The sequence below is a fragment of the Megascapheus bottae genome, chromosome 2 (assembly GCF_031878675.1).
Source record: "Megascapheus bottae isolate mThoBot1 chromosome 2, mThoBot2.hap1, whole genome shotgun sequence".
Taxonomy (NCBI): Eukaryota; Metazoa; Chordata; class Mammalia; order Rodentia; family Geomyidae; genus Megascapheus; species Megascapheus bottae.
This window is the reverse complement of record NC_143510.1, coordinates 45,029,163-45,101,251: the sequence shown is the minus strand read 5'-3', so window position 1 is coordinate 45,101,251 and position 72,089 is coordinate 45,029,163. Positions and strand designations below refer to the sequence as shown.

Genomic DNA, 72,089 nt, shown 5'->3' with positions numbered 1-72,089 from the left:
TTGCAATGGACAGAGCATCTCAGATGAAAAGAGAAGGTAGGAAGGGGCTAGTTGAGGAATTTAAGTGTTTACTACTCAGGGGAGGAGAGGACCGGGCCAGCATCATAGGGGTTAGAGGCAGGGCTGGTGAGGGAGGTGGCGTGGCCATGGAAATTATTCCACATTCTCTCCGCAGGTGTCCCCTAGCTCTGCCCCTCCCTTGGTTGATGCATAGCAAGTATTTAATATGTCATAGCTATTATTATTTATTACTTTTTAGAAATGTTTACCATGTCCATATCCACATTAATGTGTGTGTGTGTGTGTGTGTGTGTGTGTTGTGTTGGTTTTCGCACTCAAGAGTGTTGGTATACCATCCCTCCTAACTCTTAAGTGTTTTTTGTTTTTAGTTTTCTTTTTAATTGTATGCTGGTTCTGGAGTTTGAACTCAGAGCCTGGAGACTGCCCCTGAGCTTTTTTCTGTTCAGGGCTCACATACACTTTGCCACTTGAGCCACAGATACTTATGGCTGTTTGGGTGGTTACTTGGAGATCAAGAATCTCACAGATGAAAGTGTCTCACTTTCCTGTTCCCCCCCCAAAAAAAAAATCTGGCTTTGAACCATGACCCTTAGAGCTCAGCTCCTGAATAGCGAGGATCACAGATCTATAAACTACCAGTGCTCCATTGAAATGTTTCTCTTTTTGAAATGGCATTATTTTCCTGCATAGGTGAAATGATGGGAATCTGAGGGGAAATGAAGCAGGATTAAACAATTCCTTCAGGTCTGTCCACACGGGAGCCGATGTCATTCCCACACTGCTGAAATAAGCCTTCCTTTATTTCCTATTGTCTTTCCACTCCCAATCTGCCCAGTGTGTATCTACCACGAAAACAAGTGTCATCTCCACTTCTCACGTTTTCCTTCATTTCTCTCTCCTTCTCACCCAGTGTCTGGCATAAAGACCCTGTGCATGTCGGTTGAAGGAAGGAAAACTAGCTTCTGCCTCCTTTTCAGACTAGTATTTATTCTTCAAATAAACAATTTTCATTTATCTGCTCAAGACCTGTGTATTGTTAATAGTCAATATGACATATATGATATATGAGATATAGAGAGAGAGATTTTTTTTTCTTTTTGGTTTCCAGTACTGGAACTTGCATCTAGGGCTTGGGCCTTGTCCCTGATTTTTTTTTTTTTTGCCAGTCCTGGGCTTGAGCTCAGGGCCTGAGCACTGTCCTTGAACTTTCTCAAGGCTAGAGCTCTACCACTTGAGCCACAGCACCACTTCCCGCTTTTTTCTATGTATGTGGTATGGAGGAATTGAACTCTGGTCTTTGTGCATGCTAGGCAAGCACTTTACCACTAGGCCAAACTCCCGGCCCCCCCTGATCTTTTTTTATTTGCTCAAGGCCAACACTTTACCACTTGACCCACAGCTCCACTTCTGGCATTTTGATAGTTCAGTGGAGAAAAAAATCTAATGGGTTTTCCTGCCCAGGCTGGCTTTCAACCTTAATCCTCAGGTCTCAGCTTCCCAAGTTGCTAGAATGACAGGTATGAGCCGCCAGCACCTGGCTTGCCTGCCCCTATTATTTTTTTTGTCCATTCAGAATCTTCCAGATTCTCCCTGGGTTGCTCCTGTGTTTGTCCTGACACCCCTGCTTTGTGTCATTAGCTCCGATTTCCTTTTGCGTTCTTCATGACGAGGACTTTGCTCTTTGCTTTGGCATAATTTTATAACGACAGGTACACTCCTGGTACTATAAAAATGTTAAAGAAGAGAATAATAAAATAAGTCAGCCTTGGCCACCAGTTGGTCGGGCCTTGGCTGTGTTTGCAGTGTTAGGCACTGGTGCAGACTTTGCTTTAGCATCACTGGGGTGTGCTCTGTGCACTGTACCAAGAATGAGCCCGGAAGCCATGTCCAGTGAGGACCTCGGGACGTTGCTCTCACACAGGTGCGTCTGTTGCTTTTTACTGTGCCTCAGTGAGGGGATAGAGAGGGACCAGACTAGGAATGAGCAAGATTAGCTTGGAAAGGGAAGTGAGAAGGGAAAGGAAACACGAATGGAGGAAGGACCAGATAGGACTCTTCAGGGTAGAAGATGGAAAGGGTCTTTTGGCTTAAAGACACGTGGGCCGTATGCCAGGCTGTGCTACCTGTGTCCTGGGCTTGCCTCCCCACCCAGAGAGGGGGTGCACCTGTATTGATGTGCCGAATGTTCTCAGAAACTGATAACCTGCAGGGGGGAAAAGGTTGTGAAAGGTTGGCGTTTGCAAACTGACTTTGTGATTGTTGGAAAAGCAACCGAATGTTTTAAGTACTCAGTAAATGCTTTTATTTTATGATGTCCAAGAACACCTTTATTTCTCTGTCTTTTGAAGCAATTGTTTAGTGGTAGTGTACTTAAAAAAAAAGTTTGATCCCTCTTTTGGCATGTGTTGCTTGTGTGTGTGTGTGTGTGTGTGTGTGTGTGTGTGTGTGTATGTGTGTGTGTAATATGTATATATAAAGTATGAAGTAGGATACATATCAATTAGGATGTATATGAAGTATGTACATATATGTGTATTTTGCTTTAACTCAAAGCTTTACTCAGCTTGCTTGCTCATGGCTGGTGCTGTATGACTTGAACCACACCTCCAGCTCAGCTTTATGCTGGTTAATTGGAGATGGAGACTCAAGGACTTTTCTGCCCAAGTTGGTCTCAACCTTCTGAGTAGCTAAGATTATAAGTGTGAGCCACCATCACCTTGCATTGTTCTACTATATTTCATTATTCTTTCTGTACAGAGGAATCCATAGGATTGGTTTGCTTATATACATTGATACCTCTTTAGTCTGAAACCGTAACAGATTTTCAGAAAATTGCCAAAATAGGCAGGGGGGATTCATATACCTTCCATTCAGTTTATTCTGGGACAACTATTTTCTTCCCTTCCTCCCTCCCTTCCTTCTTGCTTTTGGTGCTGGGATTGAACTCAGGGTTCTGTGCAGGTAAACACTTTACCACAGAATCACATCTGAAGATTCCAGTTTCCTTGAGCGATTGCATCTGCTGCTGTGTTTTCAGTACTTCAAAAGAAAGAAATGGACACTACTATAAGGTGTGTGTGTGTGTGTGTGTGTGTGTGTGTGTGTGTGTGGGTGTGTATAGTTTTGGCGTCATTTTATTACATACATACATTTGTGCAATGACTGCCAAATAAGGTGCAGAACTTTCTTTGCCACAAAGGTCTCCAGTATGCTACACCTTTATTGCCACACACTTTTCTGTTTCCCTACCCATGGCAACCAGATATTTTCTATCTCTATACTCTGATCATTTTGAGAATGTCACCCTGTAGCCAGGCACATCTGTTACCCTAGCTACTCAGGAGGCTGAAATCTGAGGCCCACAATTTAAAGCCAGCCGAGACAGATAAATCTGTGAGATAAATCTGTTATCTTTAGTTAGCCAGCAAAAAGTTGAAAAGTAGAGCTATGGCTGAAGTGGTAAAATGCTAGCCTTAAGGGGAAAAGCTAAAGGACAGGGCTCAGGCCCTGAGACTAAGTAACTAGTACTGACATGCATCAGTACAAGTGCACTTACATGCATGTGCAATACATCCACAGAAGTGTCACCCAATGGCATCACACTGTATGATTTTTTGTGTGTGTGTGGGTCATAGGGCTTGAACTCAGCCTTGGTGCTGTCCTTGAGCTCTTCAGCTCAAGACTACCCTCAAGCCAAGCCCCATTTCCCATTTTATAGTGGTTAATTGGAGATCAGAGTCTCAGGTTCTTTTGTGCCCGGGCTGGCTTTGACCCTTGATCCTCAGATCTCAGCCTCCTGAGTAGCTAGGATTACAGGCGTGAACCACTTTGCCTGGCTTATATGATCTTTTTGAGAGTTTCTTGTCACCCTACAGTGATCTCACAGTCCTTTTATATTGTTGTGTAAATCTGTAGTTTTGTCCTTTTTGTGGTCGTGTGGTATTCCAGATACTTGACTCTGGTGATATCTGTTTGTCTGTCTGTCTGTCTGTCTGCCTGCCTGCCTGCCTATCTGTCTACCTATCTACCTATCTATTAATCCATTGATCAATCAATAATTTTATTTATTTATTTATTTATTTATTTATTTATTTATTTATTTATTGCCAGTCCTGGGGCTTGAACTCAGGGCCTAGGCACTGTCCTTGGACACTTTGCTCAAGGCTAACATTCTGCCACTAGAGTCATGGCACTTCCAGCTTTTTCTGTGTATGTGGCTCTGGGGAATTGAACCCAGGGCTTGGTACATGCTAGGTGAGCACACTACCACTAGGTCACACTCTTGGCCCTATTGATTTATTTTTAAAGCTATGAGGAGGAGGATTTGGTAAGCTTGAGGGACTGGAAAGTTGCTGAGGACACTTGGTGGGGTGAAAAGAAGAAAAAAATTGAAGAAGTTTTTCTTTCCAACCTGTGTGTGATAAGGCAAAGAATGTAGGCTTTAAGACAAAAAAAAATCAGTCGGGCATGGCAGCACATGCCTGTGATTCCAGTTATTTGGGAAGCAGAATTAGGAGGATTGTAGTTTGAGGCCAGTCAGGATAAAGGGCGTATGAGATCCCTATCTGCAAAACAAACTATAAGCAAAAGTGCTGGAGTCTTAACTCAAGTTGAGTACCTGCCTACCATGCATAAAACCATAAAACCATAACCCATAAAACCAAAACCCAGAGATTACAGAAGATTGGAAAGGAGAAAAGAAACAGGGCAAAAAAAAGTATCTATCTAGACAATAAGGTGTGAAACGTGCTTCCTTTTGACAATTTTCTACTCCTAATCTATCTAGTCTATGACTTTATTTTTTTAACCTTTAATTAAGACAATTCAGGTTCTTGAGACTCAGGAAAAGCCTCTGTAAAATAGGAAACTTCCTGTCACAGAGCTGACAGCAGAGGGACAGAGAGGCATGGCTGGAAATTACAGCCAGTAGCTGTTTGGTTTGACTGGGAGGTCAATGAGAACCAATAACAGTAGCAACAATCAAGATGGTGTTCAAGTTCAAGTTCGGACACTGTCAAAGTACACCCTCAGGCTTTTCCCCCCATCCACAAGGGTACAGCCTATCCAAGATCGTCTTTGGCTTAGATTTCCAGAGGCAAAGATTCCTCTTTCCACTCAGAGGTGTTCGGTGGTACATCCTTCCTTCAGCCAGAACTTATAGATCAATGACCCCCTATCCCTGCCTCCACACCCCTCCCCCAAGCAGAGGAGAGAGCAAATTACCGCTGCCAGTCAAGACAATCTGTAAATCACTCTTTCAGTTTGTAGGGGTTTACATTCTAGACTTTGACAGATCCATTGTCAATTCAGTGATCATACCCCGATATCCAGCCTTTGCTCGTCTAGATTAACCCAACACCACACCACAAGTCTCCATGATAATGACTTCTGTTACCAGAAAAAAAGAATTTCCGTATTCCACTCTTTTGTGAGAGGAGGAAGGGTGGATAGGGATGGGTAAGACCCCAGAGTCTAAATGTGAAGGAACGAACATCACTTACCTTTTCAAAGACAAATCTGCTTTTATGAGTCTGTCAAAGTGGATTAGAATCATCTGTCCTTAAAACATATTTTGGTATATAGTTGATTATCTTTTTATTGTTGTTTTTCTGGTTTTATTTCAATTGGTATAGGAATGTTGCATCTTTCATTTGTTTTTGTTATCCCTAAAGCGTTATACAAAGATTTTTCGATTCTGCATGTCAGTTTGTAAGAACAATGCATCCTGATCTATGTCAACCCTTGCATCTTTCTCCCTCATCTCTCCTAATCTCCCCCATTTTCCTGTTTTCAAAGTTTGTTTTGAGTGAATATTAGATATTGTATGCACTTTGCAGACTTTTCTTCTGGCTGTAGATGCTATGTGTATGTGTGTGTAAGTGAGTGTAGGTGTGAGTACGACTATGTGTGGGTGTTGTGTGTTCACTCATATCTAGGTGAATGTATATGTATAGGATGTGCATTCATGTGTGTACATACACATGTATACTTGTGAGTGTGTGAATGTATGCCTATGTGAGTGTGGGTGGTTACGTGTGTGTGTGTGTGTGTGTGTGTGTGTGTGTGTGTGTACAGCTTGTGGAAGGGAAGTTAACTTAGTCCTGTAATCCTTTATTCTCATGTAGGAAAATAGGTTTTAATGTTTAGTTCCATTCAGTTTACACATATACTTGAAGTGTGATGACGCAGCTGTGAAAGCTTAGACCTAAGACCCATCATCCAAGACAGGAGCCACTAATACACACTGGTTGTTTCTCTACTTAAACTATTTTAATGTCATTTAAAAAATGCAAATAGACCACATACTATTTCTGGGCAAAGAGGCAATTCAGTAAATCTCTTAAAACATTAAATGTATAAACAACAGCATATTATCAACATTTACATAGTTCACATCAAATTGATGACATCCTTAAATGTATTCATTTCAGGGATAGATTTATCAAAAAATTACATAACTTTTAATATGTTGGTAGTACATTTCATATACTGCAGAGAAATTAAGTGTGGGTTTACTTATCAGCTTAATACAGGATCCTCTCCCATTAGCTTAATTTTTTAAAAATGTCATTATAAAGGTGATGTACAGAACAGTTACAGTTACATAGCCAGGTAACTGCACATTTCTTTTTGGACAATGTCACCTCTTCCCTTGCTCTCTCCCAGTTTTTCCATCCCATCCCCACCCACAAGTTATATAATTCATTTTCCACATAGCATCCAGTGATTACCACTGCTGCATTTGTTCACCCTCGTCTCTTCATTTCTGATCACCCTTACCTTCTTAAAGACAGAGAAGAGAAAAATGAAAAGAAAACACTAACAGTAACATTTCCTGGAGTTCATTTCAATACATGTTGTCTTATATGATCAGACCCATTAGCTTTTATTAGTTAAAAAGCATGATTAGGTCATAAATAAATTATTAATTGCATGACTTGAGGTTTAGGATGAAAACGTATAAAAAATTTAGTTTGATCTATACACAGTGAAACCAACTATTTCATATTTTGACCTTGTATGAACTTCCCATAGAGAAAAAGGAAGAAACTTTAGTGATGAAAGATACAATAAATTCTGCTTTGGAACTTATTTTTGAAAAGGAAGAAGGAAAATACTTTAACACAATTAAGGGCTAACACAGATCCTAAAAATGGCCTTCTTGAAATCAGGGAGCTTTTGGGCTTGCTATGGAAAACCTCACCCCTACCATACACAGAAGACAAGCCTGAGCTGGGCTAGGTTAGTTCTGTAATCTTGAGGGAGTGGACATTTTATTTGTTCTCAGTGAGGGGACAGAACAAAGGTCTCACTGAGTTCTGTTTTCTCTAGGCTGTTTACTTACATGACTGATGGTGCCAGTCTTCAGGAAGGCGTGATAAGAAATGAAGAAATGCTAATATATGTTTGTGGATCCTCACATTGCAAGCTGAGTAAAATCTAGGATGGGTCTGGCCCAAAGAAATATAGACTATGATTTCCCTCTTTTATAACCACTAGTATATGTGTAGGATAGTCCTAGAAGAGGGTCACAATAACTCAATAGCTATGTACATATAACCATATAAAATGATGCTAAGTGAAATGAACTCCAAGATATGGAATAAAATATGGAAGCTTTGTAACATAGTCCCAAGGAGAAAGTGTAATAGAGCCAACTTCCATTATCACCCAGTTCCAACAATAATCAATACTTGTCTGCTGTACTTCATCTACAACCACAGCTTTTCTTCTCTGCTGTGACTCTGCTTCCATCAACACCAGATGGCATCTAAGCAAAATCCATCATCCTAGATTTTACTCCTTCTACGATTCAGTACATATTTCAAGAAGAAAAGAAAAACTAAAATATAGTCACACCTTGAACAAAACAACTCAACATTTCCTTAATATTATCAAGCTTCCAAGCGGGTTCCAGTGGCTGACACTTGTAATCCCGGCTACTTAGGAGGCTAAGAGTTGAAGACTATGGCTCAAAGGCAGCCCAGGTAGGAAAGATGGTAAAATTCTTATCTCCAGTTAATCACCAAAAAACATGCAAGTGGAGTCATGGCTCAAGTGGTAGAGTGCTAGCCTTGAGCAAAAAATGTCAGGTCAGCCCTCAAGCCCCAAATTCAAGCCCTAGGACCCCCCCATTATCAAAATATCCAACAGCATTCACATATTCCTAATGGTTGAACCCTCAATCTCAGCCATCGTTCTCTTCTAATCCACACATTCAAATAATTTCTCAACTCTTTTTTCCCCTTTGTGATTTTTATTTTTTTCTTTTTTTTTCTTTTTTTTTATTGTAATTAGTAAAAGGGTTACATGATATTTGCCAGATAGAAGGTGCATTAATTCACATACATTGCTACCCTTTCACATGTCTTGGTACCCGTTTCCCTCCCCCCCACACCCCCCACCCGTCTTGGTTTTCCCCCCTTCCCTATCAAATTTCAAATATCCAAATACAAGTAAGTTCAATATATCAGATAACAAAGTGAGATACTATACCAATATGAGATAACCAAGGGACAGCAAAGGAGATGAGAGACAACATAGTACATTAAGGACAACAATCATTCATTATATGGCTTTTGTTTCAATATCCTGGAGGTCCTTTCAATTAGCTTCACATTATATGTCCTTATGTATCAAGAGTTTGCTCTATTGCAAATCTCTGCTAGTAGAGCCCAAGGTTTCTACTGATTATGACGAATGAGGGAAACCATTGAGCCTAAGTTCCTTTGAGTCTGGCTTACTTCACTTAATATGATTTTTTCTAAGTCTTTCCATTTCCTAACAAATGGGGCGATGTCATTCTTTCTGACAGCAGCATAGAATTCCATTGTGTACAAACACCAGCCTTTGTGATTTTTAAATTAGATTACAGAGCCTTGCTCTGTAGAGTTATTCATTTTGAGTTTCGTTGATTTCTATGCATTTTTTCTTTTTTATTGTAATTAGTAGAGGGGTTTCAGTTGTACTTGCCAGATAGAAAGAGCATTACTTCACACCCATTACTACCCCTTCTCATGTTTTTGTCCCCATTTTCCTCCCCCACCCTGATTTCTATGATTTTTAAAGTAGCCTCAAATTGAAATGCTTGCTGTCCATTTTAACTCTCCTAAGATTATTTCCCATTTAAAAGGAAACTAACACATGTTTTCCCTCTTGCCTTAAAAATCTTTAAACATATTTTTCTTATAATTTATTTCTTATATTTCAACATACTTTGATCAGTGTCCTTCTACTTTATTCATTAATTTATTCTCACTATTTTTTGTACCGGTGTTGGGGCTAAAACTTAGGGTCTGGCCACTGTCCTTTAGTTTCTATGCTGGTACTCTACTACTTGAACCCCAGGTCAATTCCTGGCTTTTTTTGCTGGCCAATTAGCAAAGAGTCTCATGCACTTTCCTTCCCTGGCTGGCTTCGAGCCACAGTCCTCAGATCACAGCCTCTTGAGTAGCTAGAATTATAGGGATGAGCAACCAGTACCTGACTTTCTTTCACTCTAATCCTAGGCTTTGCCTAACACTTTTTCCTGAAAGGACTTGGTCAACTTGAAGGACTCTTTCAAACTAGAGTTCAACATTTGTCCTGTTTTACTCTCCACAGGTTATTGCCCAGCTAAGGAGGTGGAGGAGGAGGAGGAAGGGGGGGAGGGGGAGGAAGAGGGGCAAAAAGACATTGTAGATTTCTGTGTTAAAATGTGACCACCAAAAATTTAGAATGAGTTTGAAATTTCTGGAGATTTGGGCAAGAATGATTAGAAACTTACTATTGAGCAAGCAAGTTGAAAAATTGAGTTGAGTTTTATTTATTATTACCATTGAAAAATATATAAATAGCCAGATACTACTGGCTCAAGCCTGTAATCCTAGCTACTCAGGAGGCTGTGATCTGAGGATCACTGTTCAAAGTCAGCCTGAGTAGAAAGTCAGTGAGACTCTTATAGCCAACTAACCACCAAAAAGCCAGAATTGGAGCTGTGGTTTAGGTGGTAGTGCTCTAGCCTTCAGCAAAAAGGTCAGGGACAGTGTCCAGGCCCTGAGTTCAAGCCCCAGGATTGGCATCTATACACAGAAAATACATAAATAAAACTCAACCTTAAATTCTGTCACAGATAGTTCAGGCATTTGAATGTCTTGGTTCAAATTCAAATGTCTCATCAGAGCGAGATGACTTCACACTAACAGCATCCCAATTCTTCTGAACTTTTACTTCGTACGGAGTCACCTGAGTGATAATTTGAAGTGATAATAAAGAATCTACTGATAACCACTAATATTATGCACACACACACACACACAACATAGTTTGGGGTTTCTAGTTTTATCAATTTTTTTATGAAAATCAGAAAAAGTTCAAATCTCATGTGAATACATATTTTTAGGTATCAGTACTGGAGTTTGAACTCAGGACTTTACGCTCTTGCTTGCTGTTCTTGCTCAAGGCAACACTCGACTACTGAATCAAACCTTCACTTCCATCTTTACTACTTCAAAGGATCTTTTTCTTCCATTGACTGAACATCACCATTGTGTCATGTCCTGCTTGTTTAGAAATGAGCAGGAACCTCTAAGCTCAAACTGTAAGCAGAATGTGAGTCACTTGCTTTGGCATTTGGGAAATGTGTCTTAGGACATTTTGGGGTCTTCATGGTCAGTATCACCAAAAAGCATGCAAACCATGGCCAATCTCCTTCTCCACCCCCACCGCAATCTGCCAGTACAGTTACATGTTGAAACTGACTAAAAGACAGGTGTGAGGGGGTCAAAGCTGCCATGGTGTGCATTAGCTTTACAGGTTGGTTAATATTAAACAAACACATGGCAAACTGTGTCTTATTACAAGGTTGTTTTCTGAGATACCATGGGGTAAGGGCAAAATTTGCCCTTTTCCACCTGTATGGCAGCACAAATCAATAGCAGTAACAAAACACTTGCAAAGCAAAGGGTATTGAAACAAATTGAATTTTACAGCTTTTTGTTTTGTTCTTTGTAAATGTCATATCACTCTTGTGTCACCATAGAGGTTTTGGGTATTGTTTTGTTTTTATCATTTTGTGCTGATACTTGGGGCTTGGACTTAGGATCTGGATGCTGCCTGTTAGGTTTTTACTCAAGGCTGAGCCTCTACCACTTGATTCACAGCTTCATATCTAGCTTTTTGCTGGTTAACTGGAGATAAGAGTGTCCGGGAGTGTGAACTAGTGGTAGAGTTCTTGCCTAGCATGCATGAAGCAGTGGGTTCAATTCTTTGGTGCCACTTACCCAGAAACGTCCAGAAATGGTGCTGAGGCTCAAGGAGTAGAATGTTAGCCTTGAGAAAACTCAAGGACAATGTTCAGGTCCTTAGCTCAAGCCCCAGGACCGGCCAAAAAAGAAAAAAAAAGGAGGTAATACTGTCATGAACTTTCCTGCCTGAGCTGGCTGGCTTTGAACCATGATCCTTGGCTCTTAGCCTCCTGAGTAACTAGGATTGTAGGCATGAGCCACTGGCAGTCAGCTTGCAACACATATTGTTCTTATGTGTCTGAAGCCTTGAATCTGTATGACACTGCTAGGCTAGATTGTTTTCCCTTTCTTCTTTTCTTCTTTCCTTTGTTCCTGTCTTCCTGACTTCCTCCCTTCCTTTCCCCCTCCCTCCATCCCTTTCTTCTTTATTTAAACAAAGAAAAGGTTTGGTGTTCACTTCCTGTGTCCCAGTCGTTAGCCCTCCAGTGTGACCTCTCCATTTGTGTGTCTCTTCACTCCAGGAAGAAGTAGCAGCAAATAAAAACACCTCTTACTTCCTTGCTCTGCTTCATAACTGCAGTCTGCTTGCCATCTCATTTCTCTTGCCAACTCTTGTTTGTTTCAGATTCAGCCCTACTATCACCTTTTTCAGGAAGTTTTCTTTCTTTTTTTTTTTTTTTTTTTGTGGGTCATGGGACTTGAACTCGGTCTGGGCACTGTCCCTGAACTCTTCAGCTCAAGGCAACTACCCTTCTCTTGAGCCAAGCCTCACTTCCCGTTTTCTAGAGGTTAATTGGACATAAGAGTCTCAGGTCCTTTTGTGCTCAGGCTGGCTTTGAAACTTGATCCTCGGATCTCAGCCTCCTGAATAGCTAGGATTATAGACATGAGCCACTGTGCCTGGCAAATTTGTTTATTTTTATTGCTAGTCCTGGGGCTTGAACTCAGGGTATGGGTGTTGTCCCTTATCATTTTTGATCAAGGTTGGCTTTCTACCACTTGAGTCACAGCTCTTCTTCTGGCTTTTTGCTTGTAACTTGGAGATAAAGAATCTCAAGGCTTTCCTGCTTGAGTTGGCTTGGAACTGAGATCCTCAGATCTCAGCCTTTTCGTATATACCTTCCTCATGATCTCAGATCTTCTACAACATATATTCCAGCTTTCTGGTATTTTCTCTTTGTCCTTTGCATATATTTGTATACATTCTATTCATATTTTTTAAAAAGACTATAAGGATCATATTTTGGTAGATCGGGACTCCTGTTCTTTATAATTTACAATCTCTCTAGATCCTTATTATCCTTGGAATGCACCAGTTTTGATGATTGCTTAATAATTCTAGAAGGCTGCTATCTCTAAGGATCCTCAAATAGCAGGACCCTTTCATAACTGGCTCTGATCATAAAAATACACTGCATTTTAATTTTTGGTGAGATTCATTGGTTAGAATGATTCTTAGATCGCCTTCTTGTAACCTCATGTATGCATTCTAAGGGAAAGCTTGGGATAAACAGCTTGAATCAGTGCCTTTAATAAAGACTCATTCATGCAACATTTATATGGCCCCTACTACCAGCCAGATGCAGTCTAATATTACTGAAGGTAAACAAATCGGATTGTTTATAACCAGTCTAAATTGACTGTCTAGACATACTTTGACTCCCATCTTAAACCTAAAGATACCATCTCCCTTCTGTGACTGTCTAAATAGGGTCAGATGTTACTTTCTCTGTGTCAGCTTTGTCATATTTAAAGAAAGACCGATGCTACCAATTGGATACCTAATCCTCTAGAAATGCTCATTCCTAAGTAAAGCAACCATAAGGTACAAAAAAAAAAAAGAGAGAGAGTTCATGGTGCCAGACTAGGCACTGCTGACTCCGTGGCAAAGACAAGCACCTCCATCAGCCAGCATCCCATGAAAGGCTCTGGTGTACCATCACCCTGTCTTAGAGTTGTCCGGAGCCTAACTCTGGTAATGAGTAGCAAGGAACAAGGTTCAAAGCCAGCCTGGGAAGGAAAGTCCATAAGATTCTTATCTCCAGTTAACCAGCAAAAGGCCAAATGTGGAGCTGTCACTCAAATGGTAGAGTGCAAGCCCTCAGTGAAAAATGTAAGGAACAATGCTCAGGCCCTGAGTTCAAGCATAAGCACATGAATTAAAAAATCTATCTATCTACCTATGCATATACATATATATATATATCATGTGGAATAATGTAAGTTTTTTCCCTATTCACATTTATACACATGCATTTTAGGAGGAAAATAGCTACACCAGATTTGGAAGCTGAGCCTACTTGTTAAAAAATGTAAATTTATGGATCTAAGCTCTATCTATCTATCTGTCTATCTATTATCTATCTGCTTGACTCTAAGCTTGGATTCAAAATACATTTCTCTGCTCCATTCCAATGTGGATTTTAAGAAATGAAATAGACTACAAGGTTTTGTTTCAAAGAGGAAAGAAATGCAGAGGGAAAAAAATCAATGTCATATGGACTGTCTTCTATCTTTTTGGGGGAGGGGATGGGGGACATATGGGTTAAAACTAAATGCAATCTTCTATTTAGGCCTATGACAGAGTCAATAAATTTGTCAGCCTGCATCAGACTTGTTTGCTAATTTTGCAAGCCAGTGGTTGGCTGTTCAAACATTTCCAAAACGCTCCTTTATATAACTATAGAGGTGTTGGATTGGGTTGAAGAGAAACATTGTCAACTGAACAGTTACCTCAGACTCAGGGGTCGTTGCCTTTTTCTTGGGCAACAAGCCTTAGAGAATAGAAAGCCATGGAAGTGAGAAGACCAATGGATTACTTATTTCAGAAGGCTTGAAATGTAGATTCCTTGAACATACCAATACCTAAGGTTATTACTAGAGTGATTTGTAGTACATGTGTGTTAAGCTGTTAATTTTCAAATCATGATGAAATGCTGGGAATTTTGGCTCATACTTGTATTCTGGCTCAAGCACAAAAGTCCTTGAAACAATTTGTGTCAAATTAACCAGCGAAAAGCTAGAAGTGGAGACATGACTCAAGTGGTAGAGCACTAGCCTTGTGAGAAAAAGCTAAGGGATAGAGCCCAGGACCTAAGTTCAAGCATTTGTAGTACTGGCATTTAAAAAGAAAATCATGATGAGATGAAACAGATGCTAGCATTCCAAGTTCATTTCAGCCTTCTACCTCAGCAGTACACTGAAGAGGAGAAAAGCTATAAAGTCAGTAAAACCATGGGCTCTATGCTTCTAAACAGGGTAATTTCGGTGTTAAAAAGAAGTAGTCAAAATATTTATTTGTAACAACATTTCTCCTGTATAGTCAAAGTTTTGGGAAAGATTTGGTAGGCTAGACATCTACCTACAATCCTGTGTATTAAAAAAATTTTTAAACCTTGGAATAATTCAAGTTTTGACCCTATCCAAAGTACACACTTTCATTTTAGGATAAAAATATGTATACCAGACTAGGAGCAGAGCCTAGTGGTAGAGTGCTCGCCTAGTATACATGAAGCCCTGGGTTCCATTCTTCAGTACCACATACACAGAAAAAGCCGGAAGTGGTGCTGTGGCTCAAGTGACAGAGCCCAGACCCTAAGTTCAAGCCCCAGGACTGGCAAAAAAAATATGTACACCAGATTTGGGAGCTGGACCTATTTGTTAAAAAATTTAAATTTATGGATCTAAGCCCTGAAAAGGACATATGGTATGGTATCTCTTCTTGTAGAATAAGGCATCATTAAAAAAGAGTAAGTGAACAAAAGTTAAGTCAGGCATCCTGGCACATTAACTTTAGTACTTTGGAGGCTGGCACAATTGAATCATGAGTTTGAGGCTAGCCTGGGCCTACATAGCAAGACCCAAAGATCCTACTTCAAAATAAATAAGTAAATAAATAAATGAATGGAGTAAAGAAATTCAGCATCATATAGAAAAATTAAAACTTCGGGACAAACCAACAACAACAGAAAGATTAGATCACCTAAAAAGAAAGTCAAATGAAGCAAAGAAAGCAAGTGAAAGAAAGAGAACGCATGCTACATAATTATTAAAAATCGGGCAACTTGGTTCCTCAGTCACTACTGTTTCTCCCTTTCTGCTTCCAATTTGGCTTCAACTAGATTGTTTCCAAATATTATTTTGTCCCATAATAAAACTTAGAAACCTGGGAAGGGAACAAGAGGTTATCTTTGGGTTGGAGTGTTTGGCCTATAGTAGAGTGCTTGCCTAGCATGCATGAAGATATGGGTTTGAATCCTTGGTACCACGTACGTAAGAAAAAGCTGGAAGTGGTGCTATGGCTCAAGTGGTAGAGCTCTAGCCTTGAGAAGGTATAAGGATAGTGCTCAGGCCTTGAGCTCAAGTCCCAGGACTGGACAAAAAAAAAAAAAAAAGAAAAAAAGAAAAGAAAAGAATAAAAGATTATCTTCCCTAGTAGCATTGCAAAATGCCATCAGAGCTTGATTAAGCTAATGAGCTAATTCTACCTTCTTTCCTCTCTCTCTCCCTTCCTCCCTTTCTCCCTTCTTTTTTTCTTCCTTCCCACCTTCTTTGCTTGCTTGCTTGTATTTTTTTAAACACTGACTAATTTTAACTGGATCCAGACCAAGTTTTCTCTTGGTGGAGCTCACTGAAAGTGAGCATGAGCAGAGATTTTAAATATGGTCGAGAAAAATACTAATTCAATACAGAGGGGCAACCTAGATCACTTTCCTTTGAGCTGACAGTTTTGCATATTCAATAGCCATATTCGCACTTTCTCTAGGTGAAGAAATTATTGCATGGCAAGTTCCTTGCTTCTCAGAGAGTGATCACATAATATTCATAGCTTGGATTGTGTGCTTGTGAAAGAGATGTTTTTAAAAGAAGTATTAATATAAGAAAAGAATCCCTAGGCTGAGATAGCCTAGGGAAGCTGAGTGTGTATTCACAAGGATGCATCTTATTTAGTTCTAGCCATGGCCCCACAGACCAAGCGGTACACGTCTGTTTCTGGTGGTTCCTCTCATTGCTTTATTATCCAAACTTACTATTCTTTTCACTATATTCTTCTTTTTTAAAGTGTTTTTTGTTGTTGTTGTTAGTTTTGTGTGTGTGTGTGCCAGTACTGGTGCTTGAATTCAGGTCCTGAGTGCTGTTCCTTAGCTTTTCCACTCAAGTCTAGTGCTCTATTATTTGAACAACATTTCCACTTCTGGCTTTTTGCTCATTGCTAAGAAATAGTCTCATAGATTCCCCTGTGCATCCTGGATTTGAACCATAATTCTCAGCTCTCAGCTTCCTGAGTTGCTAGGATTTATTTTAAAAGATTGAATATATTGTGTTCCTTCTCATCTTTCTGAAATGATACTTGAATTAAAATAGAGCCTCTCTTTATATATTACATTCACTATGTTTTTAAAAATCAAGAGGGTTTCAGTCTATTTCTGAGGATATGTAACATTACACTATAGTATGATTTTAAGAACTAGAACTAGGACATTGAAATGTTGTGTTTAAGTTTCTTTTTATAGGAAAGAAAACTTATTATGAATTAAAGTAACTCATTAATTTGGACCACAAAATGTCAAATGGCCAATGGAAAAAAAGTAGTTTAACAACAAACTTGTACCTTAATCCTTTGAATTTAATTTTTCTCTCTTTTTCAAATCTCTGTTGGCACTGAGACATGAACTCATAGTCTGGGCACTGTCTTTTAACTTTATTTACTCAAGGCTGGCTGTCTATCACTTGAGACACAACTCCATTTCTGGCTTTCTTGTTGGTGAAATGGAGTTAAGAGACACACATGCTTTCTTGCCTGAGCTGGTAGAGCCTGAGCTGCTATGCTTAGATCTCAGCTAGTATTACAGGGGTAAGCCACTGCAACACTTCAGCTCTGGAGTTGATTTGTATGTCAGTGTTCTAAAGGTTCTGTGGTAAGAATTTTGCTATGAAGAATAAGATTCATTATACATCTCATATATGGTAGTAAGATAAACTTAACCAACTAACTTGTTATAATTATTTTACTTGAAGCTCAGAATTACAAGGAAGCTAAAGCTTAAAGTCGTAAGAGAGGCAAAGCCTTAAAATATTTATACATCTCATCTCTCCCTACCTAAAATAAAGATATTCTAGAATAAAGCATGGATTAGAGTGTAGCCTTTCTTGTTCAGGAGACCCATTACTGAAATGAATTTTCCTAGGTTAGAAGAGTTCGGTTTTCTAATGATCAGTGCAATTTTGTTTGCTTTCTCTTATTTTCATCTGGTTAATCTTATAAATAAAATCAAATCTTATGTTTGAAGGTCATAGTTATATGTATGATAGAAACCATAATTTGAACACGAATATTCTTTAGATCTTTTTTTAAAATGGAGACCATACAAAGAAACAGCTGTAAGATATACCACATTAAAAGTGAACAGACCAAATGGACACATTAAAAAAAGAGAGAGAGAGAAATGGAACAAGACATTTTGCTTAATGTTTAATGTATTGCATCAACTTAAGGGTTTCTCAAGCAAAGAACGATGTTTAGCGAAAGTTTTTCTTTTTTAATAGAAACTGGAATTGACATAACTGTTGTAATCTAGCATTGCTTCTGATTGGTTATCAGATTGTTTGTTTGAGTCCCAAATATTTAAAAGGCAAAGAACCCTTAATCTGCCTTGATTTCTAAACCTTTTCTTAATCTCCGAATAATGTATAGTTGATACATTTTTATAACAGAATAAACTATTTGCTAATGTATTTTAACTCTTCCTTTGATAGAGAGCTAAGGAGGGTTTCTGTTTTTTAAATTTTTTAAGTTTTTAAATTTTTTTTATTTTTTTAAAGAATGGGAAAATGTTAAGTTAGAAGTAGTTTGAAAACATCCAACAGACTTTGGAGTGACAGCAGTGCTAGACGATGATGATGATGATATATATATATGATATATACATATATGTATGTATGTATATATATATATATATATAATTTGCAGTCTTTACATGCTTTGAGTAACTTGGTACCATTTGGAAGTATTTATAATTTTCCATGAACAAGTCAACTTTTTTTTTTAAGTTAAACTTCCTTACATGTCGTGGTTATACTTTTTCATTAACAAGCCTGACCTGATGCCTATTATTATCAGCTGTTCTTTGACTAACCCTGTAAAATTCACATTTGTAGATTTATCAGTTGAATCACTTCTGGGATCTTAATGACATCAAAATAAAGCTTTTGGGGGAGTATATTGTAGAAAAGTTACCATTCTAAAAGCAACAGAAACTGGTTGAATCCAGTTCAACGATGTTGAATCCAGATGTACTACAGTAAACTGAATTATCTTCTCCATCACTCTTTCTCGCTCTCTTTTCAAAGATGACGCAAGTTGGAAAGAGGGAGGTGTTGGGTGGGAGAAGATGGCAGTGCTGATTGGCTTGTCTCGTTCACTCCCACTGGTTTTTAAATCATTGTCTGGATCTCCAAAGTTCAGATAAGTCAGCTCTGGGACAGGGGTCTGCCATTCCAAACTATTCATGAAAGACTGCACAGGACTGGATAAATTATTAAGGTACATCTGTTTTTACATAACTGTTCCCATTTACAATAGTGCTTTCTTTCTTCTTTTTAGTCTGTTGATAGTTTACTCATTACAAATTAAAAATTTGAAAATATTCCTTGGGAAGCTTTTTTGTTGTTATTATTTTAGGGGAAAAAATGATCAGTGAAGTAGAGTGTCAAACATAGAAATTATTTATCCAGATCCTGATTGCAGTTTTTCTTTTACCAATCATTTGAGGTTTGATCTAGGATAGTGGATCATAGGAAAAGCAAAAGCAGATAACAGGCTCAGTTTCTTGTGTCTTCTGGTAAATCACTGGATATAATAAAGAGCTAACTTCGTCTTAAGGAAAAAGAGAGCCCAGAGCCAGTGGCTCACACCTGCAATCCTAACTACCCAGGAGGCTAAGAGCTGAGGATCAGGGTTCGAAGCCAAGCTCAGGCAAGACAAGCCCATGAGATTTTTATCTCCAATAAATGATCATAATAAAAGCCAGAAATGGAGATCTGGCTCAAGTAGTAGAGCACTAGCCTTGAGCAAAAGAAGCTTAGGAACAGTGTCCAGGCCAGAGTTCAAGCCCCAAGACCAACACACACACACACACACACACACACAATTTTATAATATAGAAATACAGTCTCATTGTTATTCCATTAAGTATTATGTCCCAAAAACAAAACAAAGAAAAGCACAACAATTTAATTCAGAAGGAACATCACCTAAGTAAGACACATAAATGTGACTAAGGGCCTGTGCTCTACTGCTATGTAAGGAAAAAGAAAAAAGAATGATGGTTTACCTTGTCTTCTTAATTCAACTACTTTAACGATGTCTTTAAAGAGTCAATTTTTGGGTGAACTATAAACATAGGTTTACTAGATTCAATTCGGAATACAGCCATTCTCCTTCAAATACATTCATCAGATGGGAAGAATTGCTGGTGGATTTAAGTAGACCTTGACTATCTTACAGAGTATACAGCATATTTTTCTTTTCTTAAAGTCTAAAATCCAGATTAGAGCACAACTAAGAACGTTTTTATAACTCAGGGAAAAATATTTGAAATGAAGAAATACCTTATAATCATTGATGGTGGGCTACAAAGAAGTTTGGTCTTAACAAATGAGACATCCTAGTTTCTCATCTTCCTTCCTTCCTTCCTTCCTTCCTTTCTTTCTTTCTTCCTTCCTTTCTTTCTTTCTTTCTTTCTTTCTTTCTTTCTTTCTTTCTTTCTTTCTTTCTTTCTGCCAATCCTGGGGCTTGAACTAAGGGCTGGGCACTGTTTTTGTACACTTTTTGCTCAAGATTAGTGCTCTGCCACTTGAGCCACAGCACCATTTCCTGGCGTTTTTGAATATGTGGTACAGAGGAATGGAACCCAGGGTTTTGTGCATGCTAGGTGAGCATTCTACCACTAAGCTATACTCCCAGCCACTCCATTTTCTATATGTCTGCATTTTCTGAAAACGATGGCCACTTGTTTTAGAGTTTAAGACCCCTTAGTTCATATTTAAGTTATGTCCTGCCTAGGATTATCTTGGTAATATTTGTGCTTACTGTAGTTAGTTATGACTCAACTTTAGTGTTTTCTTTTTTACTATGTTATCCAAGTGGCTCTTGTTAAATATATGAGTTAGAAAACAAGTTATTTTCCAAGAAGAATCCTATTATCTGGTTATAGCCTAGTATCCATTATATAAAATGTACATTTTGGAGGTGATTCAATACCATTTATTAAATGTAGAGCACCCAGCATTCACTCTAATGATATCATACACGTTAGTAACCTCTGATTATTCTGCAAGCTTCGTACTATGTGGAAAAATAGGAACTGAAGCTTCTTTGGGAAATTATATTAAAATGACTAGACAAAACGGGACATCTATTTTTGTAAGATTGGCTTATTTTGCTTAACATGTTGATCTCTGGTTCCATGCATTTTCTTGCAAGTGACACATTTTCATTCTCCTTCATAGCTGGACAATAGGTCATTGTTCATTATGCCACACTTTCTTCATTCATTAATCTATTGTTGGGTACTGCCAATTGCTTAACATGACTATCATGAATAGTGACTACAATAAACATGAGTGTGCAAGTAACAAAAGTGCTCTTCCCTAGGTGAAACCTTGATAGAAAACAACCCCCACCACCAAAAGGCTGGATGGTGGCTCAAGTGGTAGGATGTGTGCTTAACCCTATTAGGCCCTAGGTTTAATACTAAAGGCTATAAAAGGGAAGGAGAGAGGGGTAAAGGGAGAGAGGGAAAGAGGGAGTGAAGAGAGGAATGCCTACCTACAAAGTTAAGAAAAGCGAGGAAGGGGTGGGTTGGAGGGATAGGTGAGAAGGTAGAAAGGGGTGACAGTGTGTTCATAAACGATGTGATTGAATAGTAACTCCTTTCTACAACTACTTAAAGATAATAACACTTTAAAAAAAACAAGAGGGAGAGAAGGAGGAAGGAAGGGAGGGGGAAGAAAAGAAGGAAGGAAAGTAAAAGGGACAATGTGGGGACAGAAAAGGGACTTGAAGGAAGGACAGGGAACAAGAGAGCACGAGGAAGGAGATGAATGTGACAATGTTACAGAAATGTATGAAAATATCACAATGCAAACCATTACAAATGAATAACTACAGAATCTATGTCTCCAAGGATAAAGCTAGAAAGTCTGCGGGAAAGCAGGCTATTCAAATTTTATGAGTGATCTTCCATACCTCATCCTGACTCCTTCCTTCCTTCCTTCCTTCCTTCCTTCCTTCCTTCCTTCCTTCCTTCCTGCCTTCCTGCCTTCCTGCCTTCCTGCCTTCCCTGGGGCTTGAACTCAGGTCCTGAGTCTGCTCTTGAGCTTCTTTACTCATGGCTAGCTCTCTACCACATCCAGTGTGGTGGTTAATTGGAGATAAGAATTTCATGGTCTTTCTTACCTTGTCTGGCTTGGAACCTCTGTCCTCAGATCTCGGTCTCCTGAGTAGTTAGGATTACAAGCATGAGCTGTTTCCATTTTTATACTAGCAATCCTAGATTACTTTTAGCCAAGGGAAAAGACCTCAGCATGAGGGTCTCTATTGTAACTCCTAGTTCTCCCTACACATTTCTCAGCTATACTTGAGTAGAGGAAAGGAATGGAAATGGTCAAATATTGACTAAGGAATAGTCCAATAACTATGGATTTGTTGTTGAGTGCAATTTCTTTTCTAAGAAGGCCCTCAGACCAAATGTCATGAAAGCTAAGTTTTGTGCAAAATCATGCAGGAGAATAATAGTCTCTCCAAATGTGACTGCAATGTTACCACTGGGGAAATGTGAGACAGTGTAATAGAAAGGTAATATTAGGTTGGTTTTGTCAAAGCCAGGCTCATTTATCTGAGATGTATGCGTGCTGATACTGGGGCTCAAACTCAGAGCCTGGGCACTGTCCCTTAACTTTTTTGCTGAAGACTGGCACACTTACCACTTGAGCCACAGTTACACTTCTGGATCTTTGGTGGTTAATTGAGGATAAGAATCTCATAAACTTGCCTGACCTGGCTGGCTTCGAACGTGATTCTCAAATCTCAGCTTCCTGAACAGCTTAATGACAAGTATAAGCCACTGGTGTCTGGTTCCTTGGAGGTTTGTTGGTTCGTTTGTTGCCAGTCCTGGGGCTTGAACTGTGGGCCTGGTCACTGTCCCTGAACTTCTTTTGTTCAAGACTAGCACTCTACCACTTGAGTCACATCACCACTTCAGCTTTTTGTTTATGTGATTCTGAGGAACGGCTTCATGCATACTAGGCAAGCACTCTGCCACTAAGCCACATTCCCAGCCTTGGAGGTATATTTTAGGTTAGCTTTCAACTAGTTCCTTGGATATAAGACAGTTTGGCTTTCTGAAGTTGCACAACCAGTGTTTGTTTGCTTGCTGAGCCTAAGAGTAAGTGCTCGGCAAAGCTGGCTGCTGGCTAAGCCTGAGCCTACCCATGAACTTGTAAGTTCTGGGCTGGCTTGAAGGACCAGAGCATGCTGGGAATTCTGCTCTGATGACATCAGCTCTCTTTGCACCTTCTTTTATCAGGTAAAATAAATGTTTGCAGTACCTTCAGAAGGTCAGAACTTCTGCCTTTTGACTCGAGGGCAGTTTTGCTTACCAGCTTTAGTGTCTTTCTTTGAAGTTGAGCCACATGGATGAAATTTGAGAAAGCTGCTTTAAGAGTCTTCTCTTGACTCAAAGAATGTGAGGAAATGTTTAACAATTAGGATTTAGATGTAGGGAATTGGGTACTTTGGATACTTACATAGGTCTTAATAAACATGATGAAACTAGAAGTCTTCTGGTATGATAAGATATTATTTTATTTTGATATTGGATTTGAACTCAGGGCTTCATGCTTGCAAGGCAGGAGCTCTATCATCCAAGCAATTCTCTACATGTTTTTTTTTTTTTTTTTTTTTGTTTTTTTTTTTTGCATTTTGCTTTGTTTTCAGGTAGAGTTTTACAGTTTTGCCCAGGGCCCACCTTAAACTTCCTGTCTGATTGTATGTCCTCTTCAGGTCCAAGAGAAACTTGACTTCAAAGAGGAAGAAGGCTGATCCAGAAAATTCTGCCCAATGTATCTGATTCTTCTTTGGGGAGCATTTTGAGCATTGTTTGGTCAACAGAGCTTTGCTTTCTCTTGGTAACCAGAGGGGAGCATTTCCATTGTGTTTTGAAATATTTACTCCAAACACTGGGACAGGAATGCATATGTGTAGCTATGATGAAGATGATTTCATGTGGCTTTGGTGTTGGTAGACTACAGCCCACGCTGAGAGGACATAGAGTCTACAGACTTGGTGCTGTTCCTTTTCTCATGGTGTTCCCACTTATTTGTCAAATGAGCCCACAGGGAAAAAAAATGTAAGCACCAAGTGTGAAAACTCTGAACAAAAGGAAAGCACACTATAAGAATGTATAATGGGAGCTCTAGTTTAAATGCAGGGGTCAGGGGAGGGCTCTCTGACTCATCCGCCTTTAACAATTTTTTTTCAGGTTGTCTTAGTTAAAATTGAAAGACACCTGCGTTAAGAATGTGGGCCAATGCCTGGTGTGTGGGGTTCACATCTATGATCCTAGCTACTCAGGAGGCTGAGATCTGAAGATTGCTTTTCCAAGCCAGCCTGAACAGAAAAGTCTGTGAGACTCATCTCCAATTAACCACCATAAAGCAGAAAATGGTGCTGTGGCTCAAGTGGTATCCATAGCTTAGGTATAAAAGCTAAGAGATAGAGTTCAGGCTCTGAATTTAAGCCCAGTACTGACACAGATAGATAGATAGATAGATAGATAGATAGATAGATAGATAGATAGATAGATAGATTACATACATACATACATACATACATACATACATACATACATACATACATAGATGGAGCACTCTGTGCAGTGGTCAAATGAAAGCAGCCCAGTTGCTGTAGTAAATGGAAACTGGGATTCAATATGAGACTGAAGAGCTATATCTGAGCATGTAGTAACTCATAGCACAGGCGGAAGCTTGACTTTAGGTAAGAAGAAAATCCTCTCTGAGGCTGGAAAGTGAGTCACTTGGAATATAACATTGATCGTGGAAGATGAATAGATGAATTTCAGATAACTGTTGAAAGAAAAAAAAACTGAAAAAAAAACCCCAAAACTATATGAATAAGTCAGACTCAAGTAGGGGGATGAAGGATAGAGGCTGAGAGATATAAGGCTGCCAACCAAATACCTCCAATGAGTGATCCAGTGAATGAGCTTCCACGAGCCCATTAAGGAGAGGAATTTCTGCCAGCCAAACACATCTCCCAATCATGGAATTTCTTCCTACTTGTACAGTGATTCATAGATTAGTTTGGTATTTATTCATAGAGCCAGGCAAGTATGTTAATTATGTTCTATTATATTTGTTTAAAAAAATCTACTGGGGTGCTTTCCTCAAGCAGGGGCACACGTACATGCTTGCGTGTGTGTGTGTGTGTGTGTGTGTGTGTGTGTGTGTGTGTTATTTTTGTTGTTGTTATCATTGTCTGGCGTTGCTGGTCATAGAGCTTGAACAGCCCAGGTGCTATCCCTGAGCTGGTTCTCGCAAAGCTATCACTCTACCACTTGAGCCAGAGCTTCACTTCTAGTAAAGCCCTCTTTTTTTTTTTTTTCTGTTCTTAATAAAGGCACAAGGCTGGACTGGGAGTTTGGCTTAGTGGTAGAGTGTTTGCCTAGTATGCACAAAGACCCAGGTTTGATTCCATAGTACCACATACATAGAGAAAACTAGAAGTGGTGCTGTGGCTCAAGTAATAGAGCTCTAGTCTTGAGAAAGCCCAAGGACAGTGCTCAGTCCCTGAGTTCAAGCCCTGGGACAGAAGAAGAAGAAGAAGAAGAAGAAGAAGAAGAAGAAGAAGAAGAAGAAGAAGAAGAAGAAGGAGGAGGAGGAGGAGGAGGAGGAGGAGGAGGAGGAGGAGGAGGAGGAGGAGGAGGAGGAGGAGGCGGAGGCGGCGGTGGCGGCTTTTCATTGAATTGGCCTTCCAGAAGCTGAGTCAGATGATTTTCAAAAACTACTCAAAATTCAGATAAGGGTGAGAAGAAAACTGAACAACCCTTCAGGAAATAACGTTATCTACAAAGATATGAGAACCAGACTCTTCAGTTGAATCTGGAAAACAAGTAAGAGAAGATGTTGATGGCTCACACCTGCAATCCTAGCTACCAAGGAAGCTGAGATATGAGCATCCCTGTTTGAAGACAGCGCAGGGAGGAAAATCCACCAGATGCTTATTCCCAATTAGGCATCAAAAATCTAAAAGTGAAATGGGGACCAAGACATGTGAAAGGGTATCAATGTATGGGAATTAATGCACCATCTATCTGGCAAATATCATGTAACCCTTCTATTAATTACAATAAAAATATATGAAAAAAATCTAAAAGTGAAGCTGTGGTTCAAGTGGTACAGCACAAAAAACTAAGGAACAGTGCCTATATTCTGAGTTCAAATCCCAATACGCGCGCGCACACACACACACACACACACACACACAAATTAAGCAAGTGGAAATACTTCAATATTGGGAAGAAAAATGATTCTGAACCTAGAAACTCAGACAGCGAAGTTTTGAAGATAAAGTAAAGACATTTTCTAGCCTGAAACAACTCAGAAATTCTCTTTACAAACACAAGACATTGTATAAAGAAATTGCCCAAGTTAATGTTTCAGCACAACACGGAATGAATTGAATATGAAGGATGAATACATATTTAAGAAACATTGGCAGCTAAGCAAGATGGGCAGAGTAAAGAGGCAGCCACACAGGAAGAAGAATGAGCATAGACCGCGTGCCTCTAGAATTTTGATTATCTAAGATCACCTTTGAGTTCTTATGTCGTCAAATATGGTACTTGTTTTGGGGGGGGCAAGTCATTTATTTACACAATCATAATATCATATGCATGTTGGTGGTCTGTTTTCCATGTTTAGAATGGCCTACAAAAAAGGTTATGACAGGGGCGGGGCGTGTGGTCTAGTGATTCTCCTTTCCTCCTTCCAAGTGACCTCCTTTCATTGCTGGTTTTTTAGTTTGGGGTTTTTTGTTTTTTAAAGTTTTTGAGCAGGGTCTCACAGTGCAGCTGAGGCCTAGAACTTTAGCCCTGCTTTTACTTCCCAGCTGCTGAAATTAGGTGGCGTACCACCATACCCCGTCTACAATTTTTCTCTTCTGAGTTTGGATTCTGTTTTATTATATTAATCTAAAAGACTTACTTAAATTGCTTAATTATTTGTGAATCTTGTCGTTTCTTGGGCCAACTGCTATTCACACCAGTGAGTCTCCATGTATGTTTGACACATTTTACTTTGGCCTTGCACAGGTGCAGGTGGTCTGCTTTCCTCTGTGGCAGTTTCAGATTTGTCAGGGAATATATGGGTTTTTGACTTCTGGAGCGATGTTTACATTAGTGTCAGTGCTTAGGATTTCTTTTTATGTTTTGTTTTTGGTTCAGTTTTTTGTTTGTCTTTGTCAGTACTGGAGTTTGAACTCGAGGCTTGGGCTATGTCCTTTGGCTTTTTGCTGAAGGTTAGTATTCTTCCATTGAGCCACAGCTCTACTTCCAGCTTATTGCTGGTTAATTGGAGATTGGAATCTCATGGACTTTTCTGCCTTGGCTGGCTTTCAACTAGCATCCTCAAATCTCGGCCTCCTGAGTAGCTAGGATTATATAGGTGTGGGTTACCACTGCCTGCTTGAGATTTCTCTATCAGAGGACTGGTTCTATTATTATTACTATTCTTATTGCCAGTCCTGGTACTTGAACTCAGGGCCTGGGCATTGTCCTTTGGCTTTTTCAAGGCTAGCATTCTACCACTTGAGCCACACACAGCACCACTTCCGGCTTTTTCTGTGTATGTGGTACTGAGGAATCAAACCCAAGGCTTCACGCATGCTAGGCAAGCACTCTACCACTCAGCCATGCTCCTGACCTGACTATTTTAAAACCATTTCTTTCGTGTCTCTCTCAGCACATAGTTCAGAAATAATTGAACAAGCCTTATTGGAGATGGGTTCCTGACATTTGAACACATATGCACACACAACACTGGTCCCCCTTTTTTCACTGGGGAAACTGAGGTTCTTTGGAAAAGTTCAGTAGCTTGTACTGAGACTCAATGAGTCAAGGCAGAGTAGCGATTAAAAGCTGCCTCTCTGTTGTTAAAACAGAATTGGATAATATGGAATAAATCAAATCATTGAATTTGGCATAGGTGGTGATTAATAATGATTCTAAGGTGATTGATGATGATTCTAAGATCTATCAGATTTCTTTTTATTACTATTCTTAACTGTGGCTTCAGGCTCTAGATGAAAATTGTTCTCTTGTTGTTGTTATTGTTGTTGTGTGGTTGTGTGCGAGGACAGGCACATAAGCACAACTTGCCAATCTTGGGGCTTGAATTCAGAGCTTGACTGATGAGCTCTTTGGCTCACAGCTGGTGCTCTACCACTAGATCTACAACTTCAGTTCTGGATTTTTGGTGGTTACTTGGGACCAGTCTCACGATGTTTCTACCAGGGATGGTTGTGAACTGCATACCTCAGCTCTCAGTCTTCTGAGTAGGCGGGATTACAGGCTTGAAGATGTTTTTCCAACCTTGATTTTAACATGGGTGGCATATTGTAATGCGTTTTCATGGTCATAATTTCCTGCCCAGCTAAATGAACGCATTTGTTTTCTTTCTAGGTACCACTAGTAGAAACAACCTAGCAGTTCTTCCGTGTTCGGCCGTTTACTTTGTCCCCTTGTTAATCACAGCCTGCTTACAAGTATTGAATTTTTTGTGTTGACTTTTTTTTTTTTTTAGTAACTATCAGGATACCTGTTGGGTTCATTATGCACTGGCACTTTAAATCTCTAAATTGTTTGTTTAACAGCAATTAGTCTTTTGTTTTGCTCTAACTCTCACATATTTACTTTCTTTTTTGGGAGGGGTGGGGGAGGGTAATAGGAAACTTTCCCAACATATCTTTGTGAAACTTTCAGGATTTTACTGATTTTATAGAACTGGTATACAACCGTAGATGATTCCAATTAATGTAATTTAAAGAAAATGATGGTTTTTATTTTGTGTTCTGTTTGCAGAACAGGGTGTTCCGAACATCATCACAGAGAAAAAGAGCCTTAAGCCACAGGTACAGTATATTATTTACACTGAAGGAGCTCTTGTGTGGACAAGAAAGCGCTGACAGGTCAAATGGATCCCATGGAACTGAGAAATGTCAACATCGAACCTGATGACGAGAGCAGCAGTGGAGAAAGCATTCAAGATAGCTACACGGGGATGGGAAAGTTGGAAAAGGCAGCCATGAACAGGTATGGTGTTAAAAATCACCATGTTGGGGGGAGGCGAGGAGTGTGGCCTAGTGGTAGAGTGCTTGCCTAGCATGCACGAAGCCCTGGGTTTGATTCCTCAGTACCACACACACAGAAAAGGCCACAAGTGGTGCTGTGGCTCAAGTGGTAGAGCACTAGCTTTGAGAAAACCCAAGGATGGTTCTCAGGCCTGAGTTCAAGCCCCAGGACTGGCAAAAACATTACCGGGTCTGGTGGACAGGCCCAGGGTTTTGGATGTAGAAAACAATGATCTCATCGGGAGTAGGTAGACTGCTTTATACATAAGTTTGAGATAACAACATTTGTAGTAACACACCAATTCTCTGATCCAGAACTCTCAGTATAGTACAATGTCCACCTTTGTGTGACTGATTTGGAATTGAGGTTACAATGGCTGTTAATAGTGTAGTTTGTATTTTATTTATATTGACTTCTTCTTAGACTGTTCCTTCTTACTGGAACAGGAAGCATTCTCACTGGGAATGTTGCTACCTCTCCAGGGTTCTTGTCATACTAAAAGTGTCCACTGAGGAAGGTCTTCCACAGCTGTCCTGGGCTCATCCATGGGATGAAACATACGCCAGACACTCCACTGAGTATCAGATCATATATCCAACTGTCTGCCCAATGCCAGTGGCTCGCATCTATCATCCAAGCTACTCAGGAAGCTGAGGTCTGAGAATCAAAAGTTCAAGTCCCCAGGCAGAAAAGTCTCTGAAAGCTAATGCTGACTGAAAAAGTTAAGGGACAGCATCCAGGCTATCATTTCAAGTCTCAGTACTGGCACAACAACAACAAAAACAATTTAAAAACAAAACACAGCACAAAGAAAACCTCTCATTCCCTCATAATTCCCATCTTGGTGAAAACATTACTATCTTTTCTTTTTTCCTTGTGCCAGTCCTAGGGCTTGAACTTCAGGCCAGGTCACTGTCCCTGAACTTTTTCACTCAAGACTAGCATTCTATCACTTGAGTCACAGCTCCACTTTCAGCTTTCTGGTAGTTAACTGGAGATAAGAGCATCTCACAGACTTCTCTGCCTGGGCTGACTTTGAACTGCGATCCTCAGATCTCAGCCTCCTGAGTAGCTGGGATTACAGGCCTGAACCACTGGTGCCCAGCAATATTCACGCTTCAAGAGTCAATCAGGACTCCTAAGAAATCTTCTCTAAATGCTCTGCTCTGCAGCCCTACTGCAGGGAGGTGACTGAGCATCCTTCTTTGTTCTCTCTGTTTTTGTTCAGGTGTTAATCACACCTTCAGTACAGGTTAACGGCCTCATCCATCTCCTGACATATCACATTGCCTAGTAAACAGGAAGTAGGTGCAAGTAGGTATGCAGTTAGGAATTTCATTTCCAACAAAATGTTATGTGACACAGATGCTACATGGCTAAAGATGTTCAGCAGGGATTTCTTTATTGTAATTAATAGAAGGGTTACATTATATTCGCCAGATAGAAGGTGCGTTACTCACAAACATTGATACCCTTTTTCATGTCTTGATTTCCATTTCCCTCCCCCCACTCCCACCCCCACCCCTCATCTTGCTTTCCCCTCTTCCCTATCCGATTTCAAATAACCAAATAAACATATATATAATATATCAGATAACAAGGTAAAATACTGTAACAATATGAGATGTCCAAAGGACAGCAAAAGAGATGAGAAATAACATAGTGCATTAAGGACAACAATCACACATTATATGGCTTTTATTTCTATATCTTGGAGGTCCTTTCATTTAGTGTCATCCTATATGGCTGTATGTATCTAGGTTTTGCTCTATTGTAAACCTCTGCTAGGAGAGCTTAAGGTTTCTACTGATTATGACAAATGGGGGAAACCATTGAGCCTATGTTCCTTTGAGTCTGGCTTACTTCACTTAATATTATTTTTTCTAAGTCTTTCCATTTCCTTACAAATGGGGCTATGTCATTCTTTCTGATGGCAGCATAGAATTCCATTGTGTATAAATACCACATCTTCTTGATCCAATCATCTACTGAGGGGCATCTGGGTTGATTCCATATCTTTGCTATGGTAAATAGTACTGCAGTGAACATGGCTGTGCTAGTGGCTTTAGTATGTCCTTGTTTATGGATGATTGGGTAAATGCCAAGTAGTAGGATTGCTGGGTCATAGGGCAGCTCTATGTTTAGTCTTTTTAGGAACTGCCACACTGCTTTTCATAGTGTTTGAACAACTTTACACTCACATCAACTGTGTATTAGTGATCCCTCCTGGCCACATCCCCAGCATCTGTTGTTATTAGATTTCCTGATCATGACCATTCTAACTGAGGTGAGGTGGAAACTCAGAGTTGTTTTGATTTGCATTTCTTTTATGGCCAGAGATGGTGAGCATTTCTTCATGTGTCTATAGGTCATTCTTATTTCTTCTTCAGAGAAGACTCTCTTTAAGTCTTTAGCCCATCTTTTAATGGGATGGTTGTTTCTTTGGAGATTAGTTTTGGAGAGATTCAATTTTTTGAGCTGTAGATACATTTTAGATATGAGTGAGGCCTTTGTCTGTTGTATGGTTAATGAAGATCTTCTCCTACTTTGTAGGCTTTCTAGTTAGTTTGCTAGCTGTGTCCTTTGCCATACAGAAGCTCTGCAGTTTAATGCAATCCCACTTATCCAGACTTTCTTTGATTTGTTGTGTTTCTGGGTCCTTATTAAGAAAGTTTCAACCTGTCAGCAGGGAATTTTTAACAAACAAATTTGGACTTGAATTAGGGAACATTATTCTAAAACAAAGAACTCAGTTGTGTATCCATGGCTCACATCTATAACTCTAGCTACTCAGGAGGCTGAGAACTGAGGGCCAGGGTTTGAAAGTCTGTGAGACTCTTACCTCCAATTAATCAAAAAACAAAAACAAAAACAAAACCAGAAATGGAGCTATGGCTCAAGTGGTAGATCCCCAGCCTTGAGTGCAAAAGTTAAAGGATAGAACCTAGGCCCTGAGTTCAAGCCCCAGTATAGCACACAACAAAAGAACTTCTTATTTTATTCACACGTCCCAGTAAATTCTACTGTTCTTGCACAGAAGTGTGCAGTGCAGTGAACTTGAGATTAGACTAGGGAGCTCATTTAAAGTACAAACCATGGCACTTACTAAGTGGAGTGATTCTTGACAATACAGTGTAGTGAAACGGGGAGGGGTCTGTAGCATATTTGCTTAACTTTGAAAAACATGTATCTTCTCTGAGTTTTAGTGAAAGATGGAGAGTGGCCAGCCTGGACTACTTTTCTCTAACCATTAAGGAGTGCGTGAAATATAGATGCTATTTAATGTATTTTTGTTCTTTCTCTTCCACATCATCACCCTCAGTAAATGATCCAAATCCTAGGACTTTTCTGAATCTGAAAGAAATATACACAATTATGAGCTTGGCAAAAGAGAGTGGCTGAGCTCAATGGGCAATTTTCATAAGAATAGTCTGAGAGTGATTGAGCACTGTGGCTCAAGAGGTTAGGGACAGCGCCAAGGCCCAGAGTTCAAATCCCATGACCAACAAAAATAAAAATAAAAAGTTATAACAGAAAGAGCAACAGTGCTTTGCTTAAGCTTCATAACACATCTCCTGAACCACTCACAGTGACTTACCTTACCAATCCTGGCTCAATAAAAGCCATCATATTGCAATTTTAGAAAATCTCTCTCTCTCTCTCTCTCTCTCTCTCTCTCTCTCTCTCTCTCTCTCTCTCTCTCTCTCTCTCTCTCTCTATGCTGGTAGTGGGCTTGATGTTAGGACCTAGGCACAGTTCCTTAGCTATTTTGCTCAAGGCTGGCACTCTACCTGGAACCACAACTCTATTTCCAGCCCTTTGCTGATGAACTAGAATCTGCAATCCTCAGGTCTCTGTTTCTTGAGTAGCTAGGATTATAGACATGAGCCACCAGTGCCTGGCTAGACTCACTTTTAAAAGATGGGTTTTATTTATGTTTAATTTAGATGGAACTTTCAAATATAACTTTGGGGAAAATTCCACATACTGCATTGATTTAGGATCATTTCACTTATGTTTTCAATACATATCCAGTTTTGGTATCAAAATACTTAACACACTGGGGATATTTCGCCTACATTTTATACAGTCTTGGCATACTTTAGGGCTACAACTCATCTTGTGCCAAAATAAGAACGTGCAAAAAAGATAATTGGGTTACTTTCATACCACACACACACACACACACACACACACCACATTAGAAAGGGGCTCCAATTCAATATTCCAACTTATGATTCCAATGCATCTTGCTTCAAATTCTAATTTTTTAATGATATATAGGACAGAGATTTTAATTTCTTGATTAAAGTTAAAAAAACAGTCTCAGCCATTCCTTTGTTTAAATATTTCTTTTAAATGATATTGTTTTTGTAATCTCTAGTATCATTTTATTCTCTGGTCTCAGGGTCTTGCTAAGAGCAGTGGGAGCCAGTCTTTACACAGCTAGCATATTAACCACACAGATTTTTGTAGTAAATCACAGAAAAAAGGTGGTTGGAGTTTGCAAATGGAAGAAGGCAAGAGTAGAGGGCATATTTTTCTATGAGGAATAAAGGAGAATGTCAGGAAATATTGTTACCTTGTATGCTTAGGGCTGGCTACTCCTGAGTTCTGTGTTCTTCTGTCTAAACTCATTGTTCATTTCTTTTTTTCTGAGGCTCAAACTCAGACCTGAGCTCTGTCCCTGACCGTTTTGTCCAAGGTTAGCACTCTATCACTTGAGCCACAGTTCTACTCCCAGCTTTTTTTGGGTGGGGGCATGGGGCTTGAACTCTGGGCCTGGGCACTGTCCCTGAGCTCTTCAGCTCAAGGCTATTGCCCTACCCCATTGAGCCACAACCCCATTTCCCATTTTCTAGTGGTTAATTGGGGATAAGAGTCTCAGATCCTTTTGTGCCCAGACTGGCTTTAAATCTTGATCCTCAGATCTCAGCCTCCTGAGTATCTAGGATTACAGGCATGAGCCACTATGCCCGGCTACTCTCAGCTTTTTTGTTATTGGTGGTAGTGGTCATGAGACTTGAACTCAGGGCCTGGGTGCTGTCCCTGAGCTCTTTCATCCAAGGTTAGCACTCTACCACTTTAAGCCATACTGCCACTTCTAGTTTTTGAGTGGTTAATTAGATATAAAGAGTCTTATGGGGATTTTTCTGCCTGGACTCATTTCACACCTTGACCCTCAGATCTCAGCCTCTTGAGTAGCTAGGATAACAGGGGTGAGCCCTGGGCTCCAGGAGACTTCTGGCTTTTTTTTTTGGTAGTTTAGTGAAAATAAGCGTGTCAAAAACTCTCCTGCTTGCACTGGGCTTGGTTGTGATCCTCAGATCTTAAACCATTCTTAAAGAGTACTCTGCCATCTCACTTTCTCATCAGATTAGTTTTCAGGATTAGCTCCCCTAATATGAAAGGTAATTTGGATCTCATCATAATCAATATCTTCTTTCTTTCTTTTTTTTTTTTTGCCAGTCCTAGGCTTGAGCTCAGGGCCTGAGCCTTGTCCTTGGACTTTCTCAAGGCTAGAGCTCTATCACTTGAGCCTCAGCACCACTTCTGGCTTTTTTTTCTATGTATGTGGTAGCGAGGAATCGAACCCGGGTCTTCATGCATGCTAGGCAAGCACTTTAACCACTAGGCCAAACTCCTGGCCCTTCTTCTTTATTTCTAAGGGAAAGCCTTCACTTATTTTGTGGGGCGTGTGCGTGTGTGTGTGTGTGTGTGTGTGTGTGTGTGTGTGCTAGGAGTAGGTTGTGAATTCAGGGCCTTTGGTGTTTCCTTGGCTTTTTTGATCAAGGCTGATCAAAAAACCATAGCACTTTTAATTTTGTACTGGTTAATTGGGAAAAAGAGTTTCGGATTTGTCTGCCTAGGTTGACTTTGAACCATGATTCCCAAAACTCAACCCCCTCGGGGTCTAAGATTACAGGCATGAGCTGCTGTCTTCAATTAGCTTTATTTATCCTTTAATACAAGAAATGGCCTTAAAAGTTGCATCTACCTGTTTGGTGCTAATGGCTCATTCCTGAAATCCTAGCTACTCAGGAAACTAAGCTCCGAAGATTGTGGTTCAAAGCCAGCTCCAGGCAGGAAAGTCTTGAAGACTCTTACCTCCAATTAACTGTCAAAAAATAAATTAAAAAAAAAAAGAACTATGCCCTAAGTGGTAGAGCACTAGACTTGAGAAGAAAGACTTAGGGACAGTAATCAGACTTTGAGTTCACAAAGCCCCAGGACCAGCAAAATCAAAACCAAAAACAAAACCAACAGTTTGTATCTATCTTAGCAGAAATCACTGTTCAGAAGCAAGCAAAGTTGTGCATTTTAAGTAACAACAATGAGAAGAGCTGTGCTGGTAATTTGGTGGGTAAATATGCAATAGTGGCAGCTGGCTTCATTAGTCAAGCTTTTTGGAACTGTGGTTGGCCTTCGGTCTATTGCTTCAAAGTTCCGGCAGGGGAACTGCTGAGGAGCCATGATAATTAATGTGTGCAGTTTCCACTGCACTCAGGCACACCAGAAACACAACGTACTGCACACAGCACTGTTCTCAAGCCCTCTTGTCCTTTAAACTCTCACCAATTCACTAGGCTTCTTTAACAATTTTCTTCATTTCATCTGTGATCTAATAATAATCCAGGTGCATTTTCAGAGCAGTCAACACACACACACACACACACACACACTCATATAACCAAACATAACACAGAGCTACTAGTTTCCAATAAACAGTACATACACATACACAAGCCTTAAAATAGGGAATACCTGCTACTGGTAAAGGTCCTTGACTTAGAATCTGAGAGGTGAGTTCCTTCTTTTCTTCAAGCCCTAGTTGCTTCGTCTGATGGCTGGGACTGTCCAAGTTCCTTCCAGGGATATTTTGGGCTTCAAATGAGGTGAAGATCTCAATACTTAAGCATTTAACAAATCTTTTGTTAAGTTAACGAAATTGAAGCCAAGTGCCAGTAGCTCATACTTACAATCCTTAGCTACTCAGGAGGCTGAGTTTTGAGGATCACAGTTCAAATCCAGTCCAGGAAGAAAAGTGCAGGAGACTCTTATTTCCAAGGAACCACCAAAAAGCCAGAAATAGAGCTGTTGTTCAAAATATTAAGGGACAGTGCTCAGACCCTGAGTTCAAATCACAAGACCAGCTTGAAAAAAAGAAATGAATGTGAAAGGACCTCCAGGATATAGAAACAAAAGCCATATAATGAGTGATTATTGTCCTTAATGTACAATGCTATCTCTATGTTGCTATCCCTTGGTTATCTCATATTGTAACCATATTTCACCTGGTTATCTGATATATTGTATATATGCGTATTTGGTTATTTGAAGTCGGATAGGGAAGGAGGGAAAACAAGCTGAGGGGCGGGGTTGTGGGGAGGGAAATTGGGATCAAGACATAAGAAAGGGTATCAATGTTTGTGAAGTAATGCACCTTCTATCTGGTGAATATAACATAACCCTTCTATTAAATACAATAAAAATATATGAAAAAATAGAAATTAATGAAATCAGACCTGAGGGTGTGACTTAAAATAGAGTGTTTGCTTAGCATTCACTTAGGACCAGGGTTTAATCTTCAGCACCACAAGAATAAATAGATAGATAGATAGATAGATAGACAGACAGATAGATAGATAGAGTGTAATAATAAATGGGGTGCTGATAGCTCACAGCTACAATCCTTGCTACTTAGGAGGCTGAGATTTGATGATCATTGTTCAAAGCCAGCCTGGGCCGGAAAGTCCAGGAACACCTTTCTCCAATTAACCACCAAAAAGCTGGGAATGGAAGTCAGGCTCAAGGCTCTGATTTCAAGTCCTAGTATGTACGTACACACACACACACACACACACACACACACACACACACGCACGCGTGCGCGCGCAAATAGTAATAGGAAATTAACGATGACCTAGTTGATATGAAATAGTTTAGAAAACTTAGAGTCATCGTTTGATATCTGGGTTCTGGAAGTGTTCTAAATGAGAACAAGATTAGGTCCTACTAATTTTTTTCCTTGAATAGAATGATTAATATGTAAAGAATAAATCTACCATCAACCATTTTTCTATGAGAAATAGCACATCCTACTTCCTTTCCAATGTCTACTCATAAATGAGGCTCAGTTTGAGGACTGGATAGGAACATTGGGGCGAAGAAGAAAAATTTAAGTGGCTTCTCTCTGCATCCCATACTTGTTTTGGTCATGGGACTTGAACTCTGGACCTGAACACTATCTCTGAGCACTTCATCTCAAGGCTACTGCCCTACCCCTTGAGCCACAGCAGCACTTCCGGTTTTCTAGTGGTTAATTGGAGATAAGAACCTCACGGACTTTAGTGCCCAGGTTGGTTTTGAACCTGGATCCTCAAATCTCAGCCTCCTGAGTAGCTAAGATTACAGGTGTGAGCCACTGCACCCGGCTCCATCCCATACTTTTTGTTTCCCTATTTCAGAGCCTTAGAGCACCTGAAATGTTGATATAATTGAGGGTATTCATTGTGATGTTTTTGCTTTGCTGTTTTCCTTGTATGTATATGTGTGTGTTTAGTCAATTTGCTCATCAAGATACAGAAAGCCAGAAGTTCCTGACAAATGGATTTTTGGGGGAAAAGAAGCTGGGTGATTACGATGATGAACATGTAAGTAGAATCTCTGGGTTAAGGCAAGAAACAGGTCTGCGGGTGTCTCATCTACCTCAATCTCTGTGGCAAAACAATGTGAATGAAATTTTCCAGGCCTTGATCAGCACATTCTCTGTTTATTCAGGCCCTTACTGGAATAAGGGCTTGTTTTTCCTGTTCGCCATATGGCTGCATAAATCATTTATGAAATTTATTTATTTATTCTTGAGAAGTCATTCAAACCCAAATATAATCTGAGATCATACTTGTTTTCCCTTCTTTTTATTACCCTCCCTGTATATGTATTTTTTTAAAGTTTTTACTTGCTGAAAGCAAGCAATACCTCCCAATGAAAATGACATACTTTCCTCAAAGTTGAGCCATGGCTTTATTTTATCTTAGTCATTGGTTTTAGGTTTTGATCTCCTCCAGAAAAGAGAATGTGAGGACAAGAATAATACAGAAACAGTGGGGCAGCTGGTGGCTTACATTTGCAGTCCTAGCTATTCAGGAACCTGAAATCTGAGGATCTCACATTCAAAACCAGCCCAGGCAGACAAATCTATGAGATTCTTACCTCCAGTTGGTTAACCAAAAGCATCAGAAGTAGATCTTTGGTTCAAATGGTAGAGTACCAGCCTCTGAATGAGTGAAAGAAACCAAAGAGCCGGGTGGGGTGGCTCATGCCAGGAAACCTAGCTACTCAGGAGGCTGAGATCTGAGGATCTTGGTTCAATGACAGCACTAAAGTCTGTGAGACTCATCTCCAATTAACTACCAGAAAACCCGAAGTGGTGTTGTGGTTCAAGGGGTAGGGTGGTAGCCTTGAGCTGAAGAGCTCGGGAGCAGCACCCAGGCCCAGAGTTCAAGTCCCATGAACAACAAAAAGAAAAAAAACAATAACAAAAAAACCCCTAAAGAATGGTGGATGGGTCGGTTAGGTCCTGAGTTCAAGCCCCAGTACTAGACTGACACTCACAAAAAGAAGAATGAAAAGAATCCTAAAACAGATTGATCCCATCACAAACGTTTGCTTATAACGTGCCCCCTTTTCTTCTAGCATCCCGGAACTACTTCCTTTGGAATGTCGTCATTCAACCTGAGTAATGCCATTATGGGCAGTGGTATTTTGGGCTTATCTTACGCCATGGCCAACACAGGCATCATTGTTTTTATGTAAGTGAACCTACACATCTCTATTCATTGACAAAGTCCTTGCCGGAATCTGGTGCTGTTCCACTGACCCATCTGAAGTCTTATCTTTATGGAGAAAGCGAGAAAGAATGGGAGGAAACACTGGCAAGTACTTCTTGCTTGTAGATAAAACTCACAACCGGAGGAATCACTAAAGCAGGATATCATGGTACTTGCTCATCTACCCTTCTCTAGCCAAAGACTAGAAAGTGTATGTGTTCAGTCACCCCAGGTGCTAGCTAGAGCAGCTCCTCTCTTCTCCAGAAACTATTTTACAAAGCATGCTAAATCAGTGCTTAAAATATGGTAGTATTAGCCAGGTGCTGGTGGCTCACGCCTATAATTCTAAACTACTCAGGATGCTGAGATTTGAGGGCTGTGGTTCAAAGCTAGCCAGGGCAGGAAACTCTGTGAGACTCCTATAGCTAATAAACTACCAAAAAGCCAGCGCTAGAGCTATGGCTCAAGTGGTAGAGCACTAGCCTTGAGGAAAAAAAATATCAGGGACAGTGCCCAGGCCCAGGCCCAGCACAAAATAATAACAATAACAATAATGTTAGTGTTTAGTAGTCAGGAAGATCTTTTCTTGAGCCTAATCTGAAAAGTCATCTACCTGATGGGAAGACAAGGAGAGAAGGGCACAGAAATGGAGCGAGACAGGAATGTAATCATAATACTCAATGTGCATATATGAAAATGGAAGTAAGAAAATGGAGGGGAGGAGAAAAAGTTGGGAGAGTTGGAGGAGAACGATGGAAGTTGTAAAATAGATTGAGATGTATTATACTTATATGACTTGTTCAGTTGAAACTCCTTTGTAATACCTACTTAAAATTTTTAAAAAAATTGTAAAAAACAAAAATACTTCAAGCCAGGCCTTTGAGTCCATTGTGCTCTGCTCTTGTTCCATGTATCCAGAGCACAATTCCCATGCCACACTGGCATCTGTCATCCCATAAAAGTCCACATTTCCACTCGCCACTGGGCCTTTGTACATGGTCTCAGAACCTTTTCTTCTTTTTTATCTAGTTAGCTCTCTTCCAGTGACCTCCACGACTGGTGCACATCTATGGTCCATCCAGTCGCTGAAGTCTCTGTGTGTTCATCTGATTATTTGGTTATTGTCTATTTCCCTTGCTAAACCATCGATTCAAGAGACTTGAACCTAGGTGTCATCCCGTGCCTCATCTCTAACACCTGTCACAGCCTGCCACAGGGAATGTTCCTAGGTGACTGAACGTTATTGCTGAGCCTATGTGTCTTCACCAGCCTCAGTCAGTCAAACACTGCAGAAGAGCAGTCCTCTGAGGGGTCCCTCAAGGTGGACACTGCCTGGGCACAGGCCATGGTGACACCCACAGGCTTGTGTGTGCATTTCACAGGGCATGTGAGCCACAGCTGGCCACAGTGGAATTCTTCCCAAGAACGTCTAATGAAATGCTAGCGAGTTAGACAACTGTCTAAGAATGCAACGTTCATATTACACAGAGATCCTATTTGGGTTCTGAATGCCACATATGATTAGCTAGTCACACAGCAATCTGGAGGAGAAGGATCAGGACTATAAATATTTATCTAGTTTTAGTGTCTTGAGGGCATAATATTGTGTGTGTGTGTGTGTGTGTGTGTTAGGACTTGAACTCAGGACCTGGGCTCTGTCTCTTAATTTATTTTGCTCAAGGCCAACACTCTACCACTTGAGCCACAGCTCCACTTCTGTTTTTTTGGTGGTTAATTGGAGATAAGGCTCTTATGAACTTGCCTGACCAGGCTGGTTTTGAACTGTGAACCTCAGATCTCAGCCTCCTTAGTAGCCAGGATACAGTCCTGAGCCACTTGGCATCAGGCAGTAAATGGGTTTTTCTGTCAACTTCATTGTTATAAGCCATGTTTAAATAAACTTGTGTTTAAAAATTATCTGAGTTTCACATCAGATATGCATTTATGTATTTGCATGTCTTCGTAATGTTCACCAGTTCTGAGACACAAACACTGTATTCTTAATCGTGCATACCATTACAATTAATTGGAGGATATCATAGATCACTGATGAATAGAAATGAGAAACACTTATCTCAACCCTAGAGCATACAATCATTTTCACGGGAAGAGCGTAATTCATTTTTAAAGCAAAGGTCTCATTTCAGCCTGTAAATATTTAGCAGATTAATTTAGTTAGAGCAATGAAATCACTAAACACACTAGGATGGTCTTTGTATGTGTAAGTAGCTAAGTGTGGGGCTCAGCTGTCTCTCTTAATTCATGGCAAATGATTCCATGTCTCCTGCTTTCAAATCATAGGGGTTTTTTGTTTTGCTTTGTTTTTTGCCATTCCTAGGGCTTGAACTCAGGGCCTATGTGCTGTCCTTAAGCTTTCTCAAGGCAAGAGTTCCACTACTTGAGCCACAACACCATTTTTTTCTATGTATGTGGTACCGAGGAATGGAACCCTGGTCTTCGATGCATGTTAGGCAATCACCCTACCACTAGCCCAAACTCCCGGCCCCACAAATATTAGGTTTTTATCCCCAAACAAGTATGTGTTTAGAATATAGGGAATGCACATTCTGTTTCTACAGAACAAAATTATACATTCAGAGTTACATAATTTATTAAAGCATATGGGAAAATATATATATTAGACAAGTATTGTTAGGAATAGATGATTAGACAATTCAGTCAGGCATGTTTTCTGGAAGAAAAGAACACAAGACAGCTATAGTAGTTATAAGATGTATAATTCATGTTTACAGCATTGATTTCATTGGGAGTTACCAGTGAAATAGATAAAAAATGGGGGAATGTACATATTCTCATCATGAAAATAAGCAAAGGAAAATATATATATATATTAATTTTTAGTAAAGATCAGCAATGGCCCTTCATTTATTATGAAGATGCTTCTAAAAACACTTTTAAAAAATTGTGTTTCACTAGGCAGCCCAGACTGACCTGAAACTCCTAATCCTTCTGCTCCTCCTCCAAATGGTGGGATCATGGGGTGTCCCCCCATGCCCAGCTCCAGCCACTGCAGCCACATTTATCTTTGTGTTCTAATTATTGTTCTGTAGAAATGCAGATTGGTATAACCATAAAGGAACCATGCACATATGTGGATCTATCGAGGGTCCTGATAACAAAAGTGATTCTTTCTGCATTAAAAAGAAATATAAAGATTAAAGAGAATACTTGCCTTTCCTCTATATGCTATCTCAATTATATGTGCAATTGTCTGACCTGGGTGACAAAATTCTTCTCTTCTCATAGACAGGACGAGGACCAGTAGTGACAGCTCAGACTGTCTGATTTGCTTTCTAGACTTTAAACTGAAGTTTAACTACTCAGGTTCTTTTTTTTTTTTGCCAGTCCTGGGGCTTGAACTCAGGGCTTGAGCACTATCCTTGGACACTTTTTGCTCAAGGCTAGAGCTCTGCCACATGAGCTATAGCACCACTTCCCACTTTTTCTATGTACGTGGTACCGAGGAATCAAACCTGCGTCTTTGTGCATGGTAGGCAAGCACCCTACCACTAGGCTGAACTCCTGGCCCTTACTCAGGTTCTTGAGTGACGTGTTGATGTAGATATGGTAACCACACACTTGTGTGTTGGATAATTGGATATGGTGTCTGCTATTTCTGTAGACCTAGGATCTAAGTAATGAAACAGAGCCTGCAACCGTGTCACTTTAAAATAAATGTGCTAGGAACTTTGTGTAGTAGGTTTGGAACCATACAATATAGAAAACTCTCTGCTATGTAACAGCAAAGAATATGTCTGTTGTGTTCGGAGCCAGTAGTTTATGACTGTCTTCCTAGCTGTAAAGGAGACTTACATCTGAGGATAAAAGTTTGAAGCCAGACCAGGCTGGAAAGTCCAAGAGACTCTTAAAAAAATCATAATAAAAGTGATTTGCAGAGGAGTTACAGTTGCATGATTCATGTAATGAGTAATTTTCTTTTTGAACAGTGTCACCCCCTCTCTTATTCTTTCCCAGTTTTCCCCCTTCCAACTTCTCTCCCCACAAAGTTGTATAGTTCATCACCACATAGTACCTAGTGGGATTCCCTGCTGAATTGGTTCCCACCAATTTCTGTCCTATCATTTCTGTGCTTCCCCTTCCCCTTCCCAAATCAGATAAATTTATATTAAACAATGTAAGTGAGACTCAAAGACACATAGGCTGCATATTTCCCCTCATTTGTAATAACGAGAATTGCTTATAAATCTAGAACCCAATGGACAGTGAGAGACAGATAATTACACTTAGACATGATTATGTAAACAGCAGTCTAAATATTCACACAGTGGTAACAAAGGAGAATATTCATAGGAGAGGACTGCAAGGGCTCCATATCAATGTACATATGTTTATATAAAATGCTGCTTATTAAAATGAACTCCAAGAAATGAAGTAAGAGGTTTTTTTTAATAATACTGTTTGCTTTTCTTTTCTGTTCTGTTTTCTTTAGTTTATTCTCTTCTGCTGCTGCTATTTTGTTGTTGCTATTGTTGTTGCTTTTTGCCTGTCCTGAGGCTTGAACTCAGAGCCTGGGCACTGTCCTTGGGTTTTTTCAAGGCTAGCACTCTACCTCTTGAGCCACAGCACAACTTCTGGCTTTTTCTGTGTATGTCCAGGAATTGAACCCAGGGCTTCATGCTCACTAGGAAAGCACTCTAGGGCACACCTCTGATCTCTATTTTTTTTTCTGTACCTTTGTTTTATTTATGTTTATCCATGAGACTCTTATCTCCAATTAATTATCAAAAAGCTAGCAGTGGAGCTGTGACTCAAATTTTGAGCACCAGACTAGAGTAAAAGGGCTAAAGGAAATAGTGAGGCCCTGAGTTCAAGTCCTAGGACCAGCAAAAGAAAGAGAGAGAGAGAGAGAGAGAGAAAGACAGAGACAGAGAGAGAGAGAGAGAGAGAGAGAGAGAGAGAGAGAGAGAGAGAGAGAGAGAGAGACAGACAGACAGACAGACAGACAGAGAGAGAGAGACAGAGAGAGAGACAGAGAGAGAGAGAGAGGAAGAAGGAAGGAAGGAAGGGAAAGAGAAAGAAGAAAAGGTCAGAGAAAAAGAAAGGAGAAAAGAAAGAAAAAAGAATACGTATATCATTTTGAAATGGCTTTCTCAGCACCTTCCAAATCCAGATACTTTTGTAAAATCAGTGACTGAAAAGGTGGATCATTTATTGTAACATCAAATATCACTAGGCCCTATTCATTATAGAAACCTTATTTTTTATTCTTTATTTGTTTACAGAATCATGCTACTTACAGTGGCAATATTATCACTGTATTCGGTTCATCTTTTACTAAAGACAGCAAAGGAAGGAGGTATGTGATGCCTTAAGCCCATATCTTAAAATATTAGAAAGCCTTTCTATTTTTAAGTCTTATTTGTTTAAATATAAATAAATAAGAAAGGGGGAAAAAGAATTGGTAGATGCTAGAAATAACAGTTCTGATTCTCAATGTATAACTATAAATGGAGCCATTGTCATCTGTACAGAGAACAATTAAAATATTGCTCATTGGTTTTTGAAATGGCATCTGTTGGGTTTATAATTTCTCTACGTCTATTTATATGCTTGAGATTCCAGTGCATAATTAGATTATAGAAATATTGTAGTCATTGAGACAATGCTCTAACAAGGCCATTTTCTTTCATTGCAGGGTCTTTAATTTATGAAAAATTAGGTGAGAAAGCATTTGGATGGCCTGGGAAAATTGGAGCCTTTACATCCATTACGATGCAGAATATTGGAGGTAAGGAGACATAGTTATCAGGGGAACCACATGAACTTTCTAGAATGTTCTACAAATAAGTCTTAACAGCAACAAAGAAGTACTTGGGATACAGAAAAGCAGCTGCTTTATTGTTCTTACGTTTCAGAAAATAACATTTCTTAAATAGAGTTGCTGTCAGTTTTTAAGTTAAAAGCAGTAATATCTGGAATGCTATCATATATAAAATCCTACTAATTTTTTTTTCTTTGTGTGTGTGATGTCAGGTCTGGAACTTGAATTCAGGGCCTACATGCTGGCCCTGAGCTTTTTTTTTTTTTTTCCTCAAGGCTAATGCTCTACCACTTGAGCCACTCCTCCACTGCTGGCTCTTTTTTTCTCTTTCCAGTAGTTAATTAAAGATAAGGTTCTCATGGGCTTTTCTGCCCTAGGTGCCTTGGAATCACCATCTTTAGATCTCAGCTTCCTGAGTAGTTAGGATTATAGGCCACCAGCTCCTGGCTCTTTCTTGATTTCTAACTCTGTTCTAAAATTGATGAGTGCCTTGAGAAATCAAAATACTGGTGCTCATTTGTACCAGTGTCAGAACTACCAGTGTTTCATATGTATGGCTGGCTTCACGTTATAGGATTGAAGTGTAATGCGGGGGGGGGGGGGGCAGAACCAAATATATAAGCAGTGGGTCATAGCCCTGTACCAAGGAAGGACCCCAGAGAATGTCTAGAAGTTTAGCAAGGAAACATGAGGATCACTGTAAGCTCAGGTTCCTAGGTTTCACAGATTCTTATAATTCCTGCTGAATAGGAATTTCCAAAGAGAGGAGAGCCTAGCAATATACTTTCCTCCCCTCGATACTAGGAGTTTTGAACTCAGAGCTTCACATTTGCACTGCTGGAGTTCTACTCCTTGAACTACACCTCCAGATCTGCTTTCTTTTTGCCAATTATTTAGCTATGGAATCTTATGGGCTTCTCTGCCTGGGCTAGCTTTGAACCTCCATCCTTTGGAGCTTAGCTTTCTTAGTAGTTTAGGATTACAGATGTCAGCCCCTGATGCGGGGAAAGGTTGTAATTTCCAGAGGAGAGCCTAGTAATAGGAATCGTTAGCAGAGCTGTTGTTTCTTTGGTGCTCAGAAAGAATCCAGAATCTCATTCATTCAAGTCTCCTGCTAGCTGATGCTTCTGCCTGGCACCATCATTATGGCCACATAAGTGGTTCTTATTTCCTCCACTCCTATCCTGACCTCCACCTGCTGTTCTAATCCTATGACCTATGACTTCTGACCCATGACCTCCACCAGCAGCCAGCACATTTTAAAGTAGAAAAATCTGTTGTTGGCCTACATTTCTCCTCTCTCTCTAACCCTACATATCCAATAAGACACCAGATTCCATCCATCTTAGCTGTCATTCGTCTCTTGAATCTCTGGGCCACAGACCAGGTGATCACCACTGTGGCTCTGACTCTTTCTGCAGTTTCTCACGAATCATCCTGCCTTGAGGGTCCTCTGCTCTCTTTCTCTAACTTATCTTCCACACAGATTTTCTTAGGTTCAGGTCTATTCTTGCTTCTCCTACTGACTTTTTTTCAGCATGCCTTGTTGTTTTCAAGGTGAAGTCAGTGGTGTGAAAGCAGGAACTTCATCATATTCCTCTACCTAGCTTTCTCTATGGTTCCTACCAACTCCATATCTGTCTGTCTTCTATCTTCCATATCTGCCCATCTATCTTTCCTATCTCTCAACCTTCTATACATGCATCCACTTTTCTATCTTCTCTTTGCCACTGTAGAAATAGTTTAAGCTGAAATGGTGATCACCAGAACTCTGGCCCATCCATCCATCCATCCATCCATCCTCTGTATTTATCTTCTATCTCTTTTAGCAGTCTTTCATAGCTTCTACCTACCTTATGCCTGTCTTCTATCTTCCATATCTGTCCATATTGCTATCCATTTATCTTCCACATCTGTCCACCCATCCATTTTCTATCTTCCATGTGTATCCATTTATCCATCCATTTACTTATTTATCTTCTATTTTCTATGTCTGTCCATCCATCTATCCATGTATATTTATCTGTCTTCTATCTGCCATATCTATCCATCCATCCATTTATCTATCTTCTGTCTTCTACATATGTCCATCCATCTTCTAGCTTCTATATCATCTATCCATCCATCTATATATTTAACTCCTATATTTTTTGCCTGTTCCAGGGTTCGAACTCAGGGCCTGAGCACTGTTCTTAGGCTTTCTCAAGACTAGAGCTCTACCACTGAGCCACAGCACCACCTCTGGCTTTCTCTATGTATGTGGTATGGAATGGAAACTGGGTCTTTGTGCTAGGCAAGCACTCTACCACTAGGCCAAACTCTTGGGTTTATCTTCTATCTTTTAAACAATCTATCTATCTATCTATCTATCTATCTATCTATCTATCTATCTATCTGTAATCTATCCCATATATATTCTGTGTCCAACCACAGCAGTTGTATTTAACCTTCCAATAGTATTTGTATTATTCACCTATTTTTTTAAAAATCCTCCATGTCTTCTTCCCATATGCTATTTTCCTTTTTGTTCTTTAACTTTAACATACATTCACTCACCTCCATCTCTCTCTCCATTTTCTCTTCATCTCTTCTCCCGGTCCATCATTTCTCTTCACTGTAAGTTGGCTTTCTCTGGATTGTCTTTGTTTGTATATATTTGTATTGATGTACACTTTTGCATGCTTTTTTTTTTAAAAAAAAAAGGCATTTTGAAACCTCTAAGTAAAGGATAAGCTTCTGGAGTTTTTTGCACCTGAACGTGAGTCTGTTTCTGTCACTGTTGATGACCTTGGGGAAAGCATCTTACTGTTGGGAGTTGAATTTTTCCTTGGTAAAAATGAGAGTAATCTAATGTTACCAGGTTATTGTGAGGATGAAGGAAGATAACACATGACACATCACAAGGGCTCCCATCAGCCAAGTCCTAAACAGGGTTTGTCTCTGGAGACCCTCTGATTAGTCTGATAGGTGTTTTTATAATTATGAAACAAATATGCTGATTTTAAGTAACTGGTAACTTAAATGACTATATACTGAGAAAAGTTTATGCAAGTCACCCTCAAAAATAATTGCTTCAAATTTTCCTGTATGACAGATTTAATCATTATATTGTCATCATTAGAATTTAATCATCTTATAATACTAACTTGTAGATGCTTTTTTAATTTTACAATGTGTTTTGGGTGTGCTTTCTTTTTAATAGCTTTTGAACTTTCCTTTATATATATGTACTATAATTGGCTATCAAATCCATATCAGTGAACAGTTGAACTGTTTCCAATTTTTCACTATTAGAAGCAATGCTGTACTAAGTTTGTACAAAAGACAGCTCCTTGGATCAATAAGCTTTTTGGCATTACCTAGCATTTCCATAGTGCAGTTCCTTTAATATTCCCTTTTTGTTGTTGTTGGTTGTGGGAACTGATCTCAGCCTGGGCCCAGTCCCTGAGCTCTTTTGCTCAAGCCTACAGAATGACCCCTTTGAGCCACCACTGCACTTCTGGTTTTTGAGTGGTTAATTAGAGATAAGAATCTCACGGGAACTTTTCTGCTGGGCTGACTTCAAACCATGATCCTCAGATCTCAGCCTCCTGAGTAGTGAGGGTTATAGGTGTGAGTCACCGTGCTCAGGGCCTCACATTTGCCAATATTTAGTTCTCTTCATATTTTTATGCATTAGTGACACAGTCCTTGTTAGAAAGTGGCCCTAATGCCAGATGGCCTTACTTATTCTACTGGATGTGAATCCTAAACATCTGAGAACCTGGAGTCCCGCCAAAGAGGATGCCTGGCATTTGGTTCAATTTCCAGCCCCAGCAGAATTGAAAATCTTGACCCTTTTTTGTTTTTGCCAGTCCTAGGCTTGGGCTCAGGTCCTAAGCATTGTCCTCAGGTTTTCTCAAGGTTAGAGCTCTATCACTTGAGCCATAGCACCACTTTAGGGTCTTTTTCTATGTACATGATACTGAGGAGTTGAACCTGGATCTTTGTGCGTGCAAGGCAAGCACTCTACCACTAGGCCAAACTCCCAGCCCAGTACATGAAATGACTACACACTGAGAAAAGTTTATGCAAGGCAATCGTGACCCCCTTTGTAAGATCCTTTCATAGTCGATCTAGTGTTCTTGTTTTTGACAACTGGAATAAAAAAAAAACATGGTTAGCTGAACTCATCAAGCAAAGTAACAGCTACACCCAATGTTACAAGTATGGTTACTGTTCTGGAAGAAACTATAATGTAGGCTCTGCATCCAGCACCACACAAGAAGTGACCTCTAAGGGGTGAGATGAAGCTTCATAACACCACCCCAGAAAATTCTTGCTTTAAAAAACTTTATGTGATATATTGGGCAGATGACTGAAGGAAGCCTCTTGTCTTTCTTGAATTAGTAACTCCAATTTTAGAACTCTTGATTTCCTAATCCCCTAAAAAATAAATAAAATATACTCAATATTCACCACAGGTGTTTTACTGTTAGCAGAATAATGTTGACAGTACCCAAACTGGTCTGGATCATCCTGAATTTTCAAACACATTAACAGAGGTGACATCACTGAAAGTCAGCAGCTCAGAGCTCTGAAACTGAACAGTGTCTCAGAGAGCTAGTGAGTCAGAAATAGCTCCTGTTTACACTCTGTAAGAGTCGGTCTTCACCAAGGTCTTGTAAAGATTAACCAAATCCTGTGGACAGAAGATACATTGCATATCTCGGGAATCATTTCACTCTGATGATAGAAAAGTAGCATCAGTTCAGAAGTGAGGGGACTGTTTTTATTAAAGAATTTATTAACATTGATTTTTACATCATATTTCAAATGACATATTAAACAAGTATTCAAGAAGGGAATCTCTATATACAATCACTGGCACTTAGATTTTTAGAACATAATTAAAATTAGGCTGAGGGTTTATATGTCATATGTACATATTAATCTATGTACTAAAACATTATGTCTATGGAGTCATAGATTTTTATGTCTATGTAGTTGTGTTTATATTTCCTGTACCGTGCCCATAGCATTGGGTACTCAAATATTGAGTCCTTGCTCTTGTACTGTTTGGATCTAATAGCCACATATTAAGGATACCAGGCACCTTTTGTTCCTTTGGTCTTGACTTGTCTCACTCAACATGATTCGCTCTAGATTCATCCACTTCTGAGGGGACTTTTGTAGATATTGTTTGCCCTTTCCAAGCTGTGTGAACTTGGCCATGTAATTTAACTTCACAAAATCACACCTCCATGTCACCAGACTTTCTAGATGATCAAATATTAAGCTGTATGAAGTAGGGAACTATTACCAGCATCATTTCTTTTGTTTGACATTAAGGAACTATTTTTGAACTAGTAATGATCCAGTTTACAACTTAGGTATGGTTTGGGATTTTGTATTTGTTAGTTTGTTTGCGATGTTTGTATCATTTTTGTGCTAGTATTGGGACTTGAACTCAGAGCTGAGTGCTTTCTCTTCACTTTTTTACTCAAGGCTAGTGTTCTATCATTTGACCAACAGCTCTATTTCTGACTCTTTGTTATTTTCTTGAGATAAAGGTTCAGAGACTGTCCTGCCTCATCTAGCTTTGAACCATGATCTACAGATGTGAAGCCACTAGCACCCACTTTTAAATGTCTATTAGCAAAACTTCAACTATGGATGGCATCCTTATGTTGAAGTTTCCCTATATTCAAGTCTCCCAATCATGTGCCAGATAACAAATCAGTGTTGTACTTCTTGAATGGATGGATTTAGGGAAATGAATGTTATATAAATCCCTACAACTATACAAAAACTGTAATGTTATGCATATCTGAACATATACTCACTTTTCCAAGGTGCATATTTAGAGGTTTATCATTTTCAACAGTACATAATCCTTTATCAGTCACCCATCAAAGTGCTCATTGAAGATGTGTCAGGCCATTTTTATGTGCTTTCTTGTTTGACCAGTGAGTGACTAGAATATTAAGAAATAACACCAAACCCCTTAATTAATGAAGAGGAGCAGAAGCTATCATGTCTTGTATTCTTTGATCAGGAAGCCACCAAGTTCATCTGTCAGGAGTCTAAGGCTTGGTGTGCCCCACAGGGAGGTCACAGAACCTGACAGGAGCCCACCTGGGGAAAGCCCAGGTGCAGGTCATCCTAAATTCCACCCTTTTTCTTTTTCTTTTCCAGTCCTGGAGCTTGAACTCAGGGCCTGAGCTCTGTCCTTGGGCTTTCTTAAGGCCAGAACTCTACCACTTGAGCCACAGCATCACTTCCAGCTTTTTCTATGTATGTAGTACCAAGGAATCAAACCCCCGGTCTTTGTGCATGCTAGGAAAGAACTCTTACCATTAGGCCACACTCCCAGCCCGTTTCACCCTTTTTCTGTGGCCCATGACTTTTGTTGTCAGATCCTTGTCGCAAGACACTAAAACAAGCACATTCAAAACAGGCCATGATGACTTGTCACTCCTGAGGGTAAAGACTCAAAACCTGCAGCGTACCTTGGAAACCCACAAATTGGATTTAACACCAAGTCATCACTGATGGGGTTAGTAACTGTCCATGTGTGTCCACGTGAGGAGGTCAGCAGAGCACCAGGGCCTCACCCCTGTAGTGGTAGCTACTCAGGGGCCAGAGATCTGAGGATCATGCTTCTAAGCTAGCCCAGACAGGCAAGTCAATGAGACTCTTATTTCTGATTAACTGCTAAAAAACCAGAAGTGGAACTGTGGCTCAAGTGGTGGAACGTTGAGTGAAGAAGCTAAGGAACAATGCTCAGGCCCTAAGTCAGGTCCTACTACTAACACACACACACTCACACACTCACACACACACACTCACACTCACACACTCACACTCACACACACACTCACACTCACACTCACACACTCACACTCACACTCACACTCACACTCACACACACTCACTCTCACACACTCACACACTTACTCACACACTCACACACTCACACACACTCACACACACTCACTCACACTCACTCACACTCACACTCACACTCACACACACACTCACACACACACTCACACATACACACGCACGCACGCAAAGAATAAGAAGTCCAAATGTTTCCTTTTGAACAAAACTTAGAAGGATTGTAAGGAACACATTAGCTTCTCTTTCTGTGTGGACGTTAGATGTTCCTCTTAGACAAAAAAGAACAGGTTATCCCAAATGTCCTCACAACAGTCAACACACACCACTAAGCTGTCACGTTTTCCATTTTAGCAATGTCCAGCTACCTCTTTATCATTAAATACGAACTTCCTGAAGTTATCAGAGCATTCATGGGACTTGAAGAAAATACTGGGTATGTCTTCCGTTTCCCCCATGCTATCCAGTGGCTCCTCCTCTTCCATCTGTTCCGGCGCTCACATCCTTGCCTCCGTTTCTCTTGTAGGGAATGGTACCTCAATGGCAACTACCTCATCATATTTGTGTCTGTGGGAATTATTCTGCCACTCTCGCTTCTGAAAAATTTAGGTAAATCCATTTACCAAGTGAAGATATGCTCATTTTGTTTTTGCATTCGAAAAGGCAAGCTCCTTGGAGATGCTATATTTACCCTCCCACCTATTTCTGTTAACTCTTAGGTTATCTTGGCTACACCAGTGGATTTTCCCTCACCTGCATGGTGTTTTTTGTCAGTGTGGTAAGTGATTTGGTAATATGTTCCTGGTAGCATGGTGAATGTGAGATGCTATTAGTGTCGTGTGTGTGTGTGTGTGTGTGTGTGTGTGTGTGTGTGTGTGTGTGTATGTGTATGCACATGTACCCACCAGTCCTGGTACTTGAACTCAGGGCCTTGGTGCTATTCCTGACCTTTTTCACTCACAGATATCACTCTACCACTTGGTCCATACTTCTACTTCCAGCTGTAGAGTGGGTAATTAGAAATAATTAACTCATGAACCTTTTTGCTTCAGGTGGCTTTGAACTGTGATCCTCAGATCTCATCCTCCTGCGTAGCTAGGATTACAGCAGGAGCCACCTGCCCCTGGCTGAGTGTCTTCATTTTTGTTCAAGCACTTCACTAGCATGAACTAGACCGTGTACCACAGGCAGTTTTATTGAATTCCAATTTGAAATAAGGAAAGAACAGTCAAGAGTTTAAAAATAGTTGAATTAGAATGACAAGGTCATTACAAATCGCAAGCTCTAGGCACAAGGAATGAACGTGTAGACAAAGGGACAGGTCAGAAATCCCATTCAGGAAGGTGGAGGATGGAGGAAACGATTTATCTTCCACTTTCTACCCCATAAGAAAAGACAATCACAATGGAATTAAAAAAGAGGTTTGACGCCTAGGAAAAAAGAGATCTCTCTTGTAACAAAAACAGATACAAAATTTATAAAGCATTTCTCTTGAAGCAGCAGTGGAAACAGAAGGGGGTTTGTATATATGCATGATTTATGTGTGTGTCTATCCTTGGGCTTGAACTCAGGGCCCGGGCACTGTCCCTGAGCATTTTTTGCTCAAGACTAGTGCTCTACCACGTGAGCCATGGTTTCACTTGTGACTTTTGGTGCTTCATTGGAAATAAAGAGTTTCATGGGCTTTCCTATCCAGACTAGCTTGGAACCACAATTCTCAGATCTCAAGCCACCAATGCCTTGCTAAGGAAGGGATTTTTGATGAGCCATGTTATCTTTAGCTTGAGGCGATAAAAAGAAGTTTGAAAGATAGCAAGGAAGTGACTACCTTGTCATAGAAGGCTTAGGGCAGCTTCCTCTGAGGCACTGCTCTGTTGACTGCGTATCACAGCTTTGGCAGGCTTAGTTCCAACTGTTTCCTTAGAACAGAGATTTAAAGGTGTCTCCATTGTGTAGGATCCTCACCTGTCCCCTCTCAAGCCATACACATCTGGATTTTTATTTTGTGATATTTTTCTTCTTAAGTGTAACTATTATTATTATTATTATTATTTTAATGATTGGGTCTAGGTGATTTACAAAAAATTCCAAATACCTTGCCCACTGCCCGTTCTGGATCACAATGTGGGAAATGTGACATTCAACAACACCCTTCCAATGCACATGATAACGTTCCCCAATAACTCTGAGAGCAGCGGCGTGAACTTCATGATGGATTATAACCACCACAACCCTGCGGGGCTGGATGAGGTCAAGGCCAAAAACTCTCTCCTTGACAGTGGAGTGGAGTATGGAGCCCACAGTGATGACAAATGTCAACCCAAATACTTCGTATTCAACTCCCGGGTAAGTAAGACCACTCTTACTTCGTTGACTGAGGGTGGGACTTTGCCATCTGTGTTGGAATGCTAAACATGGGGTTTGTCTTTGTTTTGCAGACGGCCTATGCAATTCCTATCCTAGCGTTTGCCTTCGTATGCCATCCTGAGGTCCTTCCCATCTACAGTGAACTTAAAGAGTAAGACAGCCATCATTTCTGGCATTCTCATTTGCTCCCCAAAAAGGCTTCTTGCTGAGGATGCATGCTACTTGGTAGCTTTCTCTTCAGGGAACGTATGGGCTAGAGTCATTTGTCATTTGTCCCAGGTGGGTTTTTAACCCACAGTCTTGCCTTCTGTACTTTTCTCTCCTGTTCTTCTACTTGAATGGTTTGTGCATGGCTCAAGGCAAATGTGGGGTGAGGGGATGGAGCAGGGGAAGAGCTAGTAGAATGATCTGGACAGGTTTGAGAAAATTAAATTGGAATTTTAATGGGAAGTGACAGAAGGAATGAAGATTAAAACCTATGGTTAGGGTTGGTTATGCCTTGGTAAAGCATGAATGTCACTTAGGTCAATTCATAATCCTTATCTGGAAGATTCACCCGAACAAATGAGCCAGTGTTTAAATCCGTTGCCTCACTGTACAAATGTGACAAGAAAATCTTGTTTCTTCTAGTTATGACTAAGGTATTGAACAGAAGGATTACCATTTCATAAGGCAGATAAGGAATACATTTCTTTTGTGGGCAGTGTCATCCCTTTATTCACTTTCCTTCAGCTTCCTCCTCCCTCACCTTTTCCTCTAACAGAAAATTGGCCATGTAATAATTCTGCACTCCTTTAATCCAAACTTTAGTACAAGACAAGAATCATTCCCCCACAAATTCTTATTTACCTCATTTTAAAAAAGAAGAACTTTAGGAGCCATTTCAATTTTGATGTCTTTGATATGCACATGGAGTAATTACTCCCTTAAGACTGACAAATAACTGTAGGAAGATGGGTTGCCATCTTGAATGCTTTCCAGATGCTGCTTCTATAGAAGCAATCCCTGTGTAAGTCCTCAGAGTTTGAGCACTGAAGATAGTGCTTTGAGGCTAGTGGGTTCTTTAAGTTAGAAGCCTTTGACTTTATGTTAATTCCACCCTTTGTTATTGAATAGATGAGCTCATTTAGGGACATGAAGGATGGTTCTCGCAGGAAAATGATTTTTACACAATCCTCCTGAGTGCACTAAGTCCATGTAAACCAGTTGTAAGTTAGGTGCTAGAGATGTGGCTTCATCACCAACAACACAGACGTTCTTTTGCTTTTTATTACCTTTCACTTCCATTTTTTTGAAAAGGGAAATGTTGGCAAATATAAGAAATGAAGCTCAGTGCTCCTTTCCTTTTTTTTAGTCGATCCCGAAGGAAGATGCAAACAGTGTCTAATATTTCCATCACCGGAATGCTTGTCATGTACATGCTGGCTGCCCTGTTTGGTTACCTCACTTTCTATGGTAGGTCACTGTCAAGGTCATTCTGTCTGTGAACATCCTGCTTGGATCTAGGAATGACACTGTTATTTAGCCTTGTCACTGACCTAAGGAAATGAGGCTTACATCACTTGGTTCACAGGTTACAAAACTTTGTGACTTCAATGTACTTTGTTTATTCCTAATTGGTTGATAATACTTTTTGACATTTTTTTTTTAACCTTACGTAGGTTAGTCAAAGGAGGTTTCAATTTGACATGTCAGGTCATGAGTAGAATTAATGTTGACCTGTGTCAGCCCTTCTCGTTGTGCTTTCCCTCCCTTCAAGTTGCCTGCTTCCATTTTCATATATGTACCTGGACTAGTTCTCTGTCCACGCCCCCCCCACCACTGTAGCTCTTTTTTTCCTTTTTTTTTTTTTGTGCCAGTCCTAAGGCTTGAACTCAGAGCCTAGGCACTGTCCCTGAGCTTCTTTGGCTCAAGGCTAGCGCTCTACCACTTGAGCCCCAGCACCACTTCCAGCTATTTCTGTGCATGTGGTATTGAGAAATCAAACCCAGGGCGTCGTACAAATTAGGCAAGCACTCTACCAGTAGGCCACACTCCCAGCCCTCCCCAACACATGTTCTAACCTCCTGGTATTCAATTTGCTAAACTTAAGTTAGCTGTTTAAAGTGATTACACCGCTGGAATCCCCTCCCCTGCATATATGCATATGACATTGTATATATTTGCATATATCTTTACAATTCATAACTAATTTCCACATATGGGGAAAACATGTATCATTTGTCTCTTTCAGCCTGACTTTCCTTAACACTTTTTCCAGATCCATCCATATCCCTGCATATTACATAACATCATTCTTTCTGATTGATGACTAAAATTCTACTATATATACATATATATAGTTATATATATCATATGTATCTCACAAGCCACAGTGAGGGAAATATCACATGGTAGGTTTTAACTTGCTTCTTATTTTACATATTAAATCAAATCTAAAGATTTGGAACAATAAGTAAAAGTTTGGTTTATCTTATTCTAGTCTATTGTGAATGGATTCTTATGAAAGAGAAGACCAAACTATCATTTCCTTTCAATCTAGCAATGTGCTATCAAAAAATGCCAACGACAAAAAGTTAACAACAGCCTCACTAAAGTATGCATAGAATAGTTCTCTGCAATCTTTCTGGTACCATAAAGGAGCAGTAGTCTCTTCTTCTTTTAATTAGTTTTATTTGTCAAATATTGTATTGCTTCCATGAAGTGTGACCCAGTAAGACAAATTTCACTGAATAAGAGACCTGATAGCATTTGTTCACACTAATTAATGTATCCACATTGGTATATTTTGTATAAAATTTTAACGTATTTTGGATTTTGATTTTCTGAATGGCTTGATTAAGTAGATTGATAGTTGCATGAAGGTTGGGGAGGATTTGAGTCAAAAGTAGACTACCATTTCTTCCTTTGTTTGTTCTTTCTTTCTTTCTTTCTTTCTTTCCTTCCTTCCTTCCTTCCTTCCTTCCTTCCTTCCTTCCTTCCTTCCTTCCTTCCTTCCTTCCTCCTTCCTTCCCTCCCCACTCCCTCCTTTCCTTCCTTTCTTCTTTCCTTCCTTTTTTCTTTTTTTCCTTCCTTTTTCTTTCTTCCTGTGTGTATTAGTCTTAGGGCTTGAACTCAGGGCCTAGGCTCTGTTCCTTTTACTTGAGATACAGCTCCACTTCTAGCTTTTTGATGGATAATTGGAGATAGAAATATCCTAGATTTTCCTACCTAGGCTGGCTTCAACCACAACCCTCAGATCTCTGTCCCCTACAGAGCTAGGATTGCTGGCATGAGTACCAGCACCTAGTCCTTAGGATTATTTCTGTTAAGATTTCACTACTAACTAAACACTTGCTCTAGAAAGAACATTAGATTCTTGTTGGATTCATTAATTCAGAGTCAATCCACTGAAAGTAATTTTATCCATTTTTGTCTGATCTGAAAAATGTGCATGATTACATTGTCATTTGCGTGTGGGAATCTGAATGAATGTGTTTTCAAGGAATGAATCCTTTTCATCTTAGAATATTCACTTGGAGACTCAGGCATGGTTTTCTAATGAGCCTCATAAGACAAACAAAAAATGGGGGAAAACAAAAGCCCAAGAATATGTATTTTAGTGTTTCAGCCATAATTGTTGAGCTTAAAAAAATTAGGAACTGAGTACAGCTGACTCACTTATAATAATTATAGCTAATCCAGAAGCTGAGATCTGAAGATCACAGTTCAAAGTTAGCTTGGACAGAGAAATCCATAACATTCTTAACTCCAGTTAACTAGCAAAAGCCTGAAGACAGGGGTGTGGCTCAGTAGCCATTGTGCCATTTTCTATCTGCTTCCTGAGTCTTCCTGAGCTTTCAGATCCCGTTCTGCATCTGAACAGAAGTCACATAGCTCAGAGACAGGGGAAGAAGAGAGGCATCTGGATTCCCAGCCCTGGGTTTCTTCCAGGCCTGTATCCCTCCTGATGGACTCTCCCCTTTCTTCTTCCTTGTGTAGGAGAAGTTGAGGATGAATTGCTTCATGCATATAGCAAAGTGTACACCTTTGACACCCCTCTTCTCATGGTCCGCCTGGCAGTCCTGGTGGCAGTGACACTCACCGTGCCCATCGTCCTGTTTCCAGTAAGTACAGAAAGGGCTGAGGAGGCAAACTTGTTGAGTCCATCAATTAGCGCCATGTTCTCACTTAAAGTGGATATGCTATTGCTGTGTGAGTTTGCAGTTGCAGAGCTGAGGACGTGATCATTTTCACATACACTTGACCACTTGCTAGGTACCCGTAGTGATCATTGCTAGATAAGGGTTTTTTGTTTGTTTGGAGGGGACATCGCAGAATTTATTTTCAAATTCAGAAAGCTGTGGTTAGTTGGGTACAGCGGCTCACCCTTGTAATCCTAGCTATTCAGGAGGCTGAGAGCTGGAGAGCTGGAGATCTTAGTTTAAGCCAGCCTAGGCAAGAAAGCCCGTGAGACTCTTATCTTAAATTACCAACCAAAAAGTTGGAAGCGGAGGCATGGCTCAAGTGGTAAAGAGCCAGCTTTGAGTAAAAACAAACAAACGAAGGGACAGCACTGAAGTGGCCTGATTTTAGCCCCCAAATTGGTGCACACACATGCACACACACGCACGCACACACACACACACACACACACACACATACACACACACACACGTAGTGTTAGTTGCTGTCTTGAGAATTAACAAATGTGTGGGAGTTCATGTAACTTTGGAAACTTGAAAGCCCAAAGTACATTAATTCTCTCCTACCATTTCACAGGTATTTTGATTTTTTTACCTCCCATTTTTGTGTGCCGCAGTAACATCAAAAAGTTACTTTCTAGCAAGGAGTGTGTCTCACACCTGTCGTCCTAACTACTCAGGAGACTGAGATCTGAGAATATGGTTTGAAGACAGCCTGGGCAGGAATCTCTCTGAGACTCTTATCTCTAACAAACTACTCAAAAAAGCCAGAAGTGGAGCTGTGGCTCAAGCGATAGAAAGCTCATCTCGAGCAAAAGAAGCTCAGGGACAGCACCTAGGCCCCAGGATCAGCCCCCCAACCCTTCCCCCCCAAAAGAAGAAGTATTGTATTAGTTGAGCATTAGTGGCTTATGCCTATAACCCTAGCTACTCAAGGAGCTGAGATCTGAGGATTAGGGTTCAAAGCCAGTCGGAGTAAGAAAGTCTGTGGCACTGTTATCTCCAATTAATCACCAAAAAAAAAAAAAAAAAAATTGCCAGAAGTGAAGCTGTGGCTCAAGTGACAGAGGACTAGCTGTAAGCAAAAAACTGTTCAAGGACAAAGCTCTGTGCCTGGATTCAAGCTCCAGAACCAGCACAAACACACACACACACACACACACACACACACACACACACACACACCACCACCACCACCACCACCACCAAAATTGCTGTATTCATCGATTATATTGTCTCTTCCCCATTTAAACTTATGCCTTCCCGTAGCAGACTGAGGTTCAGGTCAACCTCCCTTAGAGTTTTCCATAGACACCAGTTTGTCCTGGGCTCAGAGACCAAGAATGGCTATGGGGATTTTTGCAGCTAGAATTTAAAAAAATACAACCTTTGGGTAAATACACATAAGTCTTTACCTTCTTGCCAGCTGTGCTCCTTTCATGAATATTGAATTTACTCATTCATTTTAGGGACACCAAAAAAAAAAAAATCAGTGACATAGTAATCAACACTATCATGTACAGAATGTTCCACTGAGGGCCAAGCATTCCAGGACCATTTATATGACACTGTGGTCACTTTAAATGAGCCCGTGTGCTGGAACGTATTTTGGCGCATTCCTTTGCCATGAGTACATGCGATCAGATGCTTATTACTACAGAGGATAATAATGTCTTTAATAATACCTCACCTTGAAGGGATCAGAAAGGATTTCATGTGCCTTGTCTTCAAATCCCACTTGGGTGCCAGGCAGAAGACAATGCCAACCAGGTGGACTACAGGATAAAGTTTCCAAGCAAGTAGTGTTTGTGGGAAAACAGTATCTAAAGGCCTTTCATGTTTGGTGGGTCAAGAGGTCATTAAATTTTCACCCACAACTGTGGTGCTATCCATGTTTGATCAAAGGGCTATATATCAAAAAACCCTCAGGGTGCTTTTGTATTGCTTTATTCGTAAGCTGTAAATAGAGTGTTTTCAAGCCCTGGACTCAAGGGCTGGATCCATGCAGCCCAGTCACAGTCACGTAGTGAGCAGGCAACAGGTGAATGAATGGTGAGTGCAGGCTTTCTATGCAATAACACAGTGGCCGCCATCTTTGCCATGGGAAATGAAAGCCCATTCATTGATGAGTGTTTCACCTTAATGCAAGTCTCCTTGGGAGCTGGGACAGAAAATGCTAGAATACTTCTGATTATCAGGAACAACAGTCTGTAAATGTGAGAGGCTATTTCAAACCAACATTGGCTACGAAAATAAAAATGCAGAACAATAACTAACAGCTCTCCATCCCGTGTATTTTCACTGGGCCTTCTCATTGAGGAACTACTTTGTAGGTAACATTGCCTTCACTCTGACCATGCCTTGGTGAAATGACCTCCTCCTCTTCCTCCTCCTCTTCCTCCTCCTCCTCCTCCTCCTCCTTCTCCTCCTTCTCTTCCTTCTCATCTCCCTTCTTCTTTTTTGGTGCCAGTCCTGGAACTTGAGCTCAAATCCTGGGCACTGTCCCTTTGCTTTTGCACTCAAGGTTGGTGCTCTACCACTTGAGCCATGGCTCTATTTCCAGCTCTTTGGTGGTTAACTAGAAAGATACTATAGAAATATAAGTCTCATCATCTTTCCTGCCCACAATCCTGCACTGTAAAAGAAGGAACCATTTACATATGGAGAATTTCCACGTTTCTTTACTCAAAGCACATAGTTAAGGTTCTTGATTTCTAGTTGGCTTCCATGTCTCTAATCTGCACATACACCCATAGCATCTCCAAACAGGCTGTGCCCAGAGGGATATCTTCTCTGAAAGCAAGTGATCTTTTCTTTAGAGATGCACTGGAACTTTCTGGAATCATTCTGGGTCAGGAGCTCTGGCTATTGCTAGAAACTAGACCTCCCCACAGCCTCTGACCCACATTTCCACTCTTATCAATTTGTGTCCACAGACACAAAAGGGCTGTTGATAACGATGAGGCAGAGCTGCCTTTGCTCTGATAATACATCTACTGGAGGGCCTTTGGATCCCTGCTCATGCCTTCAGGCAGCATTTTTGTTTGTGTTTTGGTTACTGGGACTTAAATTCAGGGCTTGGGTCCCTTAGCTTTGATACTCAAAGCTAGAACTTTGCCTCTTGAACCACAACTCCACTTTTGCCAGTTAATTGGAGACAAGAGTCTCATAGTACTGCCCAGATTAGCTTTGAACCATGATCCTTAAATCTCAGCTAGGATTCTAGATGTGAGCCACTGATAACCTGGCAGATGCACTGTTTTTAGTAAAGCATGCAAATGTCACATCTGCCTGAAAACTGAATCTCTATTAGCCTTGCTTTACCCTATACATTTATGACTGCCAAGTAAATCTGGAAGCACTTTGTGACTGTACCCTAAAGAACTTGTATTAATCCTACTAATTAGATCACTTTGAACATAAGTAAGTCCTAATTATAGGTCCTAGTACAGAATTTATAAACGGCTGGGGAAAACAGTCTTTGTGGGGCTTTGTGGTGGTGGTAGTATTAATGTTTTTTCAAATAGGTTTCATAATTTCCACTAATCCAAATTTTAAAAGTCTGTTAACAAAAGTTAGGTGCCCGAGGCTGATGTTTGGCACCTCGGCAGGCTTGCCAATCAAAGCCAGCCAGGGCAGGAAAGTCCATGAGACACCTGCAGATAACCACCAAAAACGCAGAAGTTGAGGCAGAAGTGGCTCAAGTGGTAGAATGCCTGCTTTGAGGAGAAAAATCTCAGGGACTGAGGTAGACCCTGAGTTCAAGCCCCAAGACTGGCATGCATGAGCCTGTGCGTACACGGGCATGCACACACACACACACACACACACACACACACACACACACACACACGTGCATAAAGGAAAATCCATTACAAAGTCATTCTGAAATCATTTGCAGGCTCTCTGCTTTGCCATTCTCATAATGAAATTCTTTCTTCAACCTAAACAGATGGCTTTAATTTTTGGTGCAGTAGTAGGAAAGGAATGTGACCAGAGGCTCAACAAGCAATTTAGCTTGCATTTTTTCTGTTGTTCATACATGTTTCCAAATGTACTTCACGTTTTTTTTTCTCTTTAAATCCATCTCCATACCAACAAAAGTCTTTAGAACTCAAGTTTTAAAAAGAAAAGTCAATCCTAGCCTTTCTGAAAAGGTGAAAGCCTGGCTTAACTGAAGTGCTCGCTTAGTGAAAAGCCAGCATTTATTTCACTAAATCCAAAAAAGGAATTGTCCTCTCACAGATTCCAAAGATTGGCATGTTTTCAACCCCTGCCTCTGCCCCGGGGATATCTATCCAGTCAGGCCTCTGTAATCTGAACTCTCGTGAAAAAGGAGCCTCTCTCGACCCTTTGCCTACTTACTTCTGTGGCTGAAATAGGGTGAATCTCTCTAGGATTCAAATGGGAAGAAAAAGATTTCTTCCGATCATTTAGCATTAACTCTGTGCAATACACTAAGCTAGAAACTCTGAGGAATGTTGAGATGATTCAATGCTATCTTTTTGCTTTTTATAGATTTATAATCTCTTGATGGGGGAGAGAGAGTAAGAAGGGAAAGGAGAAAACATAAAATGATCTCTCTCTTTTTAAAATGGTCTATAAGTGGAAAACGATTAAAAATCAAATGACAAGTTAGGAAAATGCCAGGTTAAATATAACAGCAAAACTCATGAAACAGGATATTGGAAATGAACTCTACAACTTGAGTGTAGGATGAGGGGAGGGAAAGTGGTCAGAAAATGTGGGAGGGGGTAACAATGTTAATCAAAAAATGTACTCACTATCTTATGTTTGGAACTGTAACCCCTCTGTACACCACTCTGACAATAAAATTGAATTAAAAACATTAAAAAAAAAAGCCAGGTTAGCCAGGAGATGGTTGCTCATGACTGTAATCCTAGCTACTCAGGAGGCTGAGATCTGAGGATCATGGTTCAAAGCTAGCCTAGACAGAAAAGGGAAGTCCATGAGACTCTTATTACTAATTAACCAACAAAAAGCCAAAAGTGGAACTGTGGATCCGATGATAGAGTGCTAGCCTTGAACACAAAAGCTAAGGGACAGCCCCAAGACTGACACAAAAAAAAAAGAGAGAGAAGGAACAAGAGAATGAAAGAAAGACAAGGAGAGAGAGGGGAGAGGGAGGGGGAGAGGGAGGGGGAGGGAGAGAGGGAGGAAAGAAGGAAGGAAGGAAGGAAGGAAGGTAGGAAGGAAGGAAGGAAGGAAGGAAGGACAGCAGGCAAGATTGTAGAATTTTCTTTCAAAATCTCACATAAATCAATTCAGGATTTGTTGTGAATATTTAAACAGCCCCTATGTAGGGTTTGCTGTCTCTAAACTTCACATCTCATTCATTATTTTTTATCTTTTTGACTAGGATGGATTTTTTTGGTAGGGGGGGAAGAGTCGGTTGTGGGGCTTGAACTCTTAAGCTCTTCAGCTCAAGGCTAGCACTCTACCACACTGAGTCACAGCTCCACTTTCCATTTCCTGGTGTTAATGGAAATAAGAGTCTCATGGACTTTTGTGCCCAGGCTGGCTTTGAACTACAATCCTCAACTCTCAGTTTTGTGAGTAACTGGAATTACAGGCATGAACCGCTAGCACCTGGCTTAGGATGGATTTTTAACAAAAAATATCAAAAGATGAAAAAGGAAATGTATACTACACTACCAAAGAAAAATGACACTATCTGGATAAAAATAGCACAAAATATGCACATTATAAATGTATTTAACACCTACCATTCAGAGTTGGAGGCATGGCTCAGGGGTCAAGTTTCTGCCTAGCTAGCAAGCATGAGGCTCTGAGTTCCAATCCCAATAGTGACCAAAGGGGGGGAAAAAAGCAAGGGAGGAAATGAGGGAGGAAGGGAGGCAAATATGCTCAATACCACTGAACTGCATGCATTTTTTTTAAAGTAAGACAATTACTGGGCACTGGACCCTTACGCCTAGCTATTCAGGAGGCTGAGCTCCAAGGTTCATGGTTCAAAGCCATCCTAGGCAAGAAAGTATGTAAATCTCCTAATTTCCAGTTAGCTAGCAAAAAGCAAGATGTAGAGCTGTGGCTCAAGTGATAGAGTGAGAGAAAAAGCTAAGAGCCAACACCAGGCTCTAAGTTCAAGCCCCAGTACCCCCCCACACACAAACACAAAATAACACACTTGATGAGACAGTTAATTTTCTGTTCTGTATGTTTTAACATAATCTTTTTTTTTTTTTGCCAGTCCTGGGGCTTGAACTCAAGGCCTGGGCACTGTCCTTGGATACTTTTTTCTCAAGGCTAGAGCTCTGCCACTTGAGCCACAGTGCCACTTCCAGCTTTTTCTGTGCATATGGTACTGAGGAAACGAACCCAGGCTTTCATGCATGCTAGTTGAGCACTTTACCACCAGGCCACACTCACAGCCCAGGCATAACCTTTTTTTAAAAGATGAGGGAAAGCTTCAAGATCTTCCCTGGCAGGGAAAGCACCAAAATGCTTTAGTACAATGTCAACACTTGCCATGACCTTGCTGTTAAACATCTTGTTGCAGATCCGAACATCTGTGATCACTCTGTTATTTCCCCAAAGACCCTTCAGCTGGATAAGACATTTCCTGATCGCAGTCATAATTATTGCACTTGACAATGTCCTGGTCATCCTTGTGCCAACAATAAAATACATTTTTGGATTCATAGGTAAGTCTCAGGTTCTGCTCATGTACTCCTTTCTTCCAAGTGATGCAGGGAGCTTACTTTCTGGTTTCTTCCACCTGCCTTTTCTGACAGATGAGGAAACTAGACCTCACACAATTCAAGTCCTATACTTTGGGGTGTACCCAAGATTTGGACATGGGTTACAGCTCTGTCATCGAGGGAAGAAAAGGACAAATATTTACACACTGGAAGCCCTCTGAAGCCTAGGGGAATCCACTGAAGGTTAAATGACATCCTTAGATGAATCAGAGCTTGATTTTTTAAGTATATTATTTCTGTTAACTATGATCTATTGACACAGTTACCTTTTCATCCGACTCAAATGTTCATTTACTAAATTTTGCATTGGTGGGGAGTGTTGCTGGAAATTGAACCCAGGATCGTGTATAAGCATAAGAGATTAAGATGTAAACTACTTTAAAAAAATTAACATGGGAACAGGAGGGAAAAACTCAGAGATCAAGGGAAGGAATGATACGTATCACCTGACTTAAGTAACATTAACCCCTCTGCACATCACTGAATAGTAACAATAAAAATAACAATTTTAATGATAGAATCGTTATTGGAACTCAGAGCCTTATGCTTTGCTAGGCAGGTGCTCTACCACTTGAACCACACCTCTAGCCTCTGGTTATTTTCAGAGAGAAACTCTTTACAGACTTTTTCTACTGAATGGGCTTTGAACTATAAACCTCCAAATCCCAGTTTCCTGATTAGTCAAGATTACAAGTGTGAGCCTCCAGTGACTGACTCTGCCTTGTTTTCTGAGATGAAAAATCTCACTTCACTTTTTGCCTGGCCTGGCCTCGAACTTTGATCCTCATATTTTCTGCCTCTCGTGTCATCGAGATTACAGACTGGAACCACGTTGCTGAGCCGATACAGGGAACTTGAAATGCAAGAGATGAAAAAGATTCATGTATAAAGAATTTATGGGGAGAGCAAGGGTAAAAAAAAGAGTTTATAGCCTTTTTAATCTATCCTCATACTATTAATCTTCTGTAAATTTGTTTTAAGTTTAGTCTTATATTCATAATATAGGCTTCTGCAACTATGAGGTCAGGTATATTTTAACTTTCTTTATAAACATGTCTCAGGAATAAGCAATCAAGATGAGCATATGTGGTTAGATGTATGGTTTTAGTGGTAAAAAGAACCATAGTTATATTTGGTTTCTCTAACGTGTATGGTCTCATGTATGCTTTGAGCAAAGACTATATGTAAGCCACTAATCCACCCTGTGTCTCTCTTCTCAGGAGCTTCTTCGGCCACTATGCTGATTTTTATTCTTCCAGCTGTTTTTTATCTGAAACTTGTCAAGAAAGAACCTCTGAGATCACCCCAAAAGGTTGGGGTAAGTAACCATCGCAATTTCCCTCTACTGTGAGTAGCTTTACACTTGGACTATTCCAGAAAACAGTCAAAGCTCAGAAAAGGAAAAAAGACAAAAAAGAAAAGAAATAGAGGTGAAGTGGAAATTCATGGAGGGGGAAAAAAAGATGGTAGATGGTAGATGGCTTTCTAGCATGTGGCTGAGGCTAGGGTTTCTTCCTTGCCTTTCCCAGGTGCTTATGAGGTTTGAGTGCCAGGCTGGAGCTGTACTGTCCCTATAACATATAAAAAAATAGATCGAGAAGGAATTAGACTCCCTTCCAATGTTAGAGAATCATGCAACCATATTGGCTGTTAGCTGTTAGGTTTGCCAGAGCTAATCATTGTTTATTGTTTTCACTTCTCTTTTATCATTCTCCACTGCCCCCTGAGGTGAGAAACTTACCATTTGTGGCTAATTAACCTTTTTAGGCCTAATGTATCACTTTATAAGGTAAGTAGCGAACACGTCTTTCCCACTGTGGTCCTCCAGAAAGAATCAGTTCTCTAGCAGTTAGATGGGATCAGTGACTTTTTAAGAAGGTCTTGCAGGAAGGCTTTGCAAGCTCCTTAACTGAGTTACTATGTTTTTATGACTTGAGGTCACTCACCTCTCAGGACTGTTTGGTGTCACTAGCTCCTTCTACCATTTTGCCACTGGATTTTGACTATTAGTACCCTGTGATGTCCAGCTTTTTGCAGCAACATAGCCTGGGCACTTTGCTTAGTCTATTTGTGACTGGAGTCTAGACTGACCCGATGGATATTGAGTAATATTAGCCCAGTACCGTGGTTCACACGTGTAATCCCAGCTGCTCGGGAGGCTGCGATCATGGTTTGAAGTCAGCCCAGGCAGGAAATTCCGTGAGACCCTTATCTCCAGTAAACTACTCAGAAAAAGCTGGACGTGGTGTTGTGGTTCAAATGCTACCCTCAGGGACAATGCCAAGGCCCAGAGTTCAAAGCCTCATGACTAGCACAAAACAAAAAAAAAGAATATTATTGTCTCCTAACAAAATGATCTACCAGACACTGGTGGTACCTGTAATCGTAGCTACTTAAAGGACTAAAATCTGAGGATATGGTTCCAAGCCAGCCTGAGCAGCAAAATTCATGAGATTCTCATCTCCAATTAGCCACCAAAAAGCCAAAGAGGAGCTATGGCTCAAGGAATAGGGTACTCATTTTGAGCACAAAATCTCAGGGAGAGTGCCCAGACCTTGATTCCAAGCCCCAAGACTGGTATTCCTGCACATACGGAGGCACACATACACACACGCACATTCACACGTGTGCTCATGTGCACACACACACACACACAATATTACAATTCAAACTAGCTTGACTGTAATCATAGCCTACTTGGGAGTTGAAAAATGAGAGAATCGTGGTCCACAGTTTGAGTCCAGTCCCTACAATAAATAAATAAATAAATGATCATAAACAAAAGCAAAAACAAAACCTACTGGGACCTTAACAGGTGTATGGAGGTGCTGGTGCAATCACCAGATGGATGGGAAATAAGCTCCTATCTTTAAACTAACCAGGGAAACAAAAAACAGGGCTGGAGGTGTGGCTCAGAGGTAGAGCTTTTGCTCAGCAAGCAACATGCAGATCGGATTGTCGCTGGTCCGCAAACAACTTCAAACAAATTGGCCAGAAATGGACCATTCTACCTAACAAGGTCTTTGTTTGCCTAACAGGCATTGATCTTCCTGGTGACTGGAATTGTCTTCATGATGGGAAGCATGGCCCTCATTATAATTGACTGGATCTACAATCCTCCTAATGCCAAACACCACTAATCCAGGGGAGAATACTTGTCCTTCCTTCTTTTCTATTGGAAATGCTGGCGAGTTAAAAGACACTTTGACTTACCTTGACCGGGGTGTTATTTCATAGGCACTAGCCAGAAGATTCCAGAGATGTCTGCTTAGCAGTGTCACCAGACACCTGTGAAAGATAAAATTAAGGTGGCTCGTTGTTGTTGTTGTTGTTTTGGGGTTTTGTTGTCTGTTCTCCCCACTGTGGTCAAGAATGGCTGATGCTGTGTTTCAAACCTGCAGGGCATGTTTCTCCCCAGGTTGGACTTAGCTCTGTGAGGTGATCAGGGTGTATGTTTGTCCATGCACAAGCAGAATAAAGGCAACTTTATGTGATGGTCTTTAAATACCAGCCTCTCCCCTGCCCACTCCCTCCCTTCACCCCTGCAGAGTAAGGCCCAGTTGCATTCTCAGAACATCAAACACACATGCTCTGGTGGCAAAGCTATTACCACTTAATAATGCCTTACTCCATCATGCAGCCAAATACTTTGAGTCTGAGGGCTCACAGGGTCAAAAGGCACCTGGCTCAGGTAACGAACTGTTGCTGTGAGGTATTATGAGATTCCACACCAGTTTAGCACACTTCATAGCAACATTAACTGAGTAGTCTGCCCACCCTGAGAGTGAATTAGAGACTTCTTCAATGGATTTGGGGATAGTAAAGGCAGAGAGGGGCTTTATTTAAATTAGAGAGCAACAACTGAAAAGAATGCATATAGCCAAACTGCCCACTGAGAAAGCCTCTGTGTGTGTGTGTGTGTGTGTGTGTGTGTGTGTGTTAATAGCCTTTGTCATGCCTTTGTCCTGAACAAGGCTCTCCCTCTCTAGTCTTCCATTCTCATTCAAAATCTTCAGAAGATCCAGTTCAGGTGGAGACATATTACCCAGTATTTTTTGATATATTTTTCTTCAAAAAAGAAAATCTTCAGTGCAGGAAACTGTGATTTGCTATATGCACACACACATATATATATATATATAAAATATTGTTCTGAATATTAATGTGTCATACATTGGATTTTCCTTTTTGATGGGTTTAGCTTTCTTCACAGTAAAAAAAATTATAATATTGGGGGTGAGACAGGGAAGTCAATTGGCAGGTTCCAAAGCTATTATATTGTATTTGTTTATTGAGAAAATTTTAAATTTGAAATCTACATTATATACATATAGTTCAGTAATGCTCTTCTTCATTGTTTACATTTATCCTATAAAAAAGAAAAAATAGAGAAGGAGGAAGGGAAGGAAAGAGAGGGAGGGAGAGAGGGAAGGGAGGAAGGGAGGAAGGAAGGTTCTTTCGTTGTGAATGATGGTCATTGCTAAAGTTGTTCTTTTAATTTAGCATGCCTAAACTAGGATTTCATCCACTGGAGATTGTGTTTGTATCTTCTGATATTTCATTTATCCTTTAACACAATATTGAGTGATTCTCCATAGAAAATGAAGTGCTAATACTACAAGCAAATGCAAACTACCAATTTCCAATTTTTTTATTCACTTCCAAATCTTATCTAGAATGAACTTAATAGTTGCTACTCTCAGCCAGGGGTGGGTGGCTCATGCTTGCAATTCAAGCTACTCAGGAGGCTGAGATGTGAAGCTTGAGGTTCAAAGACAGTCTTAGGAGACAAATCGTAGAAACTCTTATCTCTGTTTAACAAGTGAAAAGCCAGAAGTTGAGGTATGGCTCAAGAGGTAAGTACCAGCCTTGAGTGAAAAAGTCAAGAGAAAGCACAAAGCCCCAAGTTCAAGCCCCAGTACCCCCCGCCACACACACACATACACGTGCGCGCACTGCTATCCAGCACGTAGAATTTCAAAAGCTCACTAGTATGTTTTTGAAATCAGTAGCAAGCATATTTATACTTTGTAAAGCCACATATGAAATATAAGTGTCATAACTATAATCATACTAAATCCTACTTCAGATTCATTTTGGAATGTGCTTATGAAAATATATATTTGTTTTATGCATTAGTTCTAGAGATATACTGTAAAAATAAGGTGCACTCTTGATATGGAAATTGAGCATTACTAGAAACTATCATAACTTTTGAATTACTGTTATATGGGAGAAAATTGCCAAATAGCAAAGAACAGAAAATGGAAAACAGTATCTTTTGAATGGTAAAAACAACAACAAAAAGGCTTAATCTGAACGTATTTTTAAAAAATTTTATTGTAGGAATGATGTACAGAGGGGTTACAGTTACGTTCATCAGGTAGTGGGTACATTACTTCTTGAACATTGTTACCCCTTCCCATGTTTCCCAGTTTCCCTCCCCCCACTCCCTAATCCAAACATATTTAAATGTAAACATCAGAGATTCAACAATCTTGGAAAACTGTAAAATCTGTATATACTTTGAATACTTTACACTCAAATGTAACTTGAAAATATCCACATGTTTAATTATATAAATATTCAAGAGCAATAATACAATGCCAAGTAATAAAACATCTTTTTCTAAATTTTTTTGTCCTGACTATTTTCAGGATTGGAGTTCACATATACTGCAGGACAGACATTTATAGGGTATCTCATGCTGGTTAATTTAACCCCATTTGTAAACAGATAAATGTTTTTATTTTCATATTTTGTTTATAAGATGGTTCAATGTATTGGGAGGCTTTTTATTACAGAAAGTGTTTATTGGTATATAATAAATGAATTTTGCAAATGAAGGTGATGTATTTTTCCTTTCGTCAGCAAAGACAACTTGTAAATGGAACAAAATTTTAAATCCAAATCTCTTAAATGTAAGTGTCATTTTCATTGTATGCATGCACAAAAGTATGATTTATGTATACATACACAAACACTCCAATGGCCTATATAACCTGTATTGTCTCCTTATTGCAGCTATAACAAATTATTACACACTTAATGTTGTTAAAGAATATAAAGCATTTAGGTGTGGTGGTACATACCTATAATCCCAGCACTTGAGAGGGAAAAACAAGGTTAGGGGATCGAAAATGACCTTGTCTCTATAGTGAAACCCTATCTCAACCCCCCCCCCAAAAAAAAAGAAAAGTAAAAAAATATAAATAACTTTCTGTCTTACCATTCTAGAGGTCTACAGGAATTCTAAAATTGGGATATTATGGCTGCCTCCCTTCTGGAAATTTTAAGGAACAATCAGTCTCTTTGCCTTTTCCAGCTCTAGAGGTGACCTAATGTGAGGATAATGATATACTCACAATTATCTCCAAATGTACATCAAAATATGTAGGGTGAAAGAAAATCCCAGCCATGACTAGAGTTTTAGAAGTCACATACAGAAGAGCCAAAGGGATATTCTGTGGTAAAATTCAAGCAACCACCAGGCACAGTGGCTCACACCTGTAATCCTAGCTACTCAGGAAGCTGAGATACAAGGATCGAAGTTCAAAGCCAGTCCAGGCACTATAAAGACCATGAGATTCTTATCTCCAATTAATCTCTAGAAAACTGCATGTGGCACTGTGGCTCAAGTGGTGGGGTGGTAGCCTTGAGCTGAAGAACTCAGGGACAACACCCAGGTCCAGGGGTAGAGCGGTAGCCTTGAGCTGAAGAGCTCAGGGACAGCATCCAAGCCCAGAGTTCAAGCCCCACAACACACTCTCTCTCTCTCTCTCTCTCTCTCTCTCTCTCTCTCTCTCTCTCTCTCTCTCTCTCTCTCTCTCTCTCTCTCTCTCTCGCTCTCTCTCTCTCTCTCTCTCTCTCTCCCTCTCTCTCTCTCTCTCTCTCTCTCACACACACACACACACACACACAGATGGGACATAAAATTTAAAGTTGTGAGACATCAAGCCAGTGACCTGAGAACCTGGAAGAAGCAGAGATAAGGAATAAAAGTAGCCTTCCTTTAATATAAAATGGACTTCTAAGCTTCCTTTGCCTTTCAGAATACCCTTGCTTCTAGTCTTTTTTAAGAGATAAGAAAGTATGAATGTGTGTAGTTACACTCAATAAATTTTTAACACTGATCAATTCAACTTATTTATTTTTTTAGGTCCCCAAGAGCTCATGTATGCAATATAGAACAATATCTAATGAACATTTAAAAGCCAGTTACAGTTATCATCTTTATTTTTTCTTTTTTTTAAGTCCAGAGGTGCTAAAGAATTGAGTTTATGAAAGTGTCTGCCTCGGGTGAAATCGACTGGTGTTTTCTCAGTTGCCTGGAGACTGACATTATCGATCTAGTTTTCATTGTTTTAGAACTAATGTAGAAGGGGGAAGAAGCAGAGTATGCGGGAATAAAAAGCTCACACGAGTGCAGAGTACCCAGCAAGGTCATGATGACATTGCTTGGGAAGACACTTCTCAGGATGAACAACATGAAACAAGCCTTCTTAAAACAGTTTACAGAAACCCAAATAGCACCAATGTACTATGTTCTCTCTGGGTTTCATGGAAGATTCTTAGATAAACATAAAACTACTCTGAGAGTTAGAC

At 40.1% G+C, this 72,089-nt stretch overlaps 1 protein-coding gene across 1 annotated transcript; it reads left to right on the top strand.

Moving 5' to 3' along the window:
• The first annotated feature begins 18,720 nt into the window (after positions 1-18,720).
• Positions 18,721-67,989, top strand: Slc38a4 (solute carrier family 38 member 4). The gene is made up of 16 exons (XM_090324605.1): positions 18,721-18,789; positions 28,406-28,636; positions 37,239-37,329; positions 38,372-38,487; positions 43,770-43,843; positions 44,183-44,275; positions 51,545-51,626; positions 51,717-51,799; positions 51,910-51,968; positions 53,261-53,536; positions 53,629-53,708; positions 54,912-55,012; positions 57,539-57,663; positions 64,283-64,427; positions 65,705-65,802; positions 67,523-67,989. Exons 2-16 carry the CDS (start codon positions 28,518-28,520, stop codon positions 67,622-67,624), a joined length of 1,644 nt encoding a protein of 547 aa, XP_090180731.1. The 5' UTR covers positions 18,721-18,789; positions 28,406-28,517; the 3' UTR covers positions 67,625-67,989.
• Positions 67,990-72,089: the final 4,100 nt, after the last annotated feature.

What these genes read in the sequence shown, in the direction of transcription:
- Slc38a4 (XM_090324605.1), top strand. Translation starts at nt 28,518, where the DNA reads ATGGATCCCATGGAACTGAGAAATGTCAACATCGAACCTGATGACGAG. An exon ending in TGCCCATCGTCCTGTTTCCA is followed by an intron (nt 57,664 to 64,282) that starts GTAAGTACAGAA and finishes ATCTTGTTGCAG; the next exon opens with ATCCGAACATCTGTGATCAC. An exon ending in ATACATTTTTGGATTCATAG is followed by an intron (nt 64,428 to 65,704) that starts GTAAGTCTCAGG and finishes CTCTCTTCTCAG; the next exon opens with GAGCTTCTTCGGCCACTATG.